This window comes from Perna viridis, chromosome 8 (genome assembly GCF_037379345.1).
Source record: "Perna viridis isolate PV_CMFRI_1.1 ecotype Kerala chromosome 8, ASM3737934v1, whole genome shotgun sequence".
NCBI classification, from domain to species: Eukaryota; Metazoa; Mollusca; class Bivalvia; order Mytilida; family Mytilidae; genus Perna; species Perna viridis.
In genome coordinates, this window is record NC_142452.1 from 36198048 (window position 1) to 36270136 (window position 72089).

At 32.8% G+C, this 72089-nt stretch overlaps 2 protein-coding genes across 8 annotated transcripts; one reads left to right on the plus strand and one right to left on the minus strand.

Annotated features, from left to right (window-relative positions):
• Positions 1–6284: 6284 nt before the first annotated feature.
• On the plus strand, positions 6285–47216 carry LOC148610354 (uncharacterized). Of its 4 annotated transcripts, XM_088542868.1 has the most exons (10): positions 6333–6357; positions 6462–6628; positions 7318–7418; positions 35677–35750; positions 36435–36746; positions 39872–40237; positions 41203–41286; positions 42343–42441; positions 45593–45663; positions 45953–47216. In XM_088542868.1, exons 1-10 carry the CDS (start codon positions 6348–6350, stop codon positions 46913–46915), a joined length of 2247 nt encoding a protein of 748 aa, XP_088398994.1. In that variant the 5' UTR covers positions 6333–6347; the 3' UTR covers positions 46916–47216. The 4 variants fall into 4 exon arrangements, with proteins under 4 accessions (XP_088398998.1, XP_088398994.1, XP_088398996.1 ...); XM_088542872.1 differs by lacking the exon at positions 45593–45663 and having other exon boundaries at positions 6285–6357; positions 45953–46126; XM_088542870.1 differs by lacking the exons at positions 6333–6357; positions 6462–6628 and having other exon boundaries at positions 7394–7425.
• On the minus strand, positions 8842–31982 carry LOC148610355 (uncharacterized). Of its 4 annotated transcripts, XM_088542876.1 has the most exons (6): positions 31882–31982; positions 31455–31549; positions 29328–29410; positions 28592–28921; positions 26612–26731; positions 23049–23759 (listed from the first exon to the last, which is right to left on the minus strand). In XM_088542876.1, the coding sequence occupies exons 1-6, from the start codon at positions 31933–31935 to the stop codon at positions 23722–23724; spliced, it is 720 nt and encodes a 239-aa protein (XP_088399002.1). In that variant the 5' UTR covers positions 31936–31982; the 3' UTR covers positions 23049–23721. The 4 variants fall into 4 exon arrangements, with proteins under 4 accessions (XP_088399001.1, XP_088399000.1, XP_088399002.1 ...); XM_088542875.1 differs by lacking the exons at positions 23049–23759; positions 31882–31982 and adding an exon at positions 8842–9246 and having other exon boundaries at positions 31455–31690; XM_088542874.1 differs by lacking the exons at positions 23049–23759; positions 31882–31982 and adding an exon at positions 18596–19453 and having other exon boundaries at positions 31455–31690.
• Positions 47217–72089: the final 24873 nt, after the last annotated feature.

Consider the following 72089-nt stretch of genomic DNA (forward strand, 5'->3'; position numbering starts at 1 on the left):
GTGATACTTATTTGTAGTAACGATGTATCTAAATGTATGATTCAGTAGAAATATCCGTAAAGTGTAACTGTAGGAAAATAGTGTAATCAAGGGAAATTTGGTAACATATTAATAACAAATTTCAATAATATTTTAATTCAATTGACTTCTTGTGACTTTTTCTTCTTTTTTGTGGTGAAGCGGGGGCGGTTATGGGTTCGTGATTGAAAAAAAAAAAAAACAAAACAAAAACAGAATGATATAATATTTCTAATGAAATACCTGCTTGTCGAAAACAGTCACAAGTTTGCTTACTTAAAGTTTTCATATAGAATGGTGCTTCCCATTAAAATATCGTTGTGTGTGTACCTTAAATTATCAATGAGTTAAGATAATGTTTGTCGTATGTTTATGTTTCAATCGAATATTCAAATACCTGTTCAAATTCAAATGGACAAAATTGAATTAAATGCTTTAAGATTAATAAATGCACTAAGCCTAGCATTATCTTATATAGTCTATTCACAAAAAAGTTGAAATTATGGTTAAAGTTCGAATGCAGAATAGAAAAGATCTTACTATACTATGAGAATTATTATATTATGAGAATTCATTTTGGAAGGTTTTTTTTTTAAACTCAAACCTATTAAATAGACAGATGGTACTTGTATTGGGTTGGGGATAGTGTATGGGAATGATAATTGTTTTATGAGGATGATTGGAAAATTATATTTGTTTAAGTATTTTTTTATGAATAAAGTTTTAAACTTATTTTAAAATAACAGTGTAAATAAAAAGAATTTAAAAATATAAGATTTAATTTGATGATAGTGATGAAGATTGTATGGAGTAGGGATTTTTCAATGGGCAATGGGGAATTCTCAATGTGGATGGGGATGGGGACAATGAGGAATAGGGAGTGGGTGATGGTATATGGTGTAAGTGGGAAATTTCAAGAGCTGTAACAGCGGTTTGAAGTCGAAACAGAAAAGATCAAAGCTAGCCCGACAGGGCAGGATGTGATCGATGGTCTGTCGAGACGTTCAAAAATGACGTTAATCCATTATCGATATCGCTCACGACGTAGTCAATGTCATGTAAAGTTGTCATTGGAAAAGTTGATATTTTGTAGTATCACGACAGAAGCCTGAGAAATGAAACTATCAGGCGAAATAAACTGTAGAAAATTAACACAAATACAGATAAACATTTTAATTACGACGAATTCATGGACATAAATGCATATATTTGCAAATTTGACAGTTCTAACATCGTTGGGAATTTTTCAGACCCTTCTATTTTCCCCGTATCAATTTGATCCGATGGAGCAGTGTAGCAAATAGAGTCGTCATATAATATCGATTTGGTGTCACCTGCATCGTTAATTTGATCACCAATTCTACATAATGACGCCTAGATGAACTGTCCCATACTACCATACATCGTGTTCAGCCCTAGATTATTCCCTCGAAGTGGAATGTCCAGGCCAAGGGCGATGGACTTTGTGTAGGTGTTGTTGCCATAGATGTCACAGCGGTACGAGTTCGAGTCCTGCGGACGGAACGACCGAATATTAGCCAAATGTAACTTAGTACATGATGTATGGCAGTACGGGACAATTTATCTTGGTGTTATTATATAGAATAGAGAATCGTATTAATGATGCCCGTCACAACGAAATTTCTGTATCTTGAATCATTTCTTTATGTTTTCATTTGTTCAATTTTCGTCGCCAACTTTATATTTTAACTCTCCAAGACCTATATTGGCTTCATCGTCCGATCATTTAAAGAAATAATTTATTACAGTTAAAATTGATTTGAAAATGGACAATTGTATTGTGATCAAGCTGTCTACGCTCATTAGATCCTGCATAATAGATTTCGATGGTTTATAATCAGGCATGCTGTCTACAACCCATTAGAAACTGCATAATGGATTTCGACAAATCTTAAGAAGAAATGTATTATGTAATGTCTTTATGAACCGTTTGGTTTGCATTTACATCGCAAAGAAATCAAGAACATAAGAAAAAAAAAACTGTCCTATTTTTTCAGCTGATATACATACGTGATATTCAAAATATAAGCAATTACTGTTTACTTCAACGCATTTTGCATATACTTTATTGCTGTGTCCAAAAACGTCTTATTTCGATTAGCCAACAAAATATGTTATAAAATAGTAAAGTCATATGAACACCCTGGTAGTAATATACAAATGCAAAAAAAAAAATAACTTAGAATGTTATACTGGTTATACAATAACATGACATTGGCTTTAAATTAAAAAAAAAAGCCCAATATAGCCAAGAAAAAAAAACATTGAAAACGCGCCTTGCTTTGATTTGTAGCCTCTTCCGTATATTTTTTTTCTTTTAAGCCAAAACATTTACATTAATATTTAAGAATGAATCTTTCAATTCGCACTCATGAAGTGAATTTCAACTCTTAGTAGCAACTTAGCCTAATACATCAATGGTCTTCTTCATTCGTATGATGTCCTATTAGTTTTTCAGGCGTTGTTTCATTCTGTCCACTCTTTTGCACTTTCGGTATTACGTCTTCTTTTGCAAAGTCATATAGAGTAGAAAATGTAATAACAAAGCGATTACTAGATCATTTTTGATTATTGTAACGTTGTTTTTGTTGTTTAAATTGATTTAATTGGGCGAATCTTACGGTGCATACTATGAGATTGATCGATAATTACAGTAAAATCTCATTAAGATTTTACATATTGCGTTTTTAAACATGGCCGTTTTGCTTTTGAATGAAGGGTATTAACAAATTATCGACCTGATAAAACCAAGCAGTGTAAATACCTATATGTTGAAAATCACCGAAATGGTCCTGATTAGGTACAAGCATATGTAAATGAAAGGCGTCCAAAATCAGGTTTTATAATGCTCTTAACCTCTCGCTTATATTACAGTTTATTTTTTCCGATATGTTTAAAACAATGGGCATCAACAATTTCAACCAGTCAAAATCGGTCTAATCAGTTATCAAAACAGCAGAAGATATGAACAAAATATAAGTGAAAATATAAACAAGTGAATACAATGAAAACTATGTAAATGCAAGCCACGAGTTTCAAAAAGTCTTGAACTTTGTGAGGAAGGTACGTTTAACAAAATTAATTGCGAAGGTAAATATCTTAATCGGAACATTTCCGTTTATATCACTTATATAGCAAGATGTTCATGGCAAAGATACTGACTTCCAAAGGACCTTAAAATACAATAGTACTATTTCTTAACTTATTTCGTCACTGCTACATTGCTCCAACACTTCAAATAATCATAATACTAAGTGTTATATGTCCCAACAATATGCAGGTTATGTCATTAGAAGATTTCTAACACATCACATAGATGTTTTAACTAGTTTCCATAATAATCATTAGGTCTATCTAGAAAGACATAATGTTTCAATGGCTTTTCGTGAATGCATGTATTTATTATAAAAGTGAATATACTAAAACCATTCATGTCTATATGATCTTATGTTAATTGGAAATCCTCCTAATATCAATCTTTATAAAAGTAGAATATTTGCCTCTCTGCACGTACTATTCTTAAATTCCTGTATATAAGTATTGTTGCAGTTAAACGATTTTTTTCCTTCCTTTTTTTACAGCAGCCATTCAAAAGCAAGGAATTATATTGCAAACGTCAAAGCCGTGAAATGTTGAAATGTCTTGGCTTGACGGGAAATGTTGAAATGTCTTGGCTTGACGGGAAAGGAGTCATAGTCGTCGCCACCATACGTCACTTAAGTTACATGATGTTTCCATATATGGTCTTCTTCCTTTAATACAAAAACCTCTTGGACTACATCACATTAGAACCAAACTTTATTCAATATCTCTCACTCAACTACACTCCCTTTACAAAACAGGTCTTAACACTCCTGTTTCTGATCCCACCTCATCATTATACAGACTTGTTGCCATCAGTTTAGATATTGGTTTCCATAGACTCTTTAAACCAGTTTTTGTGAAAAGTCAAGATGAAGAAAAACGATCGTTTCTTCCACTACCGTTTGTCAGCGAAGGTATAGATGCAATTAATTTGGCCAACATCCTCCACCACAAAAACGTTACCAACAAAATGCCCCCATATTTCAAAGACAAATCCATACCAATTATTTCATATTCCTATACTTCACCCATTGCATCCAAAATTTTCAATTATAAAAGGCTATTGCAAAACCTCGAGGATTTCAAGTCTAAACCACCTGACTGTTCTTGCAAAACCTCTCCATTCAAATATGGTCCTTCTAGTCACGTGGTTACGGGAGATTTAACCATCACCGAAAACGAACCTCTACGTAATATCCTTTCTAAAGGTCCCAAGTACCGTGAACCACGCTCCATAAGAATTATAACTTGAAAGTTCTTATGGATGCCGTCGAGGACTATGCAATAAAATGGATAAAACGAGAACAAGAAGACATTGATTCTCTGTCAGAGTGGTTAAAGGTCGCGAGGTCTTTAATGTTGAAACGAATAAAAGTTTTAAGTAGGTCAATGAGTGCCAAGGCTACATCAGTTTTTAACGACCCCGATGTAGCAAAAACATTGTCTACAATACATGACAAATATGTTGTCGTACCAGCAGACAAAACCCAAAAACAACATTGTTTTTGTCTGCAAAACGTTTCACATCCAAACATCCAATGTTTATTATCAGAGGTAGACGTAGAAAATGATAGCAGTGATAAGACCTATACTGCTACCACACTCCCCAAAGAAGAGATTGTGGAAAACCATAAATATGTGCTATCTTCTTTTTGTCTCTCTACCAAGGACGATGATTGTGATTTACCATCTACTTACTGGATTCCTAAACTCCACACCTATACAAACAGCGTTTCATCGCTGGATCTGCAAAATATACCACCAAACCTCTTTCAAAACTTTTAACTTCTATACTCACAACTGTCAAAAAGGGTTTGCAGTCGTACCACACCACTTGTTTCTTCCGTAGTATTTATTCAATGTGGATCCTGAAAACTTCGAAAGATCTTTTGGAAACAACTTGGAGCATAGATCAGGTGCACCCGTATGGTAAGCGTCCTCTGCTTTCCTAAAAACATCCACCGAACAGCTCATAAAATGTCCTGTCCAGAGTAGACGAAAGAGGAGAGGAAAATTATAATACGTTGAACAATCAATTTTCATGGTGCAGATGGACACTGTAACGATTCGCGAGTTCATAATGACGAGAATAAATCTTCTCAAATGATGACTAGCAAGCTCTGGTATTACGTATGAGTTGTGATATGAAAACTCCATATGCAGTTGCCCTAAGGGAAAGATCAAAGGTAAGTTGACAATACGGAATAAAAAAAAGTAATCACATTGTCGTATAGTTTGGTCAATATCGGTAGTTTTCTTTTACCATCGATCTCTAAGTGCATGTATCCTTCCTTACATTTTCCACATATCAAAATATGTATTTTTCAATGCACCCATTTAAATATTTAATCAATACTTCAATATTTCAGTTTGCAAAGAGCAGAGTTGCTGGAGCCTGATATTTTTGTTCTAGAATTTCAACTCTTGCTTCGATTTGTTACCCCTCTTACATCAGTATCAATTTGAACAATGGATATCACGAGTCATTTAAAGAATCTAATGACTGAAAACTTCTCTATTTGGATGACCTTCCTGACAGAAAGTCTTCTACATTAAACCGATTTGGTGTGGCAAAAAAGTGCCTTAGATATTGGTTATGCATGTTCAAAATTTATTGAACAATTTTTGTTTACCAAAAAATGGCTTAGAACAATATAACTCATAAAATAACGATCCATGAAAGCATTAGGCATGCTTCACATTATTTGTAAGAGTAAACCATAAAAATAAAAAAAATACTTTAAGTTTAAATTGCTGCTTTACACTCTATGTTTCCCAAAACAATCCATGTACACTTTATATATAAGAACAGGGATGGCTAAAGGAGAAAGGTTTAAATTATACAAAAAGAAAATGTTTAACCGAGAATAACAATAACACAAATAACCATGTAATTTTAAGTACTAGCGTCGATCAAGTTTTTTTAAGTGTGTTACAAGTGGTCCATTCTCTCAGGTTTGAGTGGAGTCCGAGTTGCTTATTTGCTTTTGTTACTTTGTATGTATGATTTTAGTAACTTTGTGTTCTTTGTGGTGAATGTCTGTTTTCTATGTCTGGTCTTTGTCCCTGGGTTACATTATTTTGATAACCGCTATAACCTTGGTTCCCTTGATTACTCTTATCTCAAATTCATTTCAGTTGTGCTTTGGTGCCATTAATATTCACTTTGTCGATACCTCTATTTTTCTGGTATTTAGTAGAGATTAAAAAAAAATACCAGAGTTATGGATATGTGTAAATATTTTAAAAACAAAACCGTTTTTTTTTTTTTTTTATAGCGGTAAGTTGATAAGCGTTTAATTCAGGGTTTTTTATGCTCTTTTAATTTTTACCGACAGATGAGATAGAGCTTTATAAGGCTGCAAGGACGCTGATTACGTACGGAAAGGATGGCGATGGATGGGTCATCAGTGTAGGTCGTGTTGGAATGCCTGGTGGACGGGAGTTCAAGTTCAACATTGGTCAACCGTATGATTCTGCAGCTATTGATGGTTTCCCTTTGAAGGTATTAACTGTCGTTTAAATTTATGAATTTAAAGAAAATTATTACTGATCGAATTCGTATTTGAGTGCTTAATTCACGTATTTTTTTTTTTTATATCTTAGCTTTTGACACGGTTATTTTAAAAGGGATATCATTGATATAATATGGTTATATGATCAAATGTCAATAAACAAAGAAGATCGTGTCTGAAATGTATTTAATCCCTATTAAACAAACAATAGTAATGTTTCAAATGGTAGGATTTAACCAGAAGAAGATATTTTCTTTGATATTTACAGAATCGTGAAATTTATTTGTCCAATTGAGAAATATTAAATGCCTGACACCAGTGACGTCGATTTTAATACAACAAAAACCAAAACCATTTGACCCCGTAGAGGCTTTTTTTCTATAATGTTTTTGGTGTTTATGATATAACATTTGTAAATTAGAAATATCATCAGGAAGCTTTGACAACCGAGATTTTAAACAAAATAGCTTTGATCCTTAGTATTACTGCATTTACCAAAATACTTTAAAATCGGAACTGTTGTGTTTTAAAACCCTGTGTCAAACAGATCACGATGCATAAACTTTGGAATACGTGCATGCTGAAAAAGTCTCTGTTTCTGTCAAATAATATAGTCATTTTTTTTTAATTTACTCTTTCATAAATGATGTCATACTTCAAGTGTTATATTTTAATGTAGAATTTAGTTAAAGCAGAAAATGGTAAATTAGTAGAACAACATACAAACCAAGCATTAGGAGCTGATATGAACACAGAACGATGGATAGAGAATGGGGAGATGTAAGTTGTACGTACTTTGACGTGTTTGTCAGTTGACTACATTTTAACTTAGATTTAAGAGCTTCTTGTCGCTTATTTCTTTGTTGAGATTGACAACAACCAAGTTTTAAGTGAGAGTTACTTAAACGATTGCGATATTGTGACACCGTTCCCTCTACAGACCTCTTCCATCTACCCATGTTATATTGTGGATTCTAATTTGCAGCATACAATTTATAATAGAGGACACATATTTGGCAATGTCTGTTTACTATGTTGTTCATCAGTTACGGTTGACTTTGCTTCTTTTTTTTTTATAAATATGGAAATGTTTGTCCTAACCAAGGAAGAAGTACCGAGCGGAAAAAATAAACAGTCACGAATTTCGTTGATTTAAAACCACAACCATGTAAGAAAATTAATTTTCAATTACTTCAAATATTGGCACAATTTGGGTTACAATTTCAGCAATATTGTCTTATGATAAAGTTTTAGTTATCTTTCTTCGAATGAATTAAATGAGATGATGGTTAATTTGCTCATACTGCGGGGAACGAAACATAACCTTTATTTATGCGCTTCGTTAAATTACCAATACGCAGTTAAACGTTGTAAAAAAAATTCAAATGCATCAGCTGGTTGGTTTATTTCTTATTAATAAAAAGATGTATTCTATTATAAAGGGTGTTTATAGAGATAGCAACCATTATCGTACTGAGAACGTTTGATTGTTTCCAACATTTAACTGCCAATTCAATGTCATAATGAGAATCAATTATGTAAAGCAACAATGTTACATGATTAAAATAATCCCAACAAAAAACCCCGATATTCACAAATATATTTTGCAGTCTACTTATGCCGGTTTACAATTAATTTCTGTATAATTTTTTTGTTTTTTGTTTTTTTTTGTTTCTTTTTGTTTTTGTTTTTTTGTTTTGTTTTGTTTTTGTTTTGTTTTTGTTTTTGTTTTTGTTTTTTTTGTTTTTGTTTTTTTTTTTTCTTAAATTTAATGTTTTCTGATGCTTTTAGATACTTATTGATCTTTTAGTTGAACTTATCTTTGATATGTTTTTTTTAAGTGTGTATAATATATTTGCCAGTTCCAAATATTCAGGTCTTGTTGCCTATTCTTGTGTTATTTTCAAATCTAGACTAAAGAAAGTACTATCTTAACGAAAAAATCTCGATGCAGTAAGATGTTGTTCTTTCTACTTCAAATTTTCTGCACTTCATTCAGGAAATAGCACGTGGCACGCAATTTCGATACAGTGTTTTCGAATGCCACTATGTTATCAGTTTTTTGGGCAGTCGGGAAACAGTATTGCGAACAAAGGACTTGCGTTTCCATGGAAGAGAGTCTTTGAGATCAAAGGGTAAAACGCAAAAATATACCGACTGCCTCGGAAAAAGACAAATATGATTATTCAAAATCATTTATCAACCGACAAAAGACAAGGATGTGAAAACAATATTCATTCAATCCACACAAATACCATTTAAAGTAAAATTATGAGTTTAATAATTTGGAACGCCTTATGCTCGACTGAACAGTTACATTGTAGCTTGAGTGATGGTATAGCAATTGGCGTGTCCATTCATCTGTCCACCCGTTGATACGTCTTCAATACTTCTGTCTGAACTTCTTTACGGAAAGGGGTATCCTTATCCGTCGGTCCTCCTACACAACTACACAGAAGTATATGAATCTTTCTCATATTTTTTTTTGGTGTTCTGATTTTGCATTTGCAATATTTTAGAGTTAATCAAAATATTGTTTTGGGAGTTTTCCATAGATGAACATGCTTTTTTTTGCATATAGGATTACATCATTCATTCCAAACTCAACCTACAATATAGAATATGATTTAATATTGCCTTCAAATAATCATGATTGAAAGGCCCCATCGTGTTATTTGAATTATTTTACATCCTGTCTGACAATTTGTCAACATTTTGATTATTTGGGTTTTTAGGAAGCTGAGCGGTGGTATTTTTTCATAGTTTATAATATCAGGGTAAACATACGAGATAAACTCATTTATCTTTATGTATAAAATTCATCATGAAAACTTTCTTTTTGTCAAAAAACGTCATGTGCTGGATTATCCATGATATGCCAAAGTTTGATCATATAGTTATTGATTTGTATGCAGCCATTTGAAAACGTACATTGCCTTTATGTGAAACAATGTTTACAGTAAATACTTGCCTCTTGACATATCGACTAATTGCATTAAGGGGACATATGGATGAAGAAAATTGTGATTCCTGTGTATATGTCTTAAATCATTCGCACTTTTGATAAGGACATACATAAAATACAGTATACTTAATTTGTTATCGAGTTAACGAAATAATTATCGCATACTGTACCGTGTTTGTTAACGAGAGGACTCTCACTTTATGTAGGGAATTCCAAGGGTTTGAATGACTATCTCAATTTTATGGCTGAAGAAGTCTGAACATGTTTTTGATAAACTTTGTACTTTAACTGCACCAAACGAACAAGCAATGACAGCCATTTGGTATGATCATATACAGTAATTATTAAAATAACACTTTTAATTTTGCTTTCTTTTTAATTTAAAACAGAATTGTAGGCACTATAAGAAGAAAACCTAAAAACAAACTTTTCTACAAAACACAAATCCTAAAGCTCTTGTTAAGCAAGTGATATTTTAGCTGTTGAATGTCTTTAATGTTGACATATAAGGTTACAAACTCTTCCCCATTTTACAGAAAAGGAAGTCAATAAAATCTTAATACACAAAATAAATTAGTAAATTCCAAGTCAAATGATTGAAAATTCCTTACCAACACTTACAACACACACACACACACACACACACACACACACACACATATATATATATATATATATATATATAAGGGTCTGAAAAATTCCCAACGTTGTTAGAACTGTCAAATTTGCGAAGCTCGAACTCATGCCGCTGTGACATCTATGGCAACACCGCCTGCACAAATCAATATTATACAACATCTCAGGATGTAACGACTCTATTCGCTACACTGCTCCATCGGATCAGGTTTAATTGGAATATAGCCACAACTTGATACTGCACATGTGTGGATTTCAATAATGCAAACAAATGCAACCGTGTTATCATGCAGACAAAAGTAATTGTGGTGTTTACCATATAAAATTTAACTATGTATATGAATATTGTAAATTCATATATATTTGTTATTTTGTCATTAAGTTTCACGATATATAAACCCTTAATGATAGATTTTTAACCGAATATAAAAGCATCCGGACCTATGATTTTTCACTCCTTTATTGGCTACTGCCATCACTTGACGTCCATCGCCGTCGTCGTCGTCAACAATTTCTCAAAACTCTTCTTCTCTTGACCAATTGGAACCAAACTTAGTATGAATATTTCTTGGGGTATCTTGCATAGAAATGATGTGGGGATTTTTGATCCGTTGCAAAACATGGCCGACGTTACTAAAAATTGAACATAGGGGTCACACAGTAGTTGTTCGTATATATCTCCAAAACCGTTAGGTTAAGCCAAATTCTGACATGGAATAAAAATGTTTAGCATGATGAGAAATATCTGTGGTCAAATTTTCATTTTAATATGTGAAGTCATGTTGGAGTTATTGCCTTTTTTTTCGACGTTTTATGCTATTTTGAATGTTATTTCTTTCAAAAATCTTCTCCTCTGACACCACCTGAGCAATTGGAACCAAACCTGGTATGAATGTTTCGAGGGGTATCATGCATAGAACTGATGTGAGGATTTTTGATCCGTCGAAAAACGTAGCTCCTGTTAGTAAAAATAGAACAAAGGGGTTAGACAATAGTTTTTCACAAGAAACTCTGTTAGGTTTAGCAAAATCATTTCTATAGCTGAAATGATCCTTATTATCAGGCCTCCTAAAGTCGTCAGGGATCAAAGTTGTCAGGTGACTCCTGTAAGAGTTATTGCCCTTGAAAGAGGAAAAATGAAAGGTTTCATCAACAGTTTTCAGCCAATATATTTTAAACTATCACTGATCCTTATGATAGCCCTACTAAAGTCTTCTTGAGTCAAAATTGTTGGACAACTTCTTGTTAAATTAATTGCTCATGAAAGACAAACTTTAACCAGGTGAGCGATTCCGGTTCCTGGGAGCCTCTTGTATTTTATTATCTTCCATACACAGTTGAAATTAAGACTCAAAAGCATTACATTGTTATTTTTTTAAGCGGAACAGCTAGATACAAATACGTAGTACCTAGAAGAGAGTCTAACGATTCCAGGTCATTAATCATAAAAGCATAGAACTGTTGTTACTCCAAAAATATGAACTGATGGACACAAATAAGTAGTAATTGAAACAGTGTCTAACGATTCCAGATCATTATTGAATCAATCCGAAAATGATTATGTCAAAATCCTTGAAGTTTGTTCGCCAACATATTTGTTCAATGTGGTGGATGTGTTTTCAAATTAATTATTACAAGCAGCTCAAGCAATATCATTTTAATCATTTTTATCGAAGATCAGAATTGAACTAACAGTCGCAAAAGCCATATAGATTTTTTAGACCTGTTAGAAATTGTATCTGTCTCTTATACCGTTGCAGAAAAAAAAGTCCATTGGTATACCCTTCTGGAGTTCAATGCAAACAATTAGGTGTCTTTTACAAGTTTAATTCATTATATCTACGCCAATAAACAAAACTAGCCAACAACTTTAACTAAATATGCTAATGTACAACGATCCATTTTGCATTAACCCGAATATACAAGACCTTTCGGCATTGAATATTGAAACTGTCTTCAAATATTTAGCTTATAATGATCCAGTTGATGTGGATTGCAGGGAAAACCATATGAGATTATAAATTGTCACCAATACTTGATAATAAAATCTAAAATGAAGAGGGATGCTGAGTACAAATTGAAATATCTGTCGAAATATTTCATGCGGGCTGGTCATAATATTTACAAAACATGGGGTAGTGATTTAAAAAATATAGGGTTCCAGACTATTATTTGCTCATTTTTTGCCTATTTGTACAAATAACAATCTTATCCCATCGATATCAGTCTGAACAAACTCAAAAACAAAAATGTCGAATCAAATGATATAAGAACTGACAGCTAGGTTGGATACGAAAATGAGAAATAATTATTATTGCTATTTTGTTTAAAATCTATTTGATCTTGCCATACGATAATTTTCAATCTCACGCCAGTCGAGTGAGAATGAAAATTTTTGCTAGTTTCTGTGTCCTCGCTTGACATACACGCAACAACATGGGAATATTTGACGACCCAAATAACCGTCTGTCTATGTGTTACTGTATTTGAAATCATGGCTTATTTGTGACATTACTATCTAGTTTATAATAGAAAATGATTAAATACACTAACTTACCCGATAGGAATGAATAAATCCCTAAATTATTCCACAACCTTTAAACGCGACCGTCTTAGTTAACCGATTTTTTTTTCAAATGATGTTTATCATAGCTGCAAAACATACGTGACGTCACGTAGCACGTCGCTGAAAAATAGTCCCGAAAAGACACTTTGCAGCGCTTAAAAAAACCAATATATTTAGGTCAGGAAATTGAAAATAAAAGAAAACTAATACCTTACACTTCAGCAAAAACAGCGATAAACAGATTATCTTTTTTTTTTTCAACTCGCGGGAATTTCTCATGTCTCGTGGCGAAGCTGCTCGATGATATACTCATGAAAAAACTCCCTCTCGTTAAAAAAATGTTAAATAATCTAACACTGTCTTATTGTCGTCTTGTGACATCGGCAGGAGATGACATATTAACAAATACTTGCTTAGAAAACGCTATGGTAAATTTTGATAATGCATTATGTCCATCTTCAGTTTAGTTTTATTGTTATTGTATCTAGGATTATACATATAAATATTTCCTTTAACAAACCTTATTTTTTCAAACTTCTATGGTACATCTGAAACACTAAATAGTGTATGACAACCACGTTTATTGAAAAATAATCTAAGACAAATGTCCGCAAGCCATTAAGTTATTCCTAGTTTACATTGGAAACGCCGCTGTTCCAGGAAACACCTTCCCGGCTGTACTGTGAATTGAAATACTTAGTGTTCGCTCCTTTGCTTTAATGGCAATAGTGAGGAAAACCTCCTCTCATGGCCTATCGGAAACCAAAATAAGTATCTGTATTTACAAAATTATTAAATATCTAATAATGATAAATACTTTTACCGAAGGAGATATGAAAATACCGAACGTAGGGGAGCTAAAAAAATGTGACTTCCCTGTTAGGCTGAAATCGGTTTCTCAATGCTACCAGGCTTTGACTTTAGTTCTCATTAATACCGTTATGACGACTTCGTTCTCCATTACATCTCATATGTTATATAAAAGCTTTTTGTTTCGTGCTAGATTTCTTTTAATTAGGTTTCCGAAACAGGGTTACATTGCTTCCAGTTTAAAACTAAAAATACGGATTCCATCAAAACAAATATACGTATTTTAATGGAATCTAGGTTATTCATTACATGTTATTTTATTGTTTTGTACGTGTTATTTTGAATATTTTTGTGTTCTTTGTTGCTGTGTCTATTTCGACTATCTAGTCCTTTCCCTTGGATTACATTTTTTTTAGATTTTGCTCGAATCATGGTTCCCTTGATTACATGTACTCTTCAAATGTGTAAATAAGAGCTTTTGATTATTTCTAATTAGGAAAATAGTATCGGATAAAAACTTGTTATTTTATTTTATTTTATTGTCAAAAGCCAAAATTATTTCCGTTTCTTGAACTCTTATGCATCGCAATAAAAGTATATGTTGATACGTCTTCTCTTAAAAGTAATCAAGATTCAAGCAGAAATCAAATCACGTACAATCCATTCATAAAAATACATTCAATATTGTCAAATGAATTTGAAATTCAAGAAAAAATTGATAAATCTCCCCCTTTTCTACAGAACTAGACTTTAAAATGTACGTAGATGAACTCAAACATCAAACTTTTATTACATACGTGATTATCTGACTGATAATTTATCAACATTTTCAGCATGGAATAGGCATTTTACCACTCCGTTGTGTATTATACGACGAGCAGTATAGGCTCGTGAGGTAAGATCCCAACATTTATCGTGGGGGATTATTAATATTGAATTGTGGTTGCTTTATTTGTTCATCCCCACAATGATCTTTTAATAAGATTGGTGACCAGTGCGTCATAGGTACTGATGCTAAGGTATCTGCTTAAAACACTCAAAAAGGGCAAGGTCTAAGTTGTTAGAATGATGTCGTTCTTTTTGCGCCATCTGGATCTACAATAGGAGGAAATGCAAGTTTGGAACCACATGTAAGTGTGTCTACAAAAGATCAAATTGCATTGAAGACTATTCCATCAAATACAGCAAAGGGAAATGAACAAACTGCATAGATTAAGCTCTATCCCTTGGGTCATTCTCCTATTAAAGTAGATGTCAAATCACTAGTAATTACCTCTTACAGAATGTGGCGCAAGAAATTAGCAATGATTTATAAATTGGTTTCAAATTACAACATTCCAGTACAATAATGTCTGTGAAATCATAAAACTCCAAAAGTGTTTTCCGAGTACATTTTACTCGACGTAACAAGGTAGTAAAACTAAGTAAAATAGCTGGACAATTTCCTTCCCCACCCCTTTCCACCATGCGAATTTCTCCGATATTTTTGTATTGGCATCCAAAAAGAACGGCAATGTTAGATCATTCCATAAATATCTATCTTATCAATTCGAAATCTCCGTGAACATTTTCATTGACCCATTATTTTGTTCTGAGATTTACTCAAGTGTTAGTGATTATGTTGTGATGTTAAAAAGAATACGGAAAAGGCCGAGGGGGAAGTTGAAAAATTACCTATGGCAGACATCAAAAACGCATTAAGATTGCTTAGGGTCGTTCCCTCCGATTACGACCAGCTGAAGCTTGTTTTTTTAAGGATTATTATGAAAAATGTTTGCCAATAGATGCGTTAATAAGTTAAAACAATGTTTAGGTTTTCCATCGCCTTTCATTGATGTACTCAAACACAGAGTTAAAATAAACTAAATAGATTTCCAACAAGTAGGCATCTGGAGCAGAGTTATGTTGCTACAAGATTGAAGTCATTACTACAAAAATTTTATAGTCGCTATCATGAACTCGGGGATCGTTACGTTGTATCCAACTGCGGCACGAAAACTGATTTGTTCAACGCGTCATAGTTTTCATTTCCTATTTCGTCTACCCCGGACTTGACATTTATGTGAACTCGGCGAGTATTTTAAGAAAACGCTTACCCTACCTGTGCACCTGGTCCATGCTCCCAATTTTTAGTGGAGTCGTAGTTGCTCATTTGCTTTTGTTACTTTGTATGCATTATTTTAGTTACGTTATGTTCTTTGTTGTGTATGTCTGTTTTCCATGTCTGGTCTTCGTCCCTGGATTATATTCTTTTGAGTACCGCTAGAACCTTGGTTTCCTTGATTACTCTTTGCTACCGTAAAATAAAACGCCAGAATATAGCACCGGTTCATTGAATAAAATTGCTGTTTATTTAACTCGTTTTGGTTGGCAGAATTTCAGAACTCATTGCCAAAAAAGCAGATGACCACAGAGAGGAAATTCCAGACCATCTCCGATTCTTTAAACTTGAAAATCAATAGTATAATAGTTAGGTCTATGGCCGCCTTTAATAAACTGAAAATTTAAAATAAACGGCAGTTGCATCCCTGAAAACTTTAGATTCTTGTACAACTTAGACGATGTATGACCAGTCCCCCTTAACAACATACTGCACTTTATCGCATACCTTTCTAGTTTTCCGCTTCGACTGTTTCTACATATATATCTGGCATCAATTATTTTCACCGCATAAACGGATATAGTGACAAAAGCTACATGTTAGAGGGATTCCAGAGAAAATCGCGCAATACCCGGATATTCGTGTCCATTTCGACCGATGTATTTAGCCAATTATTTTGCTCTATGCCGAACGTTTGTCATTTGATATTCGATGAGCTTTTATTTTAGCAATGTTCGCCTTGCATTGTGATGGGGAGATGTGGTGTATTATTTAACAAATAAAATCATACTGATGAATTATGCTTAAAAATTGAAAGCTCAAAAACCAACTTATTGTTTATTCAACAGCTCATATCTGACACGTTACCAAGTTTCTTCCAAGTTACAAAAATGTTAGCCCTTTGTGAAATCCATGGCCAATGTAGACCACATTCATTCAAAATTTGTTGTGCAACTGAAGCTAGCGCCTCGATTTTGATGACAAAATTAAGAAAAAGGGTATTTGGTCATCGGATATATTTCAAACATACATACGTTTAAACATGTAAAATCCGTTTATTTTTTACGACACATGTCATATACTTATAATTAGGTTCTTAGAGAATATTGATCTCAGTTGTCTAATAGGCAAACAAACGTGTGCGGGTGACAATAGCTTAACTTAAAAAAAAAACAGGGCGACTTGGAAAGGCTTTCTTCCTGGTCTTCCATAAAAATACAATCGGGATCAAATGAACTTGGTAATATGACACGTTAGAAGTTTTATACAAAAATAGAATATGATTTAACACGTTTTCGCACAATGTGCCCAAATGTTCGAATAATTTGGTCTGATATTTTAATGCAGAGATATTTGTCCGTTGCTATGGATGGAAAAGTTCTTGAAATGGCTAGGAAACGAATGAACCTGCTTGTACGAAACCTTTTGATGGACATTAGAGATTGTGTCATACGACACTGTAACAAACGTGCCAAAATATTTTTTTTTTTTTGCGAGGAGCAAATTGCACTGAATTATCGGACATTGGTAATGTTATTTACTTGAATAATGTTAAAAGTGCTCTTGAAATCTGTACAGCAGGGGTCACTCTTTTTCCAGCCTACGGATGATCAAAAGCTAAAATAGAAGGTCGTGAAAGTAAGCTTATATTTTGGAGGCTATCTCCAGTGTTACCATAGACGCTGGTATTCACTTTTAACATGGGAATAGAAAAACCAATGTCTACAAATCAACTTTGCTCCTCAAAATTCTAAACTTGTAAGGAAATCCCCGCCCTGTAATTAAAATGTTTCTTTGAATTTTTACATAGAAAAAATGTGTATTCTTTATCTCCTATTTTATATAGATCTGGGTTCGTGTTCAATATTGTCAGTCGTAAGTCATTTGTAAAACTGCTACAGCAATCTAATTAGTTTCAGCCCTAGTTTCGCCCGTTTTGAAATAAGCAATTATGGCAAGAATGCATCAATGACTCCTTAGAGCAATGTAATGCAATTTAAGTTGTTGCATCTAATAATGGAAAGGTTAGGAAATAGATAAAAAAAAAAACTTAAGAAAAAGGTTCTTTTTAAATCATTTCTTTTGTGATTTTCTTGACAATGTAATACAGTTTTCTAAAACAAACGATTACGTGACGCCTGCCAGTTTAACATAAAGAATTAATTATAAATGAATTAATAGGGTACTTAATTATCTGATAGGTTATAATCTAATTAAAATATGACCATTACAGTGTCCCCTTCATCTTTTAACAGTCCCGTTTTATCGGCACGTTGCTACCACAATAGCCACTACCGTATAAAATTGTCCACTATACCCTCGCCTACCTATTATCTGATGTCTTTATTTGTTGTACCGTTATTTGTTGATATTGTTAAAAAAACGCTTCAGATACTTCCTAACTAGTCAGTTTGCAACTACCTGCCTATCATTGCTTGTAAACCCCATCATCAACCTGTACAGGTAATAGCATTCAAAGATTAAACTCATTGATCGTTCTAGTACTGTGAAAGTATCATTGTTCATAGAGTACCATTTTTGTGGTTTTCATGGGCGAGCTAATCAACGAATTTTAGAATCAAACGAATAATAAGTCCGTCCATCGGTTTGGGGTATTGTACATGGACATCATTTATGTTATTGTGTGACATACGTAGTTATCTGAGGGATGTAAACGAGATTGTTCGAACTAAAGTGACCCACAACACGACATGCATACCTAAAACATTGTTTGGTTTCGCTGAAAAACTTTTTGTAAGTATTTTTATTTTGATTTTGTGTAAAATTAAATACTAATGTTATTTTGGAAACATAACCGACTTCCGTTCTGAAAATCGATGTTTCAGTAAAGTGTCTTGGTCACTATTTTATTCTGTATTTATTATCTGGTTGTTTTCATTTCATTATTTCACTAGTAAATATTTGATTTTCTCTTTGTAGGTATCATTATAGTCACTATTCCTAGAGTGGTCTTAATCATGGTTCTAATGTTAGGACCATTTATTGAATATGTATATGTTGAATTGTCTTTCAATCTTAATATTTAAAAAAAAAACATTTATTTGTGTTATATTTATCACAGTATTTTCAACAATGATAATTATTAAAGCATTACAAAAGTAACAAACTTGATGTTATGAAAACATGTTTTACATCACTATACATAAAAAGAACACACACAAATCTTTCACACTTAAGGGTAATAAAGCACTATACCAATTTATCTATCACTATGCTTGTAAAAAGTCTATAACAAACCAGGCTTTCGGAATCAAAGCTGGGTTAAGTCTTTGCGGGTTTCCATCTTGCTGTGTGTTAGAGATGATCCAGTTACGGTGGATGTATCTCAGCACCGAAGTTTTCAGTTCTACATTTACACTGGCGGTCTGCCCACTGTTGTCTTATTGCTTGCTGATGAGCTGGGTGTCCTGTGCTGAGTACCAGTTGTGGAAGTGTGCTTTGATTTCTTCTTTGTACTTGGTCAAAAGGTTGTAGCTTATCTGTGCAGGCAGCTTGGACGACAAACAGTGGTATGGTATCGTTCTATTTGAGCAGGTGAAGAAGTTGTTCCTCACGGTGCGCTTTAAAGACGTCAAAGATAGCTATTGATTTCTGGTTGTCTCAGGTGAGTGAAAGCGACTCTCGGATATCTACTACATATGATGACGTTGTTGGCGTATCGGATCATGGTCTCTTGTTGCTCCAGTGGGATTATGTGTAGATGATGTCGGACGTTTCTGAAAAGTAAACATCCTGTGGTAAACACCTGTCTGTTTTGCCTTCAAAAATGAGTTGTGACTACATAAGTATCCCAGTATTGTCCATGTTACACGGTGGTTTTTACTTGGATTGCTAATTCCAGGGGAAAATACTCAAGAACTATCATACCAAAAATGATTGTTGATAGATTTAGTTCAGTAGATAAACAATTATCTAAAGAATGTCAGCAATATATCTGTATGAAGACGAAGAAACTGAATGTACATTTTTGCCACGAACTTTCTAGTTTCAAGACCATATTTCGGGTTTATATAATTCATATAATCATTTTTAAAATGATCGAATGTCCCACAACTTGACGTATGTTTCTATACCACTAGAAAAGAGTTTGCTCACTTCGGATTTGCTTTATAGTATATTAGAAGATTTATATTCAAAATAATAAATTTTATGAAGGGGGTTTAAGCTACAAAACGAACAATGACTGTACTGATATTGAACTGGAATATTGCCACCATATTTCTGCTTGGAAATACTTTTTTATTCAACCTACTTTTTTTGGGCATGTGATATCGGATATTTCTAATCTTATTTATATGACAAGGTTCAATCAAATCTTATCCAAGGGATATTTTATTTCTTAATCTTTGTATCTCGTTCTAAAGTGCATACAATTATTCATTTAGGAAACAGATTGGATTCATTCCGGACATAATAAATATTTCACACAAATATGATCTCCAGCAATACCTTTTGACCTATATACACACTGGTGAATTTCCATGGAAAAACATTGATAATAATGCCATCAATACCATTGAACTAAATAACAAAATGTTTAGAATACAGAGTAATGATGACTTTGCAAGATTTAAGGAACTCATAGACTTAGGCAAACCATCAAACTTATGAGCTACGGTCTCATTTCATCTTTATGCCTAAAAACAGCCAAGAAATTGTCAAAACTATGGACTTTACCGATCATATCCGGAAATTGTTATGTATTTCATATTCAAATGATATATTACTGCATCAAATTTCAAACTGCCTATTCTTAAATGACAATCGACAATTAATGAACGGAAAACTATATTGTCTTTTGGGACACGACATCTACAGTGCACTTTGGACAATATAGCACAAAGCAATATTCTTTTAGGAGGAAGTTAAACTCACGCTGACCCAGAAATTATCTTATCCGCAACTGGTCCATTTCTTGTGAACTGTACTCTCTAAAGACGTGCCTGTATATACATTTCTATTTTGATAAACATTATTTTTTCCATTTGCATAATGTAATTGTATTTATATGTCATATCTCCTTTTGGAGGAGTTAAAGTTATGTATGTATGTATCTATGTATGTATGTATATTTCCCCATCAACATCGGTTATGGTGTCTTCGGGAAATACCAACATTTTCAAAAGATATATTCAAGGAATGCAAACGTACAAAGGACAATATAGATATATGATTTCCTTTAAGAATCGACGATGTAAAGTAAAATTGTAACATTGTTACAATAAATGGACTACATGAGAATTTTTTTTTTTTTTTTTTTTTTTTTTTTTTTTTTTTTTTTTTTTTTTTTGTGGGGGGGGGGGGGGGTTGGTCTTAAGACAAACAAACAAATAAATAACTTCTTCAATGCCCTAAAATACAGCAATAATATAGAGAACGCAACAGTTTGAAAGAATTTGTTTCCCCAGAAAAGTAGGTAAATATATGTCAACTTATGAATATATCTAATTTTGATTATTCATACCTAAATGTCAGCCTTATTATTTATTAAAAATATGACATTGGTTACCAAATTAAGCAAGCAAATTTCTCATGCATAGAAGTAAAACAATCCGGATAGGTAAGGACAACAATCAACCGTAGTTTAATGATAAATGTAAAGAGAATAAAGGAAGAAATTATACAATGTCAGAGAGCGATGTAGTTTAAAAAAAATATGTAAAACAAAAAAAAAATAATAAAGAAAAAGAGAAAAGAGTCAAAAGGAAACGTTGTCAGATAGAAACCACTCCAGATTTTGTGTTTGAAAGTGCTAATTATGAGTATTTATGAAATAAAATAGTATTGATCTACATGTTGCCGCAGACGTTTTTGTTGCACTGTCTGTCTGAATTGTAACAAGACATTGATGTAAAGTAGTAGAACACATTTTGAATTATAGATAAATAAAAAACGACCGGTTTTTTTTTGCTTTATAAATTAAAACAAAATAATGTTTTCGTCACCAGAACATATTTATGTCTTTTTGTATACATAAGATCGTGTTTGATTCTCCCCTTTATTGCTCAAAATGCTGTTTTTGTAAACACAAACAACGCTGGAAAAGGTTTTATAATCTATTATAATTTATTATGTGCAACGAAAAGTTTCGTATTTTTTATGTTTTGGTCCGTTCAAGTATCTGTCCGTACGTCCGTACCTGTGTCCTTGTGTCCGCTGTCTGTGCATCTGTCTGTCATAACGTCTCTTGGCATAGGTAAAGCCTCCGTTTTTTATCAATTTACTTCGAAACAATAATATCTTGGACGTTTTTCACGTACATCGGTCGATGGGCAATATTTTGTTTGGTTACATACATGTAAAGGATTGAATATACTAAAGTGTTTAAATGTTTGCGTGTTGGGTGTTGTGAGCGTGCTCGCTTTTTTTAAAAAAAATTGTTCCCCTTTTAGTTGGACAAACATTCAACTACATATTTTTATTGGAAGCTAAACCAACGCAAGAAAAAAAAAGTCGAGGGCCACTGGCAACTTCAGTAGGCAGAATAAAGCATGTCTTGTAAGACGACAAGGGTCCATTAGGGGCCGGAGGGGCGTATTTATTAGAGACTAAAAAGTAAGGCAACAATGAGAATAATGAATGCAAATGAAGGCCACATTTTCACTTTTTTACTATTGGCTATTAATTAGAAAAACGTATAATACGTTAAGAGGTTAGAGGCAAATTATAAATGCCCATTCTTAAAATGTCTTCATTTTTTACGCGAATTTGTTTTATTGCTTTTTGATAATTTTAATTTTGATGATTGCCCAATGTGAGTAAACGGTTCATAAAACTGTCAAATGTTGTATGCTGCATGCCAAAACACTTTACCTATTTTGAGACGTTCTTGTTACCTAATACAACCTCAAAAAGAGCAGCTCCAGTCGGCTATATGTCTTACAGTATCTGAACCGATCCGTGCAACAAAAATTCCGATCCGTCATCGATCACCGATCAGTTTACGGTCAATCATCGATTCATCAAACCGATCCATTTTACTGGTGACCGCATCACGTGACCGCAGAGCGGTCAATGTATTGTACGGTTTTTGTGGCTTTCGTCGTCAATTTTACACACATTTGCATAATGTGATAGATTTAAACATCAATTTATACTTTTATTTTATTTTATTTTATTTGAAACAAATCTTACGCCATTTTACATAACAAAACTGTGATCAGATCGGTTACCGGTCATCGGTCATCGATCCTCAACGATCAATCAGACACCGGTCATCGATCCGTCAAATCGTTGCGCAGATTGGTTGAAGGACTGTACACAGAGGTATGAAACTTTGTACGGCATAGTTGGGTTATTTTCCAGAAAGCATTTGGTAAATAGGAGTGACTGCATATAAATGTGTATCTACCAACATCTATCAAATACTCCCATTTCCAATTTTTTTTTCCTGATTATGAATTAAAACACGACAGAGTATAATAAAAGCCACCAAACCGCAGAATATGTACATGAAAATAGACGCTCAAGTATGCAGAGAAAATGGTCGACATGCCTGCTCATATATATATCTGCAAACCACTGATTGTATTCCTGTTTATTGAACACAGTACACAAACGGATTTGCTGTCTGTCAATAGAATGTAATTTACATGGTAGTTCAACAATAGTACGTGGTAAATTTCTAAAGAAGTACCAAGTAATGAGAGGTTTCGGCATGGAAAGGAAACATTCCAATAGCTTAGAAAAAGCCTAGTTGTTCTAAAAAGCATCAAATCTTTGCTTTAGTTGCTCCAGTATAAAGCGATAAAACTTTTTCGCCTATTGCCTGGGCTTTTATTCGACAACTGGTGATTCTCTGACTGCGTTGCCGAGTATTTATTTTTTTTTTCGGCTTACCTCCTCACAAACATGAAATGCGCCACTAACTATAGAGTAAAAATAATCCTTTCCGTCTATTGTTTCAGCAACCATGTCAAATTTGACATCGTAATGGCAGAAAACAGTGGGTATATATCAAGTACAAACATGCAAAGGTTGTCAGCTACGATGTACAATCAAACGTAATATGAAGCAAGGAATCTATGGAAGTATAAGTGCTCAATCAGAAATTATTAACTTTGATATAGTGCAATTGCAAAGAGATGGCAATACAAAGTGTGACTAGAGCCTTTGTAAGCAAAGACTCAATGCATTCGGACAAACCTTTTTCCTATGTATACAAAAGGATTTCAGATAAATGTTCCCTTTTCTACGTACATTGCTGTAAGATTTATCATCGGCAATTCATGTAATAAACCTTCTGTATAAAGAAGGCAAAGTCTTTAAAGATTTCATCAGTGTCATTTTGTTTACAGTAGTCACGTGAATGGTATACAAATATGTTCTCATTTGATTTTTTGTCAATTCTGTATCACGCCTTAGTTATGCTATATTTTTAATCACAATTGAATACGATGGAGTTTCCGATCTTTTTACATAAAATGCAAGACGACCAATTGTGTAAGGTATTAGATATATTCAATTGGTTTGGACATGTTACCCAAAAAGTAGTTTTTCTTCGAGTAAGTTTTTTTACACTTTAAATGATAATGGAAAGCTCGATTAAGATTGAAGAGTAATCAAGGATACCAAAATTCTTGTGAAAATCAAATGAAAGTAATCCAGGGAAAAATATAATATTTTGTATAATATTGTTTTTACTTAATTAAATGATGTTTTGATATAAAAGTATCTGTAAACTAGTTTCGTGTCATAATTGTATTTTTATTATTATTCTATTGATGCTAAACTTTTGCTACAAAGTTGTTGTAGTGATGATACCATTATAACGGAGTTACGTTTTATTCATTTTTTTGTGTTAGTGTCTTCTTTTTTTATGTTTGCATACCGACTTTTACGAATGCAATAACAGTAAGACTTTAACAAGGTGTAATAATAATGAGAAGCTTTACTGAAGTGATCATCGCGTGCGTTATTTTTTATTAACAGTTGCTATGGAAATTTTTGGTTGAAGAAAATCGTTCACTTGAAAATGCACGTTACACTTCTTTACAGATATATTTTAATTCACTATGATAATAGGCGAGACAAGTTGGAAAAAAAACCTCCCGTTAAGGTTTTTAATGCACCTACCCAACACATGGCTAATTTTGGTATCGATTGAAAGAACAGTCATCATAGCTTAATATTTGATTGGCCGTAAAAGTTTCCCGTGGTCCCGTTCCTAAAAAATCTCGCGAGATCACAAATATGTCGAAAAGCTTATTATTATACAGTGAAATTTTAAAGTATATTTTTAAACTTTTGATGCTGAATTATTCCTTTTCTGAATAGAAAGATAAAACATCGTCATAAAAAGGAAAAATCATCTTGAAAAAAAAACAATATTAAATTAGAGATAATCAAATACAACGACATCATTGTCGACTCCTCTTAAAACAACACAAAAAAAAAACAACATTATATTACTTTAGATTTCTTATCAAAACAACCTATTTGAACTTTCATAAGTCTTTTTTAATCTTATTTCGAATACGTTTAAGCGATTTATTCACTTAACGAAGATCAATGATCCGACTTAATATTTTCCAAGCCTTTAAAATAAAAAGCAGTGGAGCTGTCTCCCGGATTGTCTTTCGTGTTTATCCCGGCCTCGTTTTATTTATTGTGAAAATTGAATTATTCGTTCAAAAGACTAACAACATTTGTGTATCATGATCGAGTTTCAGTCCCGTCGAATGCATAACTTTCCCCTGAAACGTTTACAACGCCAATAAACTGGCATCGTTGTATTTTATGCCAACCTGTCACACAGCAGAAACTAATCGCTTATCAACTGATAAAATATTCTCAACTTTTATAAATGCTTTAAGGCAGAAAAGATGATGTATGTAGAATGTTACTTATTGAATTTGATCCATTCGATGACATTCCTTCAAACAAAATTAGGCATCACAAAAGTTATTACAAGACGCATACAAGTAAACGACACCTTATATTCTTTGTTGTGATTGTCTGTTTTCCATATCTGGTCTTTGTCCCTAGATTACATTATTTTGATTACCGCTAAAACCTTGATCCCTTTGATTACTTTTAAATTGACATTGTTTTCAATAACAAAATGCCCAGAGTGTTTATGCTTCAATCAAAATGACTTTTTCTGTTGAGAATCAGCACAGTTAATAATACTGCTTGGGTTAATTTGATGACTTGTGGCAATTTTCATACTGAGAATTTATCAATAATTGCAAAAATGGGTTTATTTGATTTTCCCTTCAAAAGTTGTTTAACTTAAATCATACAAGTTATTACCTAACACAATATCTCAAATTTGGTATAATTGGTTAAAAAAGTGAGAATATTAAAATGTCAGATTATGTTTCCCGTTAATGTTAAAATAACGTAATTCAAACAAGCTTTTGTAAGATACAGTACATTTATATAGCATACTAGTTTTAAATGCGTCAGAGTAATGACTTATAAACTTATCAAGATTAAAAAAAGGTGAAAAATTGTCACAGCTTTACCCCCCCCCCCCCAAAAAAAAAAAAAAAAAAAAAAAAAAAATACCTCAACATAAACAAACATTTAAGGACTTTATTGCGTTTATCAAAATCTGGCACTTTGTAGTGAAATATAAAAGCGAAAACCAAAGGAGGATACTTCAGGCATATCACCAGGATTGCGTAATTAACAAAAGGAAAATCAAAATCATACTCCTTTTCATTAATTTAAGTTTGAATGTTTGCCATTTTATCATCTTATATCTAAATCAAGAAATTAAAAATAACTCAAAGTACATTATGTTAACACATTTCTTCCTTCAACATGTCATTATGTCATCAGTCTAATTTCAGTATTCATTTGTTTATTTATTTTTCAATGTCATTACATGCCTTTTTGAGAAAAGCAATTACTTATCAAATACTTACTTGAAATATTTTGGCACTTATAACGTTTGCAAAGAGGAAGACTCATCGAGAGGTAAGTACAACTGAATAATGATGCAATATACGTGAGCAGACCAAAAAGGATCGTATTGGTAAAACACTCTGAAAAGATAAAACAACAATTACACATGTATGGAAAAAATAGTTTAATTGTGTGAAAAGACAGCACCTTTTGAAATTATCTCTTCATATTTTCGTTTTCCTTCTAATGTTTAAAAATAATATTGTAAAATTTCTGCAGTTTGTACACTCATATTCCATGTCGAAAATACACCAGATTTTTAATTTATAAAAGGCCATGAATTAATCAATTTATCACTGATTTTTATACCAGAAATAAATTATTTGCTTTTTCTTTTTGCTGTCTATATCACGATTTATAACGAAATGAGTCAAATTAAGATGTGCCAGTAGTTTTTTAAACAATTAAATTTATAATTAAGTGCCAATTGAATTAAAAAAAAACTAAACTAAACAAAACAAAAAACTTTAACATGGGATTGCAAAAACATTATACATTGTTTTTTTTTTTTTTTTCTTTTTTTTAAAGATGTTTCACCTAGGTATCTTTATATATTTCCTGTATAGATTCCTCATATTTAAAAAAAAAAATTCCAAATCAATTTCCAAAATAAACAGAAGATATTTCAAAATGCTGGAATGTTTTATCGACAATATATTTATCCAGTTTAGTGGACGCGTTTTTAAACAAACGATCGGCATTCCAACGGGAACAAATTGTGCTCCTCTACTTACTTACATATTCCTACACTCTTATGAGGCTGACTTATGATCTGATCCGAAAGAAAGAATTTGGTTTAGCTAGACCCTTTAATTCCAGTTTCCGCTATATGGATGACGTACTATCGTTAAACAATCCTGGTTTCGGGGACTTGATATATCGCATCTAACGCAAAGAACTTGAGATAAAGGAAAATACAGACACTGCGAAGTCAACCTCATATATTGACGATCAATGGTAAAGGAAGGCTATTGACAAAATTTCTCGACAAACGTGATGACTTTCCTTACATCTGTGGCAACATCTCTTTGACATCTGCGTATGGAGTTTTCGCATCACAACTCACGAGTTATGCAGAGCTTGCCGTAATTACGCAGGCATTTTGTATCGCGCTAGACGTCTTACCGTTGGGCTTCTGAAACAGGGCTATGTCGCTACAAACTTGATTTGCTCATTTGATTTTGTTACTTTGTTTTTATTGTTCTAGATATTTAATGTTCTTTGTTGTGCATGTGTGTTTTCCATGTCTGGATTTTGGTCTCTGGATGCTCTCTTCTGTTTTCCGCTAGAACCTTTGATCCCTTGTTTACTCTTTCAAACGTCTTTATCTTTGTTATGCAGAGATCAAATAATAGTCTTTTTTTTCAAATAAAGAAAGCATCCTGAAATGGAATCACATTGTCTGGTCGGTGGGGTTATGGCATGCAGGTTTCTGATTTTTTTTTCACATTTTGCCCGACTCTTACAAAACAAAACACGCTTAAACCGTAGGTACATGTAAGACACTATTATATATTTAGATTCTCCGGGATTGTCGTCCGATATATTAAGAATCGGGAATCGGACACCATAGGGGAATCTAAGACACCCGAGTGTAATATTCTATTGTTCTCTTACGAGGCTCCGTGTGGATTTGATTTGAAATTACCTGTATTTAACAATTGATCAGGTCAGTGGTATGTCACGACCAAGTGTAAAATTTAGATAACTTAAAAACATTTTAAACAAACTGGAAGAAATAATAAATTACCGTTTATTCCTGATGAAAATATTATTTCAAAGAACTCTCAAACTTCATTTTATAGTGGTAAGATATGTATTCGGTCATTAACTCTTTATTCGATTGCGTCATTATTTTACAGGAAGGTGCACGTGTTCTGAGTCAGTCCTCGCATAGCTCAAAATAGGAATTTTCCTGTTTCTTTAGGGTAAAATATTACCTTCTTTGTTTAGGACAAAAACTTCAACACTTGCCACATTAAAGTTTGTCCCGTGTTTGCAGGTCCAGTTACCATTTAAGAGTTTATCCATCATCCTCTTTATGACATAGGTAGTAATGTTCGTTTTGGGATTTTGACTTATTTTTCCTTCCCCTTTATAGTTGAAGCATTTTAGTATTGTGGTTGGAGGTTGGCAAACAGCCATAATATACCCAAGGGGATCCATAATAGATACCCTATATCGAAGTCTGTCTGCTCTACACTTTAATGTTAATGTACTTCTTGACAGTTGCCAGTTGAAACACAAATTGTGACTGCACTGTTCAGTTTCTACAATAATACACGTAAAAATCTGAATTTTGTTTTATCAAATTGACTTCAAAAGTGTTGTTTTGAAGGTGATTATCATATAAGAACAATTATTTTTTCCAGTTGGTTAATCGACATTGCTGTCCAGGCTCAGAAAGTAAATTTTGAACATAAAAGTATTAAAAATAAAAATTATTATTGTATATTTTGCTCATTTTTAAACTAATTCGATACTAATTTTGATTATAGGTCGATTGTAAAAATTGTCGCTTTGGCCACCATTTTTATTACTGTGCTTTATAACCATTATCATTTGTTTCCTTTTCATACATCTATTGACAGTTACACCACAGTACATTACATTTTCTTAGAACGACTGCAAAGCCATGAGTGTATCATGGTTATTGCTAAGTAGTTCAGGTATTACTTGTTATAAATTGACAGATCAGAAGTAGCAATATAGGCTGTATTCCAATTTTAGACAAGACTTGCATTTCGTCTGTTAAGGATCTAAAAATAAAGACAAAACAGTTAGTTCTTATATAAATGACGTTGTTGATAACATTGATACATAAGGTTGTTTGCCGGAGACACTTCACGTATTATTTTTAAAGATGAAAATTATATATATGTTAGTATTTATCTAGTGATCTGGGGATTTTTTTTTTTTTTTTTTTTTTTTTGGGGGGGGGGGGGGGGGGGGGACAAAAGGTTGAGTTGTAACATTAATCCATCCAAACTCAGTCACTTACTTGTTCTAGAAGAAACACTTAGCAATCTGTATTGGACTTTGTTCACGACAGAGAGCATATTGAGAATGTGAATGAACACTGTCACCTTGGTTTGAATTTTACTTTAAATGCGACCTGGAAGTTCTACAAATAATTTATACAATAACGCTTGTTCAAGATTACACTCGCTTCGCCAAATAAAGTATATCCTAATAGAAGTACTCTTATCATAATTTATTTATCATTCAATAGCCCTATACTTCAATATTTTGAATTTGTCTGGGATAATTGCACTCGGCAAGAATCATCTTTATCAGAGATTATACAAATTGAAGCAGCACGCATTATTTCATTTTTAGGAGGATAACAAATGTAAACAAGCTTTTTTCAGAGTTAGGTTTTGAAAATTTATCGGATAGAAAAAAGCGACATAAATGTATTACTTTTTAGGAAATAAAAAAATGTATTTTCCCTTAGTTATCTTAATGATATAGCTCCTTGTTTTCCATGACCAAATAAATGTAATTGAAGACTTGACGAACATAACCATATCCAGCCTCAGTGTAGGGCAACCTCTTTTTTTACTAGTTTGGTGTCAGTAACGGGCAGACATTGGAATATTTTAAATACGTCTGTCAAGGATTATACATCTGTAAACTAATTTAATAAAAATAATTGGTATACTTGTAAATCATCAAATCCCCCTAAATATTTTTATTGTGGTAAAAGGAAAAGTAATATTTATCATTGTCAATTCAGAAGTGAATCCGGCAACTTAAACTCACATTTATTTCATGATTTTATAATTGATGACCCTTCTTGTCCAGATATTCTGCTAAATATGGAGACAATCAACATTCTTTTTTCTTCGATCGTCCAGCTTATGATGATATTAGAATATTTTTGAGAAACTCTCTTGATTGAATTTTCCATTATTAAGTTCGTATCAATTCCTCTCTTACTGTATTTACACAGTTGTCTGTTTTTAGTACATTTTGTTATGTTAAGTATGCATCATTGTGAAAATATTGTACTAGTTTGATGATACATATATTAATCAAAAATAAAATTTTTAAAAATTGTTTAAAGTTATTTGTTTTGTATTTTAATGCTAGTAAATCAATTCATTTGACTTATCCAATTTTATTGCGAGGACTTACATAGGTTTTACCTACTGCCTTCTCCTTTTTCACTTTGAATTAAATGAAATATGGTTTAAACTTAATAATACCATATTAGTTTGAAGAATAGAGCTATACATTCAGTCACAATATGTTCAAAATTTACTCTAAAAACAATTTTAAGGAATTTCAACCGATATGGGGTTAAAATGTGCTTGTTGTAGTAGTTGTGTGTCCTGTCAACTGAGCTTAAGCAGCTTATGTTAATGAAATCATGATATATCTTTTGACTGAGATACCAAACTTGTCAATATAATTTATAAACTCGAATTGTGATGCTTTTAATAAAACTTCGAATAACGAAGTTTAGGCAATGTGTAATAAATTATGATTTTGAAAATCGCCTGAATTCTTCAAGACGTTTAAACATTGAAACTTTTTAATAGGAACATCAAATAGGCATTTCATTGACATACAAATAAAATCAAGGTTTTGAAGCCGAATATATGTCTGAGCGATGCGTTATTTCGATAGAGAAGGGGCACATTTCGAATTTTATTCAAATGTTCTATGCTTTGAGACAGTGGCTTATAGATCATGTTTTTGTTACAAATAAATTTGCAAATGTACGAGAAAATCCCATTGCAATTAATGACTCGAGATATACTGAGTGAAAATATGTACACTCTTTCGATTTCTTACCTGTAGTAAATATGCTCTTTGCATAATACATTAACATACGCATAACAGCAGTACCGCTTGAAGCATGGAACTTCACAAAATAATGATTTGTCCAACTGAAAAATATTTAAAATAGTGAGGACTCCACCCTGAACTTTACACTTCCTTCTTCTAGCTAGATATGCGCGCGCACGGTATTTGATATTTGTTTTGAGGTTATAGCGATTCGCAATGAAAAGCATGTAAGTACTTTGATATTAATTGAATCCAGTTTATCATCAATATAAAGTCGACAAGTTTTTTTTTTTTTTTTTTATGATTCGTTTAAAACGCAAATATTTACAAAACGCATGTAAAGGTATCTAAGAACGGAGACCCTAACAACAAATAATAACAATACAACTGAATAGAAACGTTATCAAAGTGCCGTTCTGTATTAACTATTTACCTGAACGATACTTTGAAATACAGATCTATAATTCCTATTCGCTGAATGAATCATAGTCTAACTTGTCCTTTAAGTAACCTTTTAGAACTACAATTTTAGAATATGCTTCTCCTGTAATTATTTAACCTTTCTTATATTTATTCATTTGAAGAAGAAAAAATGTGTATACTAATGTTTGAAACTGAATGCTGTTTTCAACTTTGAGTGTACAAAAAACACAAATCAGTGAAGTAACAACTTTACAGTATAGCATTAAAACATTATCGTCATGTTTTCGGCATGCAATGAACTATGTACTTGTAATCACATATCTTATCTGGACTTTCAAATTTGTTATTATCAAATACGGGGTAGATAAATATTACTAAATTGACTAGACTAGTATAAATAGTACGATATTTTAAATTTACACTTTGTGTATTATGAAAAAAATGATTTGGTGTTCCGCGTCCACAAAAAGTGTAAAAAGTTTATGAACAAATTTTACCTGTAAACATGTCTTGACAGGACTTTAAATGCACTTGTAGATAAGCGTGTCATGGAAAGAAATCAAATTTAAACTTTTGAATTGCCTTGAAATAATGAACGTATATAAATCTGAAAGTCAAAGTGACTTACAGATAAACTGAGCTTGAGTGGCTACCAGATGCAAAACAGTTGACAAACAAATATCATTGCATTTCACAAAGGTTGATAAAAGGTATCTGTTTCAATGAAAAAACTTAATATGGCTATACAAATGTTACTTACCATGTTTGATTTAATCATTGTATTTTGTATCGTGTGTAAATTGAGTGGTGAGGTATAGTACCATTTTACATGTGTAGGATGTGGTTTTAGAGTTGTTATTGTTTTTATTTATCGGATTTTCGTGTACACTTGGTGTTTAATTTGTGTTTCAATTAACACAATTATGTGAGAGTACACGAAGTTGGTGTATATTGGTATTCAATTTGTCGTTGAACAATTTATAAGGGCTTTTGAGTTTCTGATTAAGAGAGTTTGAATGTAGAATGAAGTACATGTAGAGAAATAGGGTGAGGAAATTTGAATAGGATTTTCTTTAAACAGTCCATGTTTTAATAAAATGATTGAGACTTACTTGATGTGGCTAGGGGATGTTTGAGGATAACTTAGCGAGATACATATTGTTTTATGTGTCATGACTTTGCGTAACTGGAAGTAAACGCTGATTTGATACTGATGATATTTCTTTAAAGTATTGATAAATACACTTGCCTAAACATGTTGTAACTGTGTTCTATCTTGTTGTTAACCTTCCAAACGTGATGTGTACTCAATCGATCTTAATTTCAATTTGACAACTGAGAATACACCGCCTACCTGCTTTAACATTTCTTTCTGCTCACAAAATATTTTATCCTGAAGCATGATATTTCATTAAATGTAACACACCTAACTTAGTTTGTGTACCCACCTGAAATTATGAACAACATGGCAGATGTCGTCAAATATTTGTACCGACGTGTGTTTATCTCATCAATTTCTATATTTATAGAGCTTTCTCACCTGATTTAACTTTTTTCTACTAAAGGAGTAGGAATTTTTTATCGTTTGTTTTTTTTTTAAGATATACGAACTTCTGTGTGCAATGCAATAACGTTATGTTAATCATTGAAAACGATGCAGAAGATTGTCCTATACTTAACTTATTTCATCCTATATTTCAACGACAGAAGGATATTGCAGATTCACCAGGCTAAATATATGACTGTTTTTGTCAAGTCCTTTCATTCAATATCGGGAAATAATACCAAATAATCAGAATTGAAATAATTCAAATATTCCAAAATTAAAACAAACATGGCATGAACATTCAAACAGGAAACAAAGACGATCTTTATACACAATGTAGCGAACCGAGTTAAATAAATAGATTACATGTACATACTAAAGACAATAACTGTGATCTTCCTGAGCACCTGGCCAATGCTCCCAGTTTGTTGGTGGAGTTCGAGTTGCTCAATTGCTTGTGTTGCTTTTTATGTAATATTTTGATTACTTAATGTTCCATGTTGTGTATGTCTGTTTTCCATGTCTGGGTTTTTGTACATTCGTTTGATTTTCGCTAGAACCTTAGTTTCCTTGATAACTCATCCGCCCGTTAATCAAATTGTGCAAAGGTTGGAAAAAAATAATAGTAATAACACTCTATAACTGGATAAGCAAAATTTACCATAAAGCCTCTTATCAAAACTATTAACTTCAATACTTACATTTGTCAAAAAGGGTCTTCAGTCATACCACGACACTAGTTACTCCGGTAGTTGCACCAAGACAATATGGATCTTTGAGAATTCGAACATTCTTCTGAAATCTATGCTAGAATGTTAGACAGATATAGTAGCACCAATCTTTATGATTGTTCAACCCTTTATACTACTATTCCAATTATTTAGGTGACTTCCCAACTCAAATGTATAATATTTTGTTGTAATTTAAAAATGACGGAACACCTAGATACATATACAGTAGGTCCCATAATTTGTATAAAATGATTCCAAATCATCTTCGTAATATACTAATATACCAAAGAAGATGTTGTAAAAATGCAGGAATTTCTGATCGACAGCATATTTGTCCAATGTGGCGGGCGTGTTTTTGAACAGACGATCAACATTTTAATATGAAACAAATTGTGCTCCGCTAGTCGCTGATCCATTCCTTTAATCATAAGAGGCTAACTCATGATGCTGATTCAAGAGAACATCAAATAGTAAGATCCTTTGATCTCAGTTTTCTTTTTATAGATGACAAATTTCCTTTAAACAATTCTACTTTGAGGAACGTTATACACAGCTTGCACCAAAATAATTTGAGAGAATCAATATAAAAGACACGTTGATTTTACACTCCGTTTTGTCTACTTTTCATTTGTGGGAGTATCCCTTCAGCGCCTATATATGCAGTTTTCTTATCACATCTCATAGGGTAAATTGTTTGCCAGAGGTTGCTGAAACTATGCGGATTTTTTGTACCGTGCTGGCTATCTTAAAATAAGGCTTATGGAGCGGTGTAATGCTGCTGCAAGATAACTCGGCGTTTTTTACAGTGTACCTAGTCCGTGCTCCTAGGTTATAGTTGGATTGCTCAATACCTGTTGTGTGTTTGTACGTTTTATTTTGGATATTTCATATTCCTTGTTTATTTTCCCTATCTAGTCGTTAGGATTAAGATTATTTGTACTTTACTTTATTTTTATTTAAGTTATTAATGTCTTCAGGCGTTTGATATAGTATACAGCTGTCGCATTCATTGAAACTATTTTGCGAATTTGTAATTAACGGTAAACATTTTAGAAATGTGAAAATCATTGACACTTTCGATGTAATTTTACATTTTATTATAGGTAAGAATAATTATGACATTCTTATTGATTAGAAATAATACAAATTAAATATTAATACATATTGACTTTTTTTCTTTGTCATTGTAATTATAAAGTGGAGGAAGGCACTGTTAACTGTTCCTATTAAATTTCTTCATAAACAGGACAAGGAAATCCAACAAATCAGTTAAGGTTCTAAAAAGCTGATTCTCATTTTTGTTTTCATTACACTGGTCACATAATTGTATTTTTTTTTCAATTTTTAATTGAGTGCATAACTTGGATGTCACGATATCAACAAGCTTTAGTTTGATAAAAAAAAAACATTTCAAAAGTAAAAAAAAAACGTTAATAGCCGAAACAGTCGATGGGAGTGAAAAGTGGAAAATTGAGACCCCTTCTATGCTGTACTTTCCTTTATAACCTATTCAACTGTATATTTTTAGAAATGGTATGCCTTCCATATTCTGCATTTTAATCTTAAAGTTCTTGTTTTGGTCAGTCAGCTACAGTTCAAAAGGTATGTATGTATGTGTAGGAGAGTAATTATTTTTTTTTTTGTTTTGTTTTCATATTGATTGCAGACTTTTTGTATCGCGCTAGAACTCTAACATATAGGCTTCTGGGACAGGGTTTTGTTGCTACAAGATTGAAGTCATCACTACAAAAGTTTTATGGTCGTCATAATGAACTCGTGAATATACTCGTGTTATGATGTATTCATCTGCACCTTGAAAATTCATTCATTAAAGGAGTCAAAGTTTTCCTTTCCTCGTTTGTCTACCCGGGACTTGACTTTTTATGAGCAACTCTGCGGGTGTTTCTGGAAAAGCAGAGGACGCTTACGCTACCGGTGCACCTGGTCCATGCTCCCAGTGTTTAGTGGAGTCCGTGTTGCTCATTTGATTTTGTTACTTTGTATCTATGATTTTAGTTATTATATGTTCTTCCTTGTGTGTGTCTGTTTTCCATGTCTGGCCTTTGTCCCCGGATTACATTCTTTTGATTACCGCTATAACCTTGGTTCCCTTGATTATTCTTTCATATTTTGAAATTTTTATTACCAAATAATACATTTGTATTGCTTGTTTTATCTGCGGTAAGTTTGATAAGGCATTAAGGAGTCACTAAAATGAACCGACAGGCATATGTCATATTCTGTCATGCCTTTTTTTATCTATTCCTTTGATTATTGTATTTTTAGGCCACAATGTAACAGGACATGATAATTGTATTACACGGCATGACAACAAAAGGACACTTTTTCTCACATGCATGGTCCGAAATTTTCATTTACCTGTTACATTTCGTCACGCAAATAGTAAAACAGTGGTACAATGTAAGATAAAGAGTGAGTTACAATGCTCACCTAAGGAAAAGAAAATATCAATCAACCGCTTCAATCACACAGTCACACTAGTTTTAGAAGAAGACAAGTTTGTTCAGAACTATGACGGGGATTGGTTCTGCATACAGGGACAAAGTACACAAAAGACAACAGTTTCTATATCTCAAGGTAAGTACATGTATATACATTACAAAATTTAGAAAACGAGAGCACTTAGTGGATAATTTGTCTATTGGAAATTTCAACTCAGTATGTAATGATGCAGAAATTATGACGATAACAAAAGAACAAAATGAAATTACTGATTTTAAGCTACATTAATCCTAATAAAAATAAAAAAAAAGTACCAAACGTATACATGCTGCGAATAAGGTTTGGTATATACTTGTTTTAAATGGTAACCTATCGTAATCAGCATCCGAACCAAATATGAAATATGAAATTCAAGAATTGAATTGAAATTTATAAACGTTTTAAACATAACTAAACAAATCTTAAATTTGGAAGCAAATTCCACTGCTGATACTTTCTATTAACGTTTTTAAATGATCTAAAGTATTGTGCACCATGTTCAACTCAAGGAAAAAAGTCTTAGTGTTTAAGGTGTTTAGAATGTTAGAGAAAACCAATCTAACGATTTCACAGCGTTGAGTTTTAGCCACATCCCCACTTTTATATTTTTCCTGATATTGTTTTTCTTTTCTTTTTTTGTAAAATAACTCCAAAGACGTTCCTTTTTCTGTGTCGTTCATTTTTCAGTATACCCCTTACATTCACTCGGAAAGCAACCGACTATTTTGCATCTCAGTTTTCAAAGCGTTAAGACGACACAGTCAGACATTTTTGTTTTGTTTATTTTTGTTTTTGTTTTTTTTTCTCCCCCTGGCTTTTTATGAACAACTCAGCGGGAGTTTCTAGAAAAGCAGAGGACAATTACCTACCGATGCACCTGGTTCATGCTCCAAGATTGTACTGGAGTTCGAGTTGCTCATTATCTTTTTTGAATGTGTATGTATTAATTTTTTTTTTTATATATTTTCTGGTGTTTGTGTGTGTTTTTCATTTCTTTATAAGGTAAAGATGAGGTATATTACACAGCTTTGACTTTTTTCAGTTTGAGTTCACTGTAAATAGTTTTTAAATGTTCCGAACATAAATCACACTCCTTTGTTCCTTTGCCAAGTAAAAGGCCAATGCTTGAGGGAATGGTTTGATGTTCAAGTTCAAGAAATATTGTTATAATGTTAATGTCAGATTCATTACATTCAATAGATGGTATTAATAGGTTGAAGCTGCAATTTGTCACAATTCGTCTTCTGCTTCTAAGTTCCCTCCATTTTGTTTCTTCTTTTCGTTCACATTAGAGAGTTATACCAAGGGAGGTAATTTAAATGAAAAACGGCTGGCTTTTCAAAGGATTTGTCTATTTAAAAAGAAACAGTGGTATACCCCACACCTTTTATTCCAGAAATGTGTAATACAATATACATATGAAATTCATCAAATTCTTTGAAGCTGTTTGGAAGTTGCCTTTCATTTTAATATTCAGTTTAATATATTACCCATTTTCCCAATAAAATGTTATAAATCTACTTAATTTATTTTAATTAAATTTTTAGTATTTTTTCCATTCTTGAAAATATTTTTAATTAAAATGTATACATCACTATAATATACATGTTCTAGTTATAACATTATTCTAATAGATTGCTGACAATGACTTTTACTCAAAATCCCACTTTTAAAGCAGTTTCTATAGCAATCTAGGTACATTTCTCAAATTCTTGTTGCTAGAAAACAGAACTAAGTAACAAATATTTTTCCCATGAGGCCTAGTAATTTTGATAATTACAGAGAAATGATATTAATGCGTTTCATTTATATATATTTTTTAATATCAATAAAACAGTCTAATTTTTTTGTCAAAATACGTCGGAGATTGGAGATGTTTATATTTATTTTCACTTACAGTAATTTATTATTTAGTGTGAATTGATGATAGACTGGTGTCTTTCTTGTAAAGTCTTTATTAGACATGTATTTTTCCTCTTCATATAAAAATGGTTTGTCGTTTGACGACAAAATGGCCTAAGGATTACTGCATAAGATTCCAATTCAATATCAAGAATCGAACAAGTAAATTGGAATTGTGTCTGTTGAATGATGTTTGCCTTCTTGTATCAGTTTAACCATATGTACTTAATTTAACGTCATACAACACAACTAATGCAATATTTTGGCTACAATAATAATAGACATTGCGTTTAGTCAAGAAATGTAAGAAAATCATTGTTATTACCAATGTTTAAACTGATTTTCAAAAACCACTATTAATATTATATAAAGTAAAGTTCACACAAGTTAATCGTAAGTATAATAAATCGTCTAAATAATAGTCAACAATCACTCTTACGGGGTGATGGATCGTTAAAAACGATGCGAAACATAACAATAAATTAAATAAACGTCTAAATATGTTCAACATCACCAGAAGATGGTAAAATTTAAATTGAATATTTCGGATAACAGATATCCTTCCTCAGCATCAAACTCATAAAACTATATGAGCATAAAACTCACAAAACGTAACGAGCATAACACTCACCAAGTTCAAGATCAAAACAGATTCAGAAGCTGAATCGCGTACGCTGTGGGTGATTGTACTTTTATCAAAGGCTCACATAAGCAATTGATGAGGAGCCTGAATGAAAATAACAAAGAGGGTCTTTTTATCAAAGTTACAATTAACTGTGGAAAACAATTTAAAAAAATAAAAAGTCCAAATATAGTAGTACGGCGTATTGATGTATAGCAAGTACCTGCCTTAGACCAAGACCTAAAAATGAATTATTTAATTTAATGAGTTAATTCCATCTGGAGAAGTTGTTTGCAATTTCTTCATCCAAAAGCCTTCCCGAGATACTCTTACATTTTGACCAGTTTTTATTATGTTCCATGATCGTCACAACAATGTTGTGGAGATCCTCCTGGGTGTGTCCGTCAGATCTAAGAGGGAGGTCTGGTTTGTATTTGTAGTCACTGCGATGACCATTCATACGCCTGTTGAAAGGTTATTCTGTTTCGCCAACGTACTGCATACTACATCGGCACTGGAGAAGGTATATGGTATTACCGAAAATACATACATATATATATATATAATACATATATTATAATTATTTAATTTCATACAATTTTAATTTCCTCTCGGGAAAACAGTTATGTGTAAGTTTTTGAAAGTGAAACAGATATTAAACTGATATTATGACTTTATTTTTGTCTTTTTTTGTTAGGTATCATTATCGACACCTGGGTGGAACTACGGGGGACAGCTCCTTCGTCTGGAAACGGAGAGAAAACAGTTCTTCTTTTAGAATGCAGCTCATGTCGACAACCTCAAGGACTGTATGCTGAATTTTTAGAAAATGACGTTACGGCTGGAAGTGTACACCAAGACAAAAATGGGAACTGTATATTTAATCAATCAGCGTGTCCTCCTGTAAAATGCAACTGCTTGAAAACAGCGAACTTCTTTTCGTTTCAACTAGAAGTAAAAAATGCTCAAATGTTAGTGAATTACTCATGTGAAATGCATTTTACCGATTCCAATAGGAACGGCATATTCTCTATAACAGCGAGTAAAAACTTCACTGGGGAAAGTAAGTATTTAAAGTGCTACTTGACTTTTTCTTTCAATTTAATATTCATGTTTTACCTTCTGCAAGGCTGGTACACTTTTAACGGTTTGAAAGGTAGTTTCTCTCTGCAAGCCATTAACGATTTTTTTCTCTTTTGACGTCATTATTTTATCGTTACTATAAAAAGTCTTAATGAAATACAAAAACCAATAATATAAATTGTGAAACGCCTCATTTAGGCGTAACTATGAATTGCGAACTACACTAAATGGTAAAGGAAGTTTAGATAAAATTGAAACATAAGGAGACAGAGATTTCCAGTCTTAATCCATTTGTCGCGGGCACAAATTATAGACAGCTGTCGACCGGGATTTTATAGAGAAGATGACCTTAAAAGTTGACCGTGGTCTTCGTAAAAAAAAGAGTAATTTTCAAGGTGAAAGTAATAAAATACAAGTAGTAAGAATAATATACAATAAAAAAAAAATATGAGATGACAGTTAAATTAAATGTTTAGACATACATTTCAAAGGGGTAGACAGTTTTAAGAAAACTAGTTATTTGTTGTTCAATAACTGAGCTGGACAACCCTGTCCATTAATGACGTTTAAGTGTGTACTCTACAAGCGATCACAATACCTCCGGAAATTTTAATACTATGTTTTGCAGCTTTTGCAAATTTACGGCGAAAATGATTAGTATTGATGTTTACGTAAAATCATGAAATGGGCTAGATCCTTCTATACACATTCATGTCAGGGATGTAACTTAACATGTAAACTTCCGAAGTCGTATCTATTTAATCATGTCTATCAGGCGTTTATATTTCGTATGTACATATGCGCATTGCAAAAGGAATGGTCACTCATTTAGATAAATGTTTTGTTCAGGACCCAACTTATGATCGATTATACTATAAACATTATACTCAATCGTAATCAAATTTACCTAGTACAATATTTTCAATCTTTCAATATTTTTTCCAGATTTTACTGTTAGAGAAAACGTGACAAATATAATAAGGAATTACACACATGTAATAAACATTCCACAACCAACAACAATAAAAGGTTTGTATTGTAGTTTTATTGTATAATTTTATTCACAGATCATTTAATATTCAATTTCCTGATAAGTAGTATTCAAATCTGGTTATATTGAATTAGGAAGACATTTGTTGATATTACATTATATGACATGTGTTTTAGTTTTGGTCTTTTCTTACTTTTGTTTGCATGTTAGTCCTTTTAACAAAACATGCTAACCAATTTAGAATACTTTATAAATAAGGGTAACAACAAAATTACTAAACACTAATCTGATTCATAGTCAAGTCAAGTCCAATACAAATCTAGCAAAATAGATTTTTCACCATCGGAGCAGCTGGTACAGAATGGCCTTGACTTAGTACAGGCTTTTAAACGGAATTGGGGTTAAATCTAGCATAGACATGCTATTGTCAAAATCAGTAAATCAGCATTCACATTAGCGCAAAGAACAATTTACAAAAAAAAATCATTACTCATTATTTTAGAAGAAACTGAGTATTTTTCAACCAAGAACTGATATTTTTAAAAAGGATTAGGTAAGAGACCTTTTCAGACGCATTTCCTCATACCTATATTATTAACTACAGTATTTATTGTGCAGTTTGATCGTCTGTTTAATATTTGTCTTCCAGTTTGGCATTGATGTTGAATCATATACAATGCTAAATCTTTTTATCATTTTTTTCAGTTGGTTTTGTTTTGTTTTGTTTTGTTTTTTATATTTCGTTTTGTAACTTTTCTTACGTTTAAGGATAGGTATAATAGCAATTGGTGATATCTTTTACTTATAACTCATTTTTTGTCCCCCGCCGCTACGCAAAAGAGGCCATAGAAATACCGGTAAACAACCGTGAGTCCGTGCATTTGTGCGTCCGTCTGTCACATTTTGTTGACGTAACTCCTCGGAATCCAATGAAAGGATTTTGTAAAAATTGTAGGTAACCATATGTCGTTGTTCGTATTTCGATAAACTTACCATAAGTTATTGAATTTATGCACTTTTTGGTTTTTTGTGACGGCGATAGTTACAAGTAGCAATTTTGTTATTTCTTAAAACGGTATATTTTGTATTTTCAGCAAATGTTGCAGCGATCGTACTACCAATTGTGGGATGTAGTTGTCTCATTTTTATTTTGATTATTTCGATATGGTACTTTCATCACAAAAAAAAATCCGGTAGGTTTTATTGAATTGAACGGTATAATGTTTGTATGCTCAAATTTTGGGTAGTATTTTTTAGGGGTTACAATTACTATATGGCAGTGAAAATGAAGTTTTCATATTTTCCTTTGAGACATTCAGAATTTCAGAATTGCATCGTTTTCCCGAGAATTATCACTGTCTTGATTTATTATAGCTCAAACATTCTTTATATGGCATCGTGCCTTTAAGTTGGGTCAAATTATAATTTTTTAAAATTATTTCAAGTCTATTAAGATAACATTTTTACTGTAAGAAAAAACCAAAGGAACAACATGGTAATGTTTATCTATTGACATACCATATAAAAATGCTCATTTCAGGCGATTACTTTTCAGTTGAAAGGTTGCAAGAGTAACCTTTTTGTAAAAATAGAATAATATCGTAATTTTATATTCTCTTCTTTTTAGTGTTAATCTGTTGTGTTTTTAATTGATATGCAAGATGAATAAAATATCGAAAACACAATATTTTATAGGTAAAACGTTTTTAATAATCATATCATAATGGTAATATTACATTTTTTTTAAGAAACGTATGCTGTAGCCTAAATGACTGCGCAAAATTAAGCATTGAAGCTTCAGATTGAGGAAACAGTAATATATAAAGTAAACTTTTAACAGCCCGAAGTAAATGTGAAAAGAAAATCGATGGCTATTTACGGTTCCGTTAAATATAGATATTTTTCAACAAGTATTGACATAATTAAAAACTCTTATTTTAAATTTGGTGTCATCAGGAGTATGTTTTGCTGAACAATAACAAATGACTCTTGTTCATTAGAAATTCAGACTACGAATAGTAGTAAAGTAATGTCGAAAAGTTTGTAATGCGTGCATTTTGTAGGTGTCAACGCCTCCGCTTTCGGGCTTAGCCTCCCGATATTACATCATACATTTTGTAATATCCCACTGTTTATTCTGTCTAAGTGAAAGCTTAAAACGTACCACGTTCTTAATTTTTAGTAGTCCAATGCTTTGGAGAAAAAAGAAATCATGAAAATCAGAATTGGCTCACATAAATTTAAGATAAAAATAACAGGGTGTTTGCGTACAAAACTAATTTCATAAGGAGTGAAAATGAACTGTCACAATGTTTAGTATATGTTTGGGTCGATACCACTGCTGGTGGACCTGAGGTCCCCGAAGGTATTCAACAACCCAGTAGTCAGACTTGTCTGACCCCGAAAAATATCACATTTTATCTACCCTATTTATGAAATCTTGCAGTATTCCAAATTTAAAAATACGTAAAACACCGAGGCTTCATTCCTTGTATTGCTGCATATGGTAGAACCTCTCGGTGATGGATTTTTCTTCATCTTTCGATAAATTTGGTTATGTGTACTTCTTATATGCAGCTAATATTTTGATTATGATCTTCCTACATAATTGATTTTAATGCTACTGATGAGAGGTTACTCCTTGAAACACGTGTACAGCATATCGAAATTTACAATATATAAAACAGGTATTTTTTGTATCTATAATAAAAAACAGTTGACAACTCAAATATGTCGTGAAAATGACGCTACGTCAAATGTCCCTCTCTCGGAAAATTGTTAGAGGGTCTTCTTGGCACTAATGTTAGATTATCACTCTCATGAAAAATACTTAAACTAAAGGTAGGCTGTTGACACATAACCATTGGAAATTCACATCCATGAATTTCAACGAAATGTTGGAAATTTTCCGGTACCAGACACGAAATTCTAGCAATAGTATTTAATATGCGCAAGCATGCCTAAATTTTAACATGCATTTTGCATATGAACTTTGCAAAATGGAATAGATGTAGGGACATGTTTGATATGGGTATATTATACTTGTAAATATTTTTTTCGGATAGGAAAACAGTCTTGAATGAACATTGGTAGATGAATATAACTGTTCTTAATCATTTCATTAGAAAATACCTTGATTTGTTTTACAAGGCAAACAAAGAAAATGGCTTTTGATTTTCCGACATTCAAAATAAGGATCGCTAATTATAAAATTTAGTTTCCAACTTTGCCGGATCGAATTAGGGGATAAAAAGCGATGCGACAATTATTACAACTAAAATTATCTTTATACATCGTGCTATTTTTTTTTTCTTTACACTTAGGGAGTAGTCAGTAGATTTCGGTGGGATCAGACTCTAATTTTCTTTTGTGCTTTTGAATATTTGCAATTTCGTATTCAATATATAAAAATGATAATAATAATAAATTATATTAGGACCAAAAAAATCTTGCTTTTTTTTTTCTTAGCAGCTGTCCTGCCTTTTCTTTCCTTGAAAATTTCAACTCTGGCTTTTTAAATTTGTTCCTACCCCCCTAAAATCAAATAAAAGAACATTAATGCTTAAACGAGCTTATTTGAAACGTCTCATATTTGTACTACAGTCAACGCAAACATTAATTTATAAGGTAGAAAATTAAGGAGATTTCTACAGAAACTAAGACCAACAAATGATTCACGTGAAGCCGCAGTAACGCAGTGAGAAGTCAGTGCCATTTTCGTACTATGCACATGCATACATGTTCACAATAGTGGCTATATTTTTATTAAAAATCGGTATTTGTTCGAAAGCAAGATTATTTTAGACTTTATATGATAAAAAATGGTTATTCTTCGACATCATTCTTTTTAATTAATATATCTTCTCAAATTTCTACGGTGTATTTAGACCATTGGCCAAGTATTTAGTCATGTGAGAAGTAGCTAGGTCACATTTTTCTTTTTGAATTGCAAAGTTATGCATAAAATTAACAATTCACGATATGAATTACATTATCAGTGAGTTTTCTTTTGAATTAATGAATTTTTTTCCTAGGATTATTCCAGCAGGCAGAATAAGGCTTTAAGGGCCCTCATCCTTTGACAGGCTTTCAAAACATTAGAAAGATAAAATTGGGTCCAAAATATAGATTAAGTGGCCTGTTATAAAAGTATTTTTCAGATATTTTGCGCAGTTTGGTTATTAATCAAAAAGACAAACGATTGCACTCAATTTCTCATTTGACTTTTCATTCAATATTTTAACAAATTGAGTGATCTAGTCTAAATCTAAATTTACACATGTTGTCAACATCAGAGTTCATAGCTGAATTAATTTCATTTTTTTTTCTTTTTCAAAACAATAGATCAAACAGATAAGAAAGCAATCGAAGAAATATGTTTGCTTCCGAAAGGTCGTAGTACAAATCCATTTGAGGTAAGAAAACAGAACACTGCTTTAAGCAAGGAAGAATTATTAATCACCACCAGGAGAAGGCATTATGATGAGCTTATAATAATTGGCTTTAATAACGTTAAAAATTAAGTTAACGACAAACATTATCTACCTTATCACTGTAGATATCAGAATGAAATGTTCCACGTATTATACAGCTGAAGGATTTATATGTCGCATCGTTTTTAAACTACGTATTGGGGTATATTCACCTTTCATGATCTGAGATTTATTTGTAATCAAATAATATAATACTGTTTTCTTCTTGCAGAGCTTAGTGAATTGCAAATCATGTGAAAAGGAAACCCCCAACAAGGGAGCTGATATTCTTTGTTTTGACTGTAGGCAATATTTTTGCAAACAATGCTTCGGATTTCATGAAAAAACATGTGATCTTTCTAGTCATGAAAAGGTCGACATTGACAAAGTACCGCATTGTTTTGACATTTCACTCTTCTTTTGTTCAGAAGAAGGGCATAAGGCTTCCCCATTAAACTTCCATTGCAAAAACCACCATGAACTATGTTGCACATCTTGCAAAAATAGTACACATTCAAATTGCCATACAAATCGTATTCAAGATTGCTGTGCTGACAAAGTTAGTAAACTACTAATCAAGCACATGTCTGAACATAACTCATTAAAAGAAAAACTGCTTTTCAATGAGCGATATCTAAATAATAGCTTGGATACTCTTAAAATGCAACTTAATTTAATAAAAAAACAAATGGAGAGTTTTAACAATACGGAAACTTTTCAACTTCAACAGAATAATCCACAAACAGATGATAACAAATGTACAACGCATATTTCTAAGAAGGATGATATCATAAGCCAACTGGACAAAGAAGGGACTAAACTGTCGAATGAGACACAGGAATGGTTAGGTACAAATCATCGTGTGCAAGATTATATAGAAAATCAAAAACTTGTTTTAGATTTTTTGTCAGAATACGGTAATAAGAGTTTTATGTATATTGCAATAAAATCATTTGGCAAAAAACTTTCACCAATTACGACGGAAATAGAAAACGCCATAAAGAGCTTATATACTTTAGAAGTGAAAATGAAGATAAAAAATCGGATGATAACCGTTGTAAGAAAGGATTTAACAACCAGTAAATTTACATTTCCGAGTATTAACTGTTTTTTAAGACATTCGGTAACGCGTAGTTCTGGAACACAGCCACAATCTAAATTAATTGACGAACAAGAAAGTGATACATCAATGTAAACTTCTAACGACAATGTTGACAATGTCGAAATCTTAGGGGGTAATTGATGAGAATTGATATTGTTGTTTCAAAATTGATTTAAATTACTGTACATAAATTAAATTATTTCTGATGTTTGTAAAATGTGAGATCAATCTCATGGTGGTCAACTTAGCATAATTCTGTGTGATAAAAGATATTTTGAACCTTTGATGACTTTTTGAATTAAATTTTGTTTGTGTTAACTTTAATATAATGTTTCTGTCTTATTCTCATTGATATCGAAGTCAGACTACGTAAATATATTTTGTTTATAACTTATGTTTTTGAAGCGATATATTTATCGTTGTCTTCTTTATTACATCGGCCTAAAAGACATCTATTATATTCATCAATGTCATTAACTGTATATTATAACTTTTTATCAGTTTGTTAGATTTGACCTTTAATGTTCTATTGGCTAACTAATAACGTAAATTAGTTGTTCATATTGATTCATATCAAAGTATACTACATCGTATTTTTATATATGTAAAGATGTCAGAGTAGCTGGTAAACAAATCACCACTGACGTAGCGACTAATTTGCAAAGAAATTTGCATGGCATTGATTTTTCCGTTCGATAGACCTAGGATTTTATATGTATATCTCTAAAATCAGTGCATCGTTTATTAAGACACTCATCAAGCTTAATCTTAAACAGTGAAACCTGCCTATTCCAAACATTTAGACAAGAAAGGGACTTCAAAAGTGTCTGGTTTAGAAAAAAAAATATTTGAATTATCAAGTGATCGGTACATACATGTTTCACTATATAGCCTAGCTGAGCGAATGATTTTATGCGCAAGGTTAAATAATACAAGAAGACCATATCAATATAATGCCCAATAGCAACCCAGCAATTTCATTGATTAGTTAGTACATTGTGTGTCGTCGCCATGCTATCTTCCTTTTCTACCCAACAGTTGTTAAGACAACAACACCACCAAAAACCAAATAAATTCTCCAATTCACAATGCTATGGTCAATACAGATGGACATGTTACTTTTGATATCAAACAAGACCTACTCGGCAACATGGCTCATTTGATAGATTTAAGATTTTCCACTTTCAAGAAGAATTATTTTCAACTGAAAGAGTAGGGAATAGCCGAAGCTCAGATGACAAAGATTGGGGTAAAGGTTTTCCGAGAAATGAAACAACAATACTGCAAAGGAAGTATCAAGGTAATGTCTACATTGAAGGAGGGATACTTTATCTTCGACAATCCAAATTTAAACTTGCATAAGGCGTAAAAAAATATATATATATATAATCGGACGTGCATGACGTACAATAGTTCAGGAACGATAAAAGATGATCAAGCGTGCTGATTCTTCTGATTAAGGTTGGTGTATTGTATATGAGTATACGTTAATTCTGCCGATGATAAAAATCGTATGAATATTGTGCAGTCCAGAGCAGAAAGAAAATCCTAACGCTAAGAAAAGAGGTAAGATGCACTATACAGTTACATTAAGGATTTCAAAAATATGCACTTTTTGTGACAAAACACTTGATTTTTTTGTGCGGACTACCTCAAAACAGCTTTATTTCAACAAAATGAAACCAATTGGTCAGGAATGACCTAATTGAATTGTACTACCTAAGTCTGCTCCGTACTGGAGAGAAATAGGCTGGTTATAAACCCGGGAGTTGTTTCATATGTAGAAAGGAGGCACTGGAGTGACATGTCGTCTCTTTGGAATAAAATAAACTTGAGTTTAGTGCTATTAATTATTCTGGTAAACAACGATAAAAACAACGATTACATTACGTGATATTACTATATCAGTTGTGAGTATTTTTGATAAGTAGAGTTTATTTAAACTAGAAAGTTTGAATTTGATACTTCTTTTTTGTAAACTACAAGCAGGTTGCTGTACTACTAGACAAAATTATGACTGGTAATATATATTGTACTGAATAATAGGCTATCTTTCTTGATCAAGGAAAACAAATGTGGATTCCGAGAAGGATATTCCACCCCTGACAATATATTTGTTCTTCATTCTCTATTTAAAGTTCTTAAATTTAAGAAAAAATAATATGTATTGTGCATTCGTACATTTCGTAAAGGCGTTTGATACCGCCATCTGGGAAAAAAAACTATACTTAATAATATAAACGGGAAAATGTTATACATAGTTATACAAAACATTAAATCTCGTATAAATAATAATGGTCAGGAATCAGACTATTTTCGATGCGTCAGGTTAAAATTTGTCCTCCCTATCTGCTTTATTCTTGAATGATCTCGATGACTTTCTTAGCAAGAGAAATGTTATGGGCTTAAATACAATAACTATTGCAACTGAAGAGAAATTACAATTATTTTTAAACATTTTGTGTCATTTTATATGCTGACGACACGGTCAGTATGGCAGAATCGGCACGTAATCTGCAATATTCATTGAATAAATTTAAGGAGTACTGTAACACATGGAAATTAAGAGTTAATGTCGAAAAAACAAAACTATTATTTTTTTTCGCTTTAAAGTCATATAAAGAATATCAATTTTACCTACAACAATTCTGCTGTAAAATCGTAAATGACTTTAAATACCTGGGTGTACATTTTTCGAAGAGTGGAAACCTTACGTTTGAAATTGATACTTCTTTTTGTAAACTACAAGCAGGTTGCTGTACTACTGGACAGAATTATGACTGGTAATATATTGCCATTCACAGTCATATTTTTTCTACTGATGCAGACAGAAAATGTCCAATCAACGCTTTTTCGGCTTTGAGAATCACGTTTTGTCTACCATACCGTAATTATTTGTGTCGATCTAATTATAAGAATTGTTCTGGAAAATTCATCAATCACCTGGATATGACCTTCAACAAAAAGCATTTGTGTAACCTGAAAATTAGAAAAAAGAAACATTGACCTCAATATATATGTTGTTATTTAACGAACAATTCGATTTAGGTACCCACGATATTATTACTGAGGGAGGGATAGGTGTCTGTGATCTTTTTAGTTTAGTGGGAAAAATTTGTTTCTGCAAGCCTGAAAGTTAAACATTTCATTCAACAGTTGAGCTCGAGTTAAATTACTTGTTTTACATACTTCACCTACTAACAATGCAATAAAAGAAACCAAGCCAAAAAATCCAGGAAGGAATATAAACAAAAATGTTCAAGCCATTATATGCAATACAGTTTTATTGACCGCCCAAAATACCAAAGATCAACTGAATACGACGATATGCATACAAAAACCAAACTGATGTGGCCCCGTCACATGCAAATAATATATTTATGATTCCGAATAAGTATATAAAACTGTGGCCTATTCAGACACGCTGAAAAAGGGGGAGAGCTGACCAATATACCTGTGTAGTTGTATCTATTGTTGAATTCGTAACTCCAGACTAAGAGTTCAATAGAGTGAATAGAGCGTATGAATATGGTATCATTTAATCATCCATTACTTGCCGCAAATCTTTAAAGAATCAAGGTTGTCTTTTATTTAAAAATGCGAATCATAAAATAAACGAGCAAATCTAATTTGTCATAATTCTTTTGAGAGAAAAAAGACACGTTGTACATTGTTTTACATTTTACCAATAAGGTAACATTTGTTTTGATAAAGCTAGTTTATTGATTCGGAGGAACATATAATGCAATGCAATTTTTAACTAGTCTAAAAAGTCAGTAAAATAAATCGCAATACCAAAGAAGTTCAATTTTATCAGCTCTCAAGATTTTGATTTGGGCACATTTTGTTTTAAGATATGTTCCATTATTTATTCCTGAGACCACTTTTTTGCATTCGATGAATAAGAGAGACTAATATAGCCACTAATAACTAGTCACTTATTGTGTAATATCCTAAAGGTTTAAGGTTATTACTGTCAGAATGGACATCTGCTTACATTTCATTTGTAACTAATGAAAACAAAATTCAATGTATTTTTGAAGTAAGACAAATAATGTAGATACACAGACATTCAGTTGTCAGACTCACCTGTTTACGCCTGGAGCCTTCACTCCGGATGTTTCTGTCAAGCAACTGACACAGGTTTTTTTCTTTTTTTCACGCGAATCTTATAGCAATAAAATCAGATAATTATGTCAACATAGCAACTTATTCAGTTAATTTATCAAAATGTAGATATACTGAGCTCTGTCCAATTATTATCTTGAAAGTTTCAACTGCAATATTTATAATTCTTCTTACTTTCAGGGATGGCATTTTTGATTTTAACAAAAGCTCCTCATATGTGCTAGTATAGTCGTTAAAGATAAATTTAAGGGCCCTCTCTTGAATTTTTTCCCATTTTATTAGTATTAGACTCAGAACAGAAGTGCCAAGTGACAGGACAATAGTTAAAATTTGACAAAATAAAAGAGTGGTAAATTGTTAACCGTCCCTGTTTATTTAAGTGTTTCCAAATTCTTTTTAAGATATTGAACTGTTTTGAGGCCTTTTTGCAAATGTTGGCTATATGAGTATCAAATTTCAACTGGTAATATGTTGTTACTCCTTAAAGTTTTACTTCATTCTCACATTTTATAGTATTATCGCCAAGATGCAAAGAAATGTTTTTATCATAAGTTTTTGGGCCAATGGCAAGTGCCTGAAATTTATCAGGGTTTGCTTTCCCCTTTTTGCTTGTTACTTTGTATATATTATTTTAGTTACTTTATGTTTTTGTTGTTTTTGTCTGTTTTCAATATCTGTCTTTGTCCCTTGATTACATTTTTTTGATTACCGCTAAAACTATGGTTTCCTTCATTACTCATTAATACGGATCGATTTTATTTGAATAAAAAATTAAGTAGCGCTCCAATTTAGAATAATGTAAACGCTATTATATGTGATACATCCAAAAAAAGATTACATTCATTTTTTTTTATTTTTGTAATCAAGTTGCTTTTTATGCCTATATAATGAAATGTATAGTTATTCATTATTCATTCCAATCTATCTGATCTTAAAAGACAATGCACGTTGCAAATCCAATAGTTTCTTTTGTATTTCAGTATCATTTATAGAGTTAGCTCCTTTATTTTTAATTCGTCAAAACATTATTTATGATATTTATCTCCTAAGAAGAAGGGTTATGTGAAAAGCCACCTGTAACTTTCTGTTTACCATAACATTTTAAACAAAATATAAAAAAAAAAAAAAAACAATATGCATGTTTTCAAACCATGAATCACATTTTGCCTGATTCTTACCTGAAGTTGAAGTGCTCCTTAAGTACACGTTCTTGTTATGATTGGACAGGTGTCAAATAACTAATACTCTAATCGGATATATATAATATACAGGGTAGCTTTTTACCAATTTACTCTGTCTTCACCATTCTAAATCTATACTTTATAGTATACTATGGCTATAACATACATTATGTATATATTTTGACAATAAAGTTTTTAATTTTCAACTTATCTTTGCTGAATACGTTTCGTAGAGAACAGCATGTTTCCCCTTTTTAAATATTCACTTCGACAATTTCGCGTTAATATATTAGATATGCATCATTTTTTAAACTAGGAGCAAGTATCTTTGACTCGTCCGGTCATTTACAGTGAAACCAAATCAACAAACAAGAGTTTTTAGTAAAACTAATATTCTAATATCATTTTGTTCTCATCTGCAGTAGCCGATTGCATTTATCACTCCGGGGAATGTTAATTCAAAATCATTGCAAAGATGGGAACATAATTACCTCAGTTAAAGAAAACTATGTTCAGGTGATTACATTATGTGATGTAAACCTTGCAAGTGTATAAATATATTCATTGCTTGAATTCGCCAAAATCATTGTTATTAATTTAAATAATTACTTTAAGCATTGCGGTACATACATTAATATCAGACTACCACGTTTGTCGACACTTTTCGCTTGTTTCTTGCTTTCTTATTGAAACAGGTGTACAGTAAAGCAACATATACAATATTTTTTTCTTGATAGCAATTGAACATTTCTTTGAAATTTGAAAAAGATTAATTAATTTGATTATCAGTACTACCGGTCAATTAAATTTGCACATGCATGTGCATCGCAGCGTGGAATGCAACCGCAACATATATGCGCACTCTGTCTGTAAAGGGAATGATTTATTCATTTAAAACGGTAGGTCAAAAAGCGACAGTACTGGTAAACGTACGTGTCGGAATGCAAGTGTCGTTGACTACTGCATATGCAACTCATTTCTTTTGAAGTATATGATAGATTTATTAGATTTTTCCAAACTATATTCGGATGTCATTGTTCTTTGTATGTGAAGTAAAATGCTTCTCAAAATGGTAAACCCCGAGTTAAACAGGATAAATAGAACAAAGGTAAATAAATGGAAAAATGAATTGAGCAGTGTCTTTTTAGATAATATAAATAACAAAGAAATAAATTTACATCTCAAAAAATTAGAGGACAACACAGAAGCTGATTAATATTTTGTTGATTCTGTATCAGATAAGATTGCAGATGTTTTGTACAAAACAGCTTCTAAAACTGTTGGAACTAAGCAAATTAAGATTGAAAGCGAAGGAAATTGTTTCCATGCAACCTTTAAAATAAACCTTGGTTTAATATTGAATGTAAAGTTGCAAGAAAAGAGTTCAGAGAAGTAAAGCCAAATAAAGAAAAGTCAGATAACATCCGCAAACTATTTAAAAATGTCGAGAGATCTACAAAAGTGTTCTAAATAAGGTACAGCCGAATACAGAAAACACTCAGAAACCGTACGGATAACTTAAGATACGGAGACCAAAGGGAATTCTGGAAAATTCTTAACGAACGAGAGTCTTGTGTCCAGCCGGATATTGACAAGTTGTTTGATTTGTTTTTATTTATTGATATGTATGAACAATACTTGGTATTTGAAACAGGTAATATTCCAGAGGCGTGGCTAGTGGGAACTATAAACCCTTTTATAAAAACAAATTAGATAACTATAATCCAAAAAACTATCGACCAATAAATGTATTGAACTGCTTTGGAAAACTTCGCCTGTAATGAATAGTAGGCTATCTTTCTTGATCAAGGAAAACAAATGTGGATTCCGAGAAGAATATTCCACCGCTGACAATATATTTGTTCTTCATTCTCTATTTGAAGTTCTTAAGTTTAAGAAAAAATAATATGTATTGTGCATTCGTAGATTTCGTAAAGGCGTTTGATACCGTAAAGAGAGACGCCTTCTGAGAAAAAAACTATACTTAATAATATAAACGGGAAAATGTTCTACATAGTTATACATAATATGTATCAAAACGTCAAATCTCGTATAAATTACAATGGTCAGGAATCAGACACTATTTCCTATGTAAAAAAAGGAATGCGTCAGGTTAAAATCTGCCCTCCTTATTTTCTTTATTCTTGAATGATCTCGATGGCTTTCTTAGCAAGAGAAATGTTATGGGCTTAAATACAATAACTAGTGCAATTGAAGTGGAATTATTTTTTTAAATATTTTGTCATTTTATATGCCATCTTATGACAGTTTTTTTAATGGTGAATAGTGTAATAAATTTTATTATTTTATTCCCATGTGGATTTTTGAGAATTTTTAAGTAAGATGAGGGATTTACTATGTTACAGTTATAAATAAGTATGCGTATTTTTAGAAAGCGTGCCCTATTTACATGTTCAACACGTTAACGACTTGGTTAGCTGAATATATATGATGTAGATGTTTTTACTATTGTAATTGATGTTCATGCCCACGTGTAATAAACTTATCATTTGGTTTCAGATTGTGTTCCCAGTTGTACTCTAAAGAGTAATCATGGGAACAAAGGTAATCAAAAGAATGTAATCCAGGGATAAAGACCAGACATGGAAAACAGACATACACAACAGAAAACATAAAGTAACTAAAATCATACATACAAAGTAACAAAAGCAAATGAGCAACTCGGACTCCACTAAAAACTGGGAGCATTGACCAGGTGCACCGATAGAGTTAACGTCCTCTGCTTTTCTAGAAACACCAGTCATCACGTTTGTCGTAAAGAGTGAACAGCCAAAATATTACAATGAGAAAGCCTTAATTTAACGAATTGGCAAAACTTGTCCCCGCGGACGAGTTAAAACCTCAAACATACATTGCATCAGTATTTATTTTGATAATTCGCCAGGTCACACATATATGAGTTTTGTTCTGTTATGTTCCCATTGTTTTGTATTGAGAAGATGTGTTGTTCAAAATCTGAAATGTTAGATACTGTTACATAGATAGCCCTGTCGGTTATAGATGATGAACCTCACATTCCAATCTTTAAAACAAAAACAAAAAAACAAAAAAAAACAAAAAAAGAATAATTTAGGTTGTGCTTTAAAATGGAAAAGAACTCGATTATAGGGTATATCACACGCTATATAGGAGTAAATATCTTTTTCCACTTTGTATTCGTAATGTGATGGATTGCGTGTTCACAAATATAACATATTTCTTATTATTAACTCCTCATATTTTATGATTTATGGAATTTTTTTTATCTCGAAATGTTTGTAGTAAAAAATACACTTTTTACAAAGTGATTTAATTAACATGAAAACATATTTTCTCCTACTTTTTTTTCGTTTTTACCCGTTAGCACTGAAGAATACATATAGTTTTGAGATAAGGAAATTTCACGAAAAATAAATGTCCTTGGCTTTCAAATGATGAAAAAAGGACCATGACAAGTAAAATTTCCAGTTTACTCGGTTAAGGTGAAATCTTATAAGGAATATAAAACGAAAGCTTTGAACAATTATGAATGTATGAAATATTGTTACATAGATGGTTAAGGCCTAATAAAACTAGTTTAACTCCACCGTACACATGCAACTGTTTACAGACAGATGATGGTCATTATTGTGTTTTCGGGTCGTTATTTGACTCTTCAGTTTATTTAAAAGACATGTCATCGTTCTGTTACCGTGGATTTGATTATTTTCAAGTCAGGGATTTTCAAAGTTCAATTAAAGATGTGTTCACACTTATTAAAGACATTTTGGTGATCACTGTAAGTATTTGATTGTGGAATGTCGAATAAAAACAGTTACACAAAAAGAACAACTCGTGTACATTAACCAATTGTCAAAGTGTAATCAAGAGTACCAAGGTTATAGTGGTAATCAAAAGGATGTAATCCAGGGACAAAGACCAGACATGGAAAATAGACATACACAACAAAGAACACAAAGTAACTAAAATCATACATAAAAAGTAACGAAAGCAAAAGAGCAACTCGGACTCCACTACTAACTGGGAGCATGGATCAGGTGCACCGGTAGGGTAAGCACCTGTATACAAATATAAATAGTAAATTACGCTTGGGTGGATACATGGGGTGTTTTAAGATGGATTATATATTTATCGTCTTTACAGGTAAAATGTAATACGTGTAACGTATATTGAAATGCTTAACATTTTCTAAATGTGGTGAACTGATTCTAATATCAAATTCATATTTTATTTCATAAAAAAAACTCCAAAGAAACTTTTTCTATAAGAAAGTAAAAATGCAGCATCTTCATCAAAAATAACTTTCATTACAGAATAAAGTCAAATAATCACAAAACCCAAAAGAGTGCCAACAATTTCCCTCACAAAATTGAAGTGAACAGTTTGGTATCGGAAAAATTTAGTTAATGACATATTGAACGAAGGATGAATAGCGTAGACAATATGAGGAAATAATTTGGATCTAAAAGAAAAAGACATGTCTCATCTGGAAATTATTTGGATTAAATGAGATCTTATTTATGGTGTTAGAGAAAAGAACATCCCGTTAAGCGGTCCGACTCTTCTGACAAAAGCGTTCTTGTTTGCAGCTGAATTGAATTAAGAAGGTTTGGCACGCATACCTTACTGGTGCACCTGTGTCATACCCCATTTTAAGTGGAGTCCGAGCTGCTCATTTACTTTTTTATTTTGTATGTATTATTTTAGTTATTTATGTTTTTTGTTGTGGTTGTCTGTTTTCCATGTCCGGTCTTTGTTCCTATTGTACATTCTTTTGATTTCCAATAGAATCTTTCTAATGGATAATTGAAAGTTGACTAAGTCTTGGGAGAAAATTCCGATGTTGATACAGATTTTGTGAATAATTTCAAATGAACGTTGCCAAAATTGTGAAAGATTTCAAAAGCACTGAAATATTCAAGCCGACGAATTTTCCTATCCTGTGCTACTGAATATAAATCAGCCTCTTAAAGGTGTCGAATATATAGGTTGGCAAATGGCAAAGGAAAAAAAATACAGTTATGTTATGTTGTAGCGTAGGCGGAGAAAAGTTTACAAGTCTTGTTATTAGTAAGACGTACCAACCAAGGTGTTGCCGCAACTTCCATTGCTTACCTTGAATGGATAACGAATGACATTTTCGTGCAATAAACCAAAAATATTAACCGGAAGATATAAAAAAATTCCGGAAACGTCACATGCTCAAATTATGAAGTTGAGCAATGTTGAAATAAAATGTCTACCGGCAAACTGTATCTCAAAACTTCAGTCTATGGACTTGGACATCATTCCTGCATTCAAAGCTCGCTATCGTAAATATTAACTGAAACACCGTGTTGCTCAGATTGACACCAGCAGTTCAACCACTAATTGTATGCAAAGAACTCCATCTGCATAAAACCATTGACTGGATAAATAAAGAGTCGAAAGATACCAAAACTCAAACTATTGAACCGGGTATTGAAACTCTGGCTTCCTTCTGGATGCCTGGCGGAAGCAGGAGCTAAGTGATAACCCGAATAATGATATTTCTGTCAAAGATATTCTCAATTAGCTGAAACTATTTGACATGAATATTTCATTCAATTTTGATTTAGATGTGATAAAAATTTACCAACTGAAAAAAAAACAAACTTATGATTGATTAATAAATTGATTAATAGCTTTATTGATCGAGCTGCAATATTTCAGCTATATTCAGGCGATGAATGTGTAATTGGTGAAAAATTGAACATGAAAATGAAATGATGAAGATGATGATGATGAAATTAAAAAGAGGGATGGGACAAAAGGATATAATAGTGTCGACAAATTTTGATTGCCACTAGAAAAAGGGAGGGATGGGTAAAGTCGGTCAACCTAGCAATACAATCAACATGATGGGTGCCGGTTGCAATCGTGAGCTATTGCTTGAAATTTTAAAAATTGTGAAAAAACATTGCTCTCGCGAAACATGACCGTCACTTGAATGGAATAGAACAAATAATCACTATTGTGCAATAAAAACTTGTCAAACATGTATTGACAATTTTTTCGGGAAAAGTAGACGTTAAATATGTTTAACGAATGACTTGATCCATTGTGTCTTTGTAATTATACATGATTTTTGGGGTGTAATAATATGCATTTATTGATATTTCGTCTTTGATCCTTTAAATAACTCATAAACACTAATGCTGCATCAGTTAATTCTCATTTCCGGATGTAACTGACACTGAGAGAACCAAACAGCTATATATCCAAACTGAACAAAACCTACAGTCCCCGTGTTGTTCGGTTTATACAGGTTTCACTGTATTATTTTCCGATTATAATATAATATTGAGGGTTTCTAGAAACCTTTAAAATTTTTAAGGATTCATATTTAATTGGTACCACTTTTGTAGTAACACTTGTCGTGGTGAAACTCTAGTTTCGCAAGAGGTTTGGTAGTACTTCCTGCAGATACAGCTATTAAACGTGGTTTGAATGGGTTTGTGAGGAGGTTTGGCAGCCAACATATGGAAGGCATTACAATAACTGTCTTTTGTAGGGAGGACCTAAAAAGGAGAGAATGATTTATGGTTTCCTACTATCTATTTTTTTGGTGTGGTAGCAGTATAGGTCTTTTTATTCTAAGATTTTCTTTTACATTCAACTCCGGTAATAAGCATTGATCATTATATGTCTTGCAGAAAAAGTATTTGATGGATTTGGCTGCTGGTACGACAACATACGTATTTATTTAGTAGACACTGTTTTCAGGGTCTTCGAAATCTTATGTAGCAAAGACACTTATTGACCTATAAAGAACTCATACGTTTCAGTTTTATAAACCCCACAGCTTTCACCAACTCTTACAGCGAATCAATATCTTTTTTCTCTTTTTATGCATTTTCTGGAAAGCTTCTCCACGGCATCCACAAGAATTTCAAGGTAGAAGTTCCGACTTATATTACTACAAAACAAATAAAGAGAGATGATAATTATAAAACCGTCATGTTGTTTTGTTGAAAGTTTTAATTTTCCGCCTCTTCGAGAAAAAAAAACATCAAGCTTAGTTGGATTTTGAAAATTGATGCCGTAAATGCAAGCTATTTTGGGAAAACGAAATAAAGATTTGAAAGAAGATTCAAAACCAAAGGAGACCTAATATACTTTAATCAAATGACCGAAAATAATAATATTTTGATATGAATGCAGCACATGTCTTATATGGTATCACTATGATTGCATATCTTTAACTAAAGAGCTAACTGAGAGAATTGAAATAAATAAAGATGACGAATTCTTGTGCAGAGGGTGTTCATATATGAAATAATTCACTGACGACGAATTTGTGAAAGCTCGTTCTCCACTACCATCTTAGAAGAAATAAGTCAAAATTTTCCATCAGACTCTGTTTGTTTGTTTGTTTGTTTGTTGGGGTCTAACGCCCGAGCAGCAATATTTCAGCTATATTCAGGCAATGAACATGAAGTGGATGATAAAATGAACATGAAATGATAATGAAATGAAAAATGGGATGGGACACAAGGATAATGGGGTATAATTTGATTGTCACTGTAAATAGGGAGAGGTGGGTAGGGTCGGGTAATGTAGCCTCCTGTGGCGGAGCCCTATGGTTCCTACTCCGGGATAATACCAGAGTAGGTTTGTTTTAACGCGTAAGGAACGTGGCATTTTTCCCAACACGGTGCACCACTATTGTTTACGGTCAGGTTTTCCGTATTATAGCCTGAAAACCCCAGCATGTAACACGCCAGGGGTACCCCATTCCACCACCTGTGGCACACAACCCAGTTGTTCTGTGGGCAGAGCGCTTAGCCCCCTTCTAGGTTTCTGAGCACTATTTAGTCGCCTTTTACGACAAGCTTAGCGCTGCTGCAGGCCTATTCTTTTGACACCCGGACCTGCACGGGGCTCAGACTCGGTTGATATCATTCCAAAATAACCTCATACAGATAATATGCCAATTGTTGACAAATTCTAGCGAGTGAAGTAGATATAAACTCATTTGCGTCGAGAGATGAATCAGCAAAAAATGTGAACAACCCATCTTCACAATTATCAAAAGAATGTAATCCAGGGACAAAGACCAGACATGGAAAACAGACATACACAACAAAGAACACAAAGTAATTAAATAATACATACAAAGTAACAAAAAACAAATGAGCAACTCGGACTCCACTAAAAACTGGGAGCATGGACCAGGTACATGACAAATATGTTGTCATATCAGCACAAAAAGCCCAAAACAACATTTTTTTTCTGCAAAACGTTTTACATCCCATATTTATTATCAGAAGTAGACAATATAGTAAAATATCAATGATAAGACTTATACTGCTACCCTCTCTACAAGGAAGATATTGTGGAAAACCATTAATCTGTGCTGTGGAATACAAACTTCAACAAACAACACCAATATATCTACTGGTCTTACTTTATATCGTGGAAGTAAAAAAAAGCAGCACTGACAAGACTTCGTTAATTCATAACAATGATCAAACCATAACGCCTTACGTAAGAAGCTGAAAGAAACCCAGACAGAACCAGGATTAGTGGAATCTGAAATTGAACTTTCTAAGAAACAACTCTTTTTATCAAATGCATATATTGTACAACTAGACAAAAAAGGTGTGAAGAACTTGAACACTCAAGTGGAATACTAAAAGTAAGATTCTTATATGAGAAGATAATTGTGTTGGGTCAGTTGACTCAAATACTACTAAAATACAACAAGCTTCCCGTGGATCTGACAATTCAAATGTTCAACTTCTATTAAATGATCACAGGATTCGGCAGCTATAATTGGAAACAATAAAAAAAAAGTCTGTAGAATGGGCTCACTAGAACAAAAATCTTTAATTTCGAAATCTAACAAAACATCAAGCTAATAATCATAAATCAAAGAAGCAACACAATGGTAATCGATAAGCCAAAATTGCTCAATTTTTATTGCTGTTGATGTTCACTGAATCTCCACCACCTTTTCCTCATGTAAATGAACCTCCTGTGAATATGTTCCAACAATATCAAATACAAATAGCCTCTGGAAATGGAAAACCAGAAACAACTAAAAAACTGACTCTCATGAAAGTAGTGATATTGAACTCAAATCCGACCATGGAGGTGAATTAAATCACACTTTCTGCAGGAAGTCAGACGTATCAACAGAGAGAGATACAAATACAAAACCTTTATTAACATTTATCGACAGTGGACAGGAGCAAACCATAACTGATATTAATACTGTCAAAAATTGTAATGGTCCTATTGAATGTGACTAGCTAGAACAAAGAAACATCTAAACACCTGACTAAACATCGTGTAGTAACTAGATATGGAAATAATTTTACTATATTACCGTCAAACCAGAAGCATATTTTACCCCACCATCAGCCTAAAATGAAACCTCCATGGACACTGCATGTTCATCAGCTAATACTGCCACCACAACAACCTCCAATGAAATACTATTGCAGGAGACATGAACGCCTCTTTGAATAATGATTGTCCTATAAAGGATAAACATCTGATCCAATTTATGCAAGATGGGCAAATGTGTAAACCCGCAAGCATCAAGGAATGCTTTACATATTTTCATCCAAGTGCAACACGATGCTATCCGTATTGGCTTATGTGTGAATCTTGGAATCTTGAAACCAGGTAATAGAGTATCTTTACAGAATAACAACATAAGTTGGGAAAAAGTTGACATTGAATTTTTATCACGAACTCGTCTCTACATTCACTGAAATCCTAGATCGTAGCCTTAATCCTATTGAGTCTGTGAATTCTGTCGTTCATCAGTTGTGTGATATACTCACTAATCCATCCGATAGATCAAACCAAACACAATTCAATCTCATCAATTAGGCATGTAAGGAGAGTAAGCTATATATGGAAGGAGAATTGTAGACCAGTTGACCCATGCAACAAACATCTTAACCCACGAGCGAGATCAAACTGTCTTCTACAAAGTTATAAATAGCAGAAAAAAAATTAAAAAACAGGGAAACTACCTACCTCACTGTGAATATTCAAAACCTTACGACAGCTGATGAGAAGGGTGAAGGGTGGGTAGAATATGTTTATGATCTAGCTACACCAAATCACTCTGATAGCTCAGATCAGTCATACAATTCTCAAGTCGAACTTGGTCGTCTACTGCTGGAAGATATGTGTAAAAACATCAATGATATCACTCCAATATTCCTGGAATCTGAAGTGCAAGATAACAGATAAGATCGTCTCAGGAAAATCAAGATTTCGACATGGTTTTGCAACTGGAGTATTACCAACTACGCCGTAGTTGGTAGTACTCCTGTTGCAGAAGTCATGGCAGAGGTAAGAGATAACCGATCTCCCAAATTCTTTTGATTTCTAGATACGACCAAGGCTTTCGACAAAATTTTGCATGAATAAATGATGAGAAATATTTACCTGGTCGGAATTGAAGAAAATAAATTGATCATGTTAAAGGAATGGTGTTAGGACTTGAGAGCTCGCGGAAAGTGTGAAAACAGTCTCTCAAAGGAATTTCCGGAGAATATCGGCATGGCGCAAGATAGAGTCTGGTCCCCTTCTGCATTTGAGTTATTCATTAATCCACTCCTAAAATTGTATGAATCATCAGAAATTGGTAGTTACATAGGACCAATCTAGTGTGGAACTCCTACGGTTGCTACTCAAAATCACACTGGCCTCCAATTGTCCATATGAATTGCAGTCTATGCCCTCAATACAGGAAAACTAAGCAAATCTAGAACAATACTATGTTAACAGAACTAAATCAAGTGTGTTATGTGTTTCCAATAAAAAAGACTGCAATTATTCATTTAAGTTAAATGATTGTGAACTTCCAAAATCAGACACACCTACACATTTTGGAATAACAAGTGACTCTTACTAAAAATTTGAAACACCATTATTTCATCACGGAGAATCAGCATCACTAGAAGAGCTGTCTATACATTGATGAAGGCAGGCATCCATGGTATTATCAAACAATTGAGTGTCGATTAGCTGTCGATTGTTGGCGTATTCAAGCACTAATACCCCTATACAATGGCTGTTTGATACACTTCGGGTTAAGGGGGGTAAACGTTGTTGCAAATATAGATATGCAAGTTTTGTGTCAAAATCGCCCGGACTGCCAACTTTTGAGGCCCGTTGAGAGACTTCAGTCTCTAGGAATCGAGTATCGATTTGCTGTCCATTGTTGGCGGTCGGGCACTTCATCCTATATAAAGTAGCTGCTTGATACACTTCGGGTTGAAGGGGTAAAAGTTGTTGCAAATATAAATATGCAAAAGTTGTTGCGAATATACAAGTTTTTTTTCAAAACGGCCGGACCGCCAAGTCTTGAAATTAACTATGAAATTACTTTTTTATATCGAAATTGAACGATAATGAATTTGAGTTTAATATCAATCGAATGTCAATTTTATATTAAATGAATGTCAAATAAATGTCAAATGAATGTCAAATAAATGTCAAATGAATATCAAACGAATATCAAACGAATGTCGAATAAGAAACCAACTTTACATTGCTGTTTAACTTGGTTAATTATAGTTCGAACATGAAAAAAAATCCAGGGCTATGATCACTAAACGAATGCATTATAACCCTTTGACATGTACGAAAAGAAACCTGCGCCCAAAGAGTTGGGAAGATATACTATTGAAAGGGAACCAAAATTCTAGAGGAAATCAAAAGAATAAAATCAAAGATTAGACATTGAAAACAGACAAACAAAACAAAGAACACAAAGTAACTTAAATAATACATCCAAAGTAACAAAAGTAAATCAGCAAAGCTTGGACTTAAGACGTGTTCCTGGTCCTTGAAGGAAGGATTTAATTCATTTCATTTCTGGTCCTGCCCGGTCTTCATTCAATACTGGATTATATCATGTCAAGTGTGTGATATGTTTTGTATGCATTTACATTCCCCTCGTTTGCAACTTTGTGAACAATATACATTATATTTATACAATGTTGACCTAACTTCTAATGTTGAAATATATGATCCACATCATTGCAACACGAACAAACGTAATACTTGCGAAAAAGAATTTTTTTAATATAATGTATATATCAAAATGTTATCGACTCTGCTGGTCGTGTACGTGTATGCTTATCCTATGGCGATTAGAAGAAAAATGTATGGAGTGGGTCTTGATTCAGAAAAGTATTTCAAAAAGTGTCATCATGGGGTTCAGGCTATCTTTATGTCTTTATTGTCCAAATAAGTAGACATTATCTATACACTTCACAACATTTGTCCTAACCGTGACCCCGGACCCCTTATTTGATTATTCAAATTTTTACATTTGAATCGGGGAAATAATTTACGTGTAAGGGAAACAAAATTTGACAGACTGCGTTGTTGAAACTGAAAAAAAATCTTTGAACTACGATTGAATTTATTATTACTAAACGCACATCTTTTTCCCCTTTTAATATGCCGACTATAATTTCACTAAAACATACTTGAATTCTTAATATTTTTACTTGTTGTCGGGCTTGTAAAGACTCATATTTTTTTTTAGAATTATTTAGCTTCATGAATCAAAATGCTATTTCTGTTATATTTCGTATATTGTTATAAAATATTGCTTAAAAATTATTTTAAATTATTTAGTTTCCAGTGGCTGCTGGTCCATAAATTTGGAATAAAAAAGTGCTTCGTGTGTAAATGTTTACACTTTTTGCAACCGATATTTACTACCATAGCTGGTCGAGTCGTCCAGGGCGCTGGATTTGTGTTGCAATAGATGTCACAGTGGTACGAATTAAAATCCCGCGGAGGAAAGTACCAGAAATTTTTTCGCTAATTTGACAGTTGTAATATCGTTGGGAATTTTGTAAACTTTTATACGCATACTGTATCTTCGCTGTATCAATTTGATCCGATGCAGCAGTGTAGCGACTTGAGTCGTCACATTCTGAGACGTTGTAAAATATTGATTTGTTGTGACATGTATCGTTAATTTGACCTTCTATCCTACATTATAACACCTAGATGAACTATCCCGTACTACCATATATTGTGTACTAAGTTACGGCCCCCAGATTAATCCTACGAGGAGGAATTACACGCTCGGCGAAAGTTATATTTTGTATAGCCTAGTCGGCCGAGTGGTCTAGGGCGCTGGACTTTGTGACATAACAGTTACAGCGATACGAGTTTGAGTCGATCGCGCCTTGTATATCATGTGCATGTCTCTACCTTCCTTTGCCAATATGACTGAATCGTATAATCGAGTCCTTTTTAATAATAATAAAAAAAAAACTGTAGTCTAAATTAATCTTTGTCGGACTGTACAAAATAATACATAATACAGTAGCAAGAACACAGGTCCAGTTATGAAAATGCTAAAACAGATAAAATCAATGTTATTATGTATTCTTTTACTTATTTGTCTGGTTTTCTAAAGCCGATGAAAGATGTACCATTCATATATAATGTAAATCATTTGAATTTGAATGCGCGAATAAACAGAAGTGAAGACTCGTGATGTGAAAATTGACCGAAAAAAAAAGAATGCAATAGACGCGAATATGAAGACAGCAGTGAGTGAGGAGTAGACGTGCGAAAATGAAGGCGACAGGGAACGCTGAGTAGACGCTAATTTGAACACATCAGTAACAAGGTCGAGGAAACGCGCATTAAAGTAAAGGCGAAAGTAAATACGTTCACTTTGAGAGTGAAAACGAGATAACTTGTCTGCCACATAGTATATCATACATCTAAAATGGAAAAAAAAACATTTCGTAAAATTAATCTTGAAAACTAACGTTCGTGTATTAGAGCATACCATAAAACCAATATTTGTTTGATTATAAAATATGAGAAAAAAAAAAAAAACGGAATTGATCATCAATCAATCCTTACTCACTTTTACCCTGTTAAACCTAACCGTTTTGGAGATATATGCGAAAAACTATTGTCTGACTCATTATGTTCTATTTTTAGTAACGGCGGCCATGTTTTTCAACGGATCAAAAATCCCCTCATTTGTTCTATACAGGATACCCAAAGGAACATTCATTTTAAGTTTGGTTCCAATTGGTCAAGTAGTTTCAGAGGGAAAGTGTTTTGAAAAATTATTAACGACGACGACGACGGACGCCAAGTGGTGGCACTAAAAATCACATAAATATTCAAATTTAAGCAGAATGAGCTCAAAAATATTTGCATCAAAAATAAGTGATCAAAATCCACATGGGCTCTTAACTTCTGACATAATTTATTCTTTATCATTATCGAAACCAACACATCAGTTTTTGCAAACGGATTCTTCAAAAACATTAAAAATAGGAGACAAAAAAGAACGGGAATGGTGGAACATAGCAAATGCAACTTCTTATAACTGAAATCTAATACAGTCAAAATCTTAAATCTCCATAAGGCTTGTTTCATACGAGGTCAAAATTGAAAGAAAACAGAAAATAAGCACACAAGGAATTAAACAATACAATGTAATACACTCAATTCCTTTCAAGAAACTACCTTAACATACGACAAACAAACAAACAGATATTCACCTAAGAAATGCTAACAGCTACTGAAAGCCAGTTAAGAGCATATCAAAATGTAATGACCAATTAAAACACCAGCATTACAAATAATCGAATCAAGTTGACAGGGTTTGGAGAAGGAAAGTTAAACGCTAAATAGACAAGAACTGAGTAGTGTTATACCACAAAAAGCGTTTGTATGTAGAGATGCAATCAGGGGTCGAATACGTATTTGCAAGTAGAAGTTTCTAAGAATAAACAATAATATTTAAATCGTTTGCCTAACAGAGTAGTTGATAAATCCATTAAAATGTGCTTGAAAGACAGTATTGCCTTAAAAACGTTACAAACAATATCATTTTTAATTAAGAAACTACACGTGTTTTTGATGCAAAAGCTGTTTTGAAATCTGACATTATTTAAAACGCAAGACAACGGATCAGTTATTAAAGATAATTTGTATGTCTTGACTCTCTCAAAAATGCATTCTATTCATAACAGGAGTTGAATTGAAAGCCAGATTTATCAAGGAGAATTGCAGGAGCATACTTTAGGAAAACCAGACAGGAGGTGATTACACGACAAACAGCTGATTAATGGTGTTAATTAATAACCTCATTCTCATCATTTTTATTACTTCATGATCATAAAAATAATCGAGGCAGGTATATCAATTTGAAGTATTCCGGTATAAAGTAGACATCATATTATAACTACTATATTAGTTGCTTCATTCACCGACATTCTTTCCGTGTTATTTGTACTTATTTCCCCATGTTCTAGAAATCGATATATGAGTGTCGTTGGATATGAAGTACTTTCCCTGATCTTAAATTCTAATATTAACGACTTTCATAAATTTTCTGATGACATTTATAACCGCCTTTTCTCTCTTCTCAGTGTGAGAACAAATTGTTTTATAATAACATATCATACATGTTCCTCTAACATTTCAACGTTAATTTTTACGTTTGTACAATATTGCACAAAGAAAGATCCATTACTGTTTTTGTTTTTACCTAACCGTCAATTTAACATGTTTGTGTCGATTTGACTCAGATAGTGATTGATGTTGCCGTTCGCTTCTTTCAGTTGTTAGGAGTCCGGTACCTTGAATATACCACAATATTAAATATATCCGACTTATAATACCTTATGTTATGCCTTGATCATACATTCTTGGATTACAACACCGGTTCTGCTACGCATTAAATTTCACGGATGACCCCGGAAAATCTGGCTGGCGTTCTTCGATACGGATCCAATACGATTGAAGGACGGTGTGGCTACGGTTTGGACGGAGAACCAAGGACAAATCGAGAAAATGGCTATAATAGAAACGGAATGACACGGTACAATACTGTCATAACACGGTTTAATACGTTTGGTTACGTGCCAGGACGTATTCGCTACGGTGAAACAACGTGGTGCTAAGGTATAGGTAAAGGTTACTACGGAAAACCACGGTCTGATACGATTAAGTACGCAACATTTAAAGACAAATCATACTAACCAGTTCTGAGGTTAGGAATTTCGTGCAATTTTAATGGAACGGTCTCAAGTAGGAATGCATTGACACAAGCTTCTAAAAATATAGGTCACCCTGCTTTTGACAAAGATATAGCAGTTCAAAAATTCATAAAATCGGGAGTTTTTGTCATTTTCTGGATTCAATTCACACGTCTTTGATCTTGCCAATATTTTAACGAAGGACATATGCATGCACCAGTAGATTGGAAATTGTCTGAATTTCATTCATCAAGCATTAAAAACAAAATATGAGTTTTATCGGCCTAAAAAGAACCTTTTCTTGTTTCCCGCCTAAAGAAAAACTAATTTTTGAACCATATTTACAGTGATCTGGAATACTTCGGACGTTAAGACTTTTTTTTAAATTTGCCGCATGAAAAGGTATCCATTAGCTGATGTCATAAAGTCTTTAAAAAGTGGGGGTCACCGATCAAATAAGAAAGAAATCACATTTGTGTACCATTTCTGCAAAAATTTGTTTGGTTATTGGACGTTTCCTACTCCACATGTTTTGTCGGATGACGTTACGTCAAAGTCAGCCACGGAACGTCTTTAAAAGAAAAAGAATATTATAACCGCAACACAAAACTTGACTGTGAAGAAATAATCGGAAGAAAAAAAGAATAACGACTGGAAAAAACAGAAAATTGGACAAAAGGCAATATATAATAAAACTATTCTGGTTGCATAACCATGTCTCTTCGCGTGAACATGTTATAATTTGTGTTCATATTTTAAGTTACATGTACCAGAAGGTTTAATTATAATACTTCAATAGCGAATGACTTATCGGGATCTAAAGTTCAATATTAACAAATGTACGTGGAGCGTTTCAACAGTAAGCAGTAATATCTTTACTAAACAATATGAAGAAAATATCGCACAATAGCCGCCGTTGAAGTATTTTTACATGTAAGAGAATGCACTTCCCATATGAACTTGTACATGTTTGTGTTTTGTGGCGTACTTTGTGCCAAATTTGAAATTAAAATTCAGGATTGAAATTTTCAAGAAATAAAAAGGCATGATCTATTATTGTCTTGATATTTTTAGTTTACATTAAAAAAATAAAATATATTTGCAGGCCCTCCTTGTCGGTAAACATACATCCTGATAGTAAGGCTATATAATTTTTCCAGTGTTCCTACTCTGATACTGCATAGATTTTTTTTTGCAAATGGACGACAATCAATCATGATTTCATACAAAAAAAATATCCTCAAATTTCAAGGAGGAACATTTGCCGAATCCGCCCCTCTGAATCTGCGCCGTGATTAGATATTCCGCGGAATCCGTTGTGAAATCGTATACATGAGTTTGTGTAGGACATACGGACAGACGCCTGTCATTTTCAGAAGATTTTCCAAAGCGACCCTTGAAATTCGACGTCATATTGCTTCTATGGTCTAAGGGGGATAAATCCCAAATTTCGCGAAAAAAGCGACGTCACAAATTGACGACGATATAATAGTTTGCACCATACAATGCGCATTTAAAAATTGTGGGATTTGTCTTTAAGAACGTCCTCAGGATTTTGTGAAGGCAAACAAAGGCTAGGACATTTACATGAATTGCATCTGCCTCTTGGTTCATGATTGACAGCAAACATCTGAATCTATTGTCTAGAATACCAAAGGCATTTTCTTCTACTCTCCTGGCCCAAGATAAACGATAGGTGAAAATCCTTTTATCATTGGCAAGACCCCACCTTGAGAAAGGCTTCAACATCCAGGTTTTCAGGCCAATTCATGCCAAATGTGTCATCTGCATTATATATTATCCCATTGGTTTTCCATCACCTTACAGAGTTGATGCAGTTGACATACCAATTAATCTCTTTTCAATAGCTTTCTTCAAATCACATTGTTTCGAGATCTGAACGCCAGAGCACCCACCTTGTGCACCAGTATTCACCCATCGAAATTTGTAATCGACGTCGACGAGAGCCACTGGAACTACTGAATGATATCCTTTGTAGTTGTAGTAAAGGGAATCTCCCTTCGGAGGACACCGTATGGCTACATGTTTGCCAACAAGAGCACTAAGTGTATATGGAAACCGCCATCTCTCTTGAAACTGCTCAGGTATAGCCTGCAATTGCTCAAGCTCAGTAGGGGTCTGCATAACGTCCTCTGCATATATTGAAGCTACGGCTTTAAATATTTCAAACAATACACTTATTGTGTTGTGAGCAACCAATAAAAACAAACATCAATGTTCAGTAACTGTCCCCTGTATCCAAAAATACAATGTGATAGCTAATCTAAATCCAGGATCGATGGACTGCCTATGCCTGGTGTACTTCTTTGTAATACTAGGACCAATGACATGAAGTAGTTCCTGAAACATTTGTGGGTCTACCCTCACAAATTAAAGTCCTGGAATGCAGCTGGACTTTTTAATCTAAGTTCAACCATTGGGCCTCATACTGACCATGAATAGGTCATCGGAAAAGCCATTCCCTAGTCCACCATCTCCTCTGCTTCCGGGTCTCTCTATATGTGTCATCATGAAGCTCAATTATTGTTCTTGCATTCGACACATCAATATCAATACCAAGCCAATCAACCGCAAATTTGAGTTGTTGATGGACTGTTGATAAACTGTATCTACGACAAAACAAATACTTAATCTTTGGTACTACTTGTGCAGGGTATTTATACAAAATTCTGGGGGCATTTTTAAGTCAGTTTGGTGGCAGTTTGATTATTGCCATTGTTGTCATATTCTTATGACAGTGCTCCATTGAGCTTACACTGGTCCGTTTAATCCATATTATGTCGGCATGCAACGTACTACACACGTAGTAAACCGTACAAATCCTTGGGAAAACTTTCTGATCCTTACCAATTCGTTATTTAATATAATGGGGTCGTACCCTTCCGTTATACATTCGAAGAATACCGTACTCTATCCTTAGCAATAACATAGTGTAACCGTGCAAGTACATGTACGTACTTATTCGTAAGTAGCCGTACAAGCCGCCCTTGTCAATTAATAAATTATGAATTAGTAGGGATCGATACGGTTTTAATTTTTTATGTTATTCATGATGATCAATTGATTATCGTATTCATTAAATATATGTTTGCTATTATTATTTGCTATTCTCAACACAAGTTTTAAAATTTTATGAACGGTGGATTGATATTCGTGTTGTGATATTTGGTGGGAGAAATCGCATGAGCGAAATGTGGTGATGTAATTGAATTAACCATTTTATTTATCGAAGTTTCATCTCAATTCATCAAATGTTTAACGACTGTTTTTTTAGATGTACATTATAATGATATTCAGGTGTCGAATCGTCATTCACAAATTGTCAAAAACGATGCCATCAAATTTTATTTCATATAATTTTGAGGAGTCGTTTGTTTCTAATGACCTGAGCCCCATTTAGATTTTTATAAAATTTCATTTTTTTCGTTTTCGATTATTGAATTATATTCATACAAAATAAGTAAGCTCACTGTTATCAGACTACATCTATAACCCAGAAACCTTTGTTGCAATGTCCATATAATATCTATGATCAATGATAAATTTGGGTTTCCGTGATTAATTGTGATTCTAATAGGACTAGTTTCTTCATATTTTTAATAGACACAGCCCATGTGTTGCACGAAATATTGGTCATTTTTTTTTTTATTACTTTTTTACCATTGCTGTGGTATAAAGAGCTTTGAAGCACGTCATATGAGAATGATGTATTGTTAAATTGGCGGAAGCTTTTTTTTCAAGATGTATGAATTTCTGATTTTCTTTTTTAAGTTATGAGACTTTCATGAAAAGGAGGGATTTCAATTTTTTTCGTATTAACGGGTTTCAAGCAATTTTCATGTTTTTTAATGAACTCTTTTTTGCTTTATTTTGATTTTTATATATTTTGGATGTTTTAGTCATTTGACTTTA

Bases quoted from the DNA above. Each gene is read 5' to 3' on its own strand.
- LOC148610354 (XM_088542868.1), top strand. The intron at 7,419-35,676 runs GTAAGTTGTACG...GTATATTTTTAG, and splicing joins TGGATAGAGAATGGGGAGAT to AAATGGTATGCCTTCCATAT. The intron at 42,442-45,592 runs GTAGGTTTTATT...TCAAAACAATAG, and splicing joins TCATCACAAAAAAAAATCCG to ATCAAACAGATAAGAAAGCA.
- LOC148610355 (XM_088542873.1), bottom strand. From the start codon at position 31,675: ATGCTTTTCATTGCGAATCGCTATAACCTCAAAACAAATATCAAATAC. The intron at 29,411-31,454 runs GTAAGAAATCGA...CTTTATTTTTAG, and splicing joins AAAGAGCATATTTACTACAG to ATCCTTAACAGACGAAATGC. The intron at 28,922-29,327 runs GTAATACCTGAA...GTATTATTGTAG, and splicing joins GATCTGTCAATTTATAACAA to AAACTGAACAGTGCAGTCAC.